The sequence below is a fragment of the Ixodes scapularis genome, unplaced genomic scaffold, assembly GCF_016920785.2.
Source record: "Ixodes scapularis isolate PalLabHiFi unplaced genomic scaffold, ASM1692078v2 PGA_scaffold11__112_contigs__length_91849675, whole genome shotgun sequence".
NCBI classification, from domain to species: Eukaryota; Metazoa; Arthropoda; class Arachnida; order Ixodida; family Ixodidae; genus Ixodes; species Ixodes scapularis.
This window is the reverse complement of record NW_024609837.1, coordinates 18,893,472-18,965,560: the sequence shown is the minus strand read 5'-3', so window position 1 is coordinate 18,965,560 and position 72,089 is coordinate 18,893,472.

Below are 72,089 nucleotides of genomic sequence, written 5' to 3'. Positions count from 1 at the left end.
TCGGGGGCGCGCTGGAGGTTGCCGGCCTCGAGGTAGTTCTGCACCGTCTCAATGACTTCTTCGAGGAAGTCTTGCCTCCCGCTGTCCGATCCCGACGTAGCCCAAATCGTCAGGTCGTCCACATAGAGTGGCATAGAGTGTATGCTTCATCCGGGGAATCCGTTCCAGTAGAGGAGGCGGCTTGCACATCGCCAGGTAACAAGGTGGGTGACAGGACCGAGCCTTGCCGGTTGCCCTTGCTCGGTATCGGGATGGTGCTTGTGCGGATGGACTCGATTCTGATGGTGGCCATCCAGTTGCTCAGGAAGTCCCGCACATAATCATACATCCGGGGCCCGCACCCAGTTGAGGCCAAGTTCTCGAACACCAGCGTGTGACTGACGTTGTCAAAGGCGCCCTTTATATCCAGGGCCAGGACCGCCCGCGTTGTCGTACAGGAGATTCTGTCAAGGATATTCTCCTTGATCTGAAGCAGGACATCCTGCGTGGAGGTGTGACCAGAACCCGAAAATGGTGTTCATGGTGGCTTTGAGTTCAATACAGGATGGTCCCCTCAAATATCGCTGTAAACAGCTCATCAGGGCATGGGCATTTAAAAAACTGAAATGGAGTGTCCAGGTCTGTGACGCTTGGCGGTACACCTGATAACCTCTATTTCTTTAGGATCCTTTTCAAGGGAGTATATTTTCCACTTCGGGGCACTTTTCTTGTTTCTGGCACTTACTACTGCAGGAACTGTTTCACCCTCACTTTCTTCTTTGCTTTCACAGCACTCATTTGATGTTAATGTGGAAGGGAATTGGCCGGATTCCACTCTTCGTTCCTACGTAAAATGTGCTGGCGTCCAATACCTGCCACAAAAAGGGTACTTAAGATTCCAAAAATGGAAAAAAAATGGACTAAGAGTGTGTAAACATATGATGCCAGCATTTCTTTTTTTTATTTCTAATGAGCAACATTATATTATGCCAAAACTCTCCCTAAATGCACACTGCATTTCACAGCGCGCTAAACTCTGCCGGAAAAATCGGCGCCTGCACGCAAAGGGGCGTCGTTTCCTCAGCAGTGTATTTTACCTTGTGAAATTTTAAGGCGCTCCTTTCTTTTGCAGCTAGAACATCCTTAAAAATACTAAAAATGCGTTCGCCACAGACGACCGAGTCTTCCGCTGGCAAACGCTGTCGTTTGCGTACGATACGCCTTAAAATTTTCACCCCATGGTCGATCAGGCGCCGATTTTTCCGGTTGCTTTCCCATACCTTGAGCCACCCAGAAACACCGCGCGCCCCCGTAAATAAAAAAAAAAAAAAGAATGGAACGGCATTGAGTGTTTTGTTTACTTACCGACTTTGTGCGTGGACCGCGCCACGTTGCGCTGCCTGATGCACCCGCGTTTTGGAACTAATTCAGTTGACAGTTCCCTCCGAAGATGAAACCACTGAAGCCACGGCGGTAATCGTACTGGTAGGCTGTTTCCTTTCGAACGGGCGGAAGAAGACTACGAAGAATTCGGCAGCGAACGGGCGGAAACTCGATTACGTACAGTTTCAGTAGTCGACGCTTTGTTTTCTCGATTGCGTTCGCGGCGTTCACCGTGGACTCGCGCACTCGGCCGTAGAAGAACCAGCCGAACGGCCGAACCAGCTGGACGGCTGCCGGCGAGCGTACCGACAGCGTCGCCATAGCAACCACGCCGCGAGTGTGGTTGCCAGACAGAATTCACACGATTTTTTTTTCTCGTCACTCACGTTGAGTTACTAGAAGTTAGGCGCGTATCATTATAATACATTATGCTGTAAGAAGTTATTAAGGGATATGTGTACCTACCTAAGACGAATGCAGAAAAAATATTATTGAGAAATAAAATTGGCGTAATCTTTTCATATCTTGATTAAGACTAGCGTGGTCACTGGGCTAACCGATGCGCGAAATAGGAGGGCATATATACCGCTCGGGGCACTTGTTGGTTTGTATAAGTAGGTTGTATGGACTATTTGTTGTGTGTTGTGCAATTGATCTGTGCTTGTATGCCCGTGTGTATGTACAGTGTTGTGCGTATGTCGATGTCGTGAGCGAATGTTACCGCGCGATGGGCAGCAAAAAAGCTACTGTTCGTTTTTTTCAAATGTTTATCACTTTTTTTTTTTCGTCGCTAGATGGGGGTTGTCGCCGCCCAATTTGAAAAGTGTGGCGGTTGGTGATCTATAACTATTAGAGGGCTGGATGCCATTAGTCCATCCGTCGTGTTGATCGCTCCGAGTTGTTCGGTTTCGCTGGTAGCTGTGTCGCCGTGTTATGCTGCCTGATTGCAACAAAAGGAGATTAGGCGGCTTCCCCAGCGCGTGTTCTAGGTGCTGAATGTCGCTGTTCACGCACAAACGTTCATGAGTGGATAACGCACGTAACAGAGGTGAGCACAGGCAATAGTTAATCGAGAGCCGCACGGAGCGCGAGTGCGATACCTCCTAGCCGCTGTCGACAGAGGGTGTCGGAGCGATTCGTTGTCAACTTGTCCACGGCAAGTGGGCGTTTTGTTCAATAAATCCGGCCCGTCAGTGTTTTGTAAAGCTATCCCTTCTTTATAAGTGCTTCTGATACGATGAAAATGCGACCGGCATTGAGCAGGCCGAGCGAGACTTCGGCGACAGTCTCGGCTGTTCAGTCTCACTGGTATTATTTGGTTTCGGCCTTACTCGTATTATTTGCGGTGTTGGCGCTTGGACATAGAGATGCTTGGAAAGTTTTTTGCGCCTACAGATGACACCAAACGAGCGTGCGAGCCGTATGCTCTTGCTCCGGCGAGAAGCCGCGTACGGCTCGCCAGGCTCGTATCGCCTGTCGCATACTGGCCGCCATATTGTTTTTAGGGTGTTAGCAGTTAACACGATTTTCACCACCTCCGGCGGCTAACACCCTTAAACGAATAAAGGCGTTAGCCAGAGGACGAGCCATTTACACGAATAAGGGTGTAAAAATTTTAAGTGTGTAGTCAACCAGACGTTCCGATTTCTCTTTTCATAAAAAGAGCAAAAAAAACGCGTGGTTTATTTTTACATGACCCGGTAGCCACCGCGACCGGTCTCGAGTTTCGTTCTTTTTCTTCTTTGTGTCCACACACAGCCTACCTTGGTAGCGTCAAGCGCCATAATACTCCATCACGCGGACAGGTTACGACATGCGTTTGCGGTTCTCGCGCACACGTTAGCAACGCATATTCGATAGTAACACAGTCCTTTAACTAATTCAGGGAGAAGAAGCCGAAAAGATTAATATGGAAACTCTATATACATAGTTTCCTTAACCTGTGTATAATTATCATGCTTGCAAAACAATTCAGCATTAAAAACAATTACACCGAATACGCTGAGCTTATCGAACACTTAGTTGAAGCAATTATACGACACGTTTGCAGAATGTAAAGTTCATATATGAAATCGTACTTTCCAACTTTTAGTATCTCTTAAGATTAGTAATTCGCCATAAACATGTAGTCACCACTTCTCTCTTGATTAAAAATTCTATGTGGAAAGAGTTGTGTAGCATATTTCTATTTTAATGTAAAAGTCAAAAGTACAGTGTTAAAATTTGATATGCTAAACAATCTGCTCGTGCACAGTCGCCTCCCTGCACGAGTTTATTTAGTTACAATCATCTCGGAAAAAGCACCCCAAATATTAACAATTTCACTCGTTCAAGTCAACGTTAATTAGCGACTTTCAAGCAAAACAAAAGCACACAAAACACAGATACCTATGTCTAGTATTTGCGTTTCAACGCTTTTAATGCAAAGAGATATGTTCCTCTAAAGATTAGAATATTTCAAACTCTGGCGTCCTTACTCCATATCGTCCAGGTCGGGTGTTGCAATGTCGTAATATGAGTTTTTATTAACGACGATCATTTATAATAACCCTACCTTATTGTCAAAAATAAAAGTAAAAATTTTCATCTAATTGACATTAAGTATATATATTTATAATCGTAACACGAGACCGTGCCACAATAAAGGAATGAACCTTACATTTGGGTCGCGTTTCCAGGATAAAAACGGGGCCGTATTATTTTAATTAACAGTTTAATAAATATTGCAAACTGCCGTACGTTTATATTCCTACATGTGCAATTGGGAGACACCCAAAATAAATGAAGCCTGATCAATTTTTAAGCTAACAGCTAATACTGAACGTATTGCGAAACCATAACGAAACTCTCCTGCCTCCGTGTCCGACGCCACTTATTCCTGAATAGTATGCACTCTTCCAAATTTAAAAAGATCCGGCGCAGGCCTAATTTGCCACCTTATAATACACAATATGTTGGAAACTAAATATGATTTGGGATATTTTTATTTTATTATTCATCATTCATATATATATATATATATATATATATATATATATATATATATATATTACCTTGAACCAGCTAATATTTTTCTTAAGGGGCGCTTCATGGAAGAAGTACATTTCGGATAAGTAGTTCCAGAAAAGCAATGATGTGTGAGGTGGGACGTTTCACGGTGTTTAGAAGTTGTCTAGAATTTCTAGATGCTGGCATACATACGATATTCAGGATAGTGAACTCCATTAATATATTTAGGTATCCAGTTTCCATAAATGAGCCAGACGAAAAAAATTTATCGTCCTGATAATATAAAAATGGCATAGGCAATATAATAATACCTCACATTTCCCCGAATTAAAAACCTGACTCTGTTTAGATAAGCTCCGTTTAAAGATCCTGAAAATATGAATGATTTGTTAATATCGGAGGAGCGTCTGGATTCATTTAATGTTGTAAACCTGACTAAAACCGATGTTAAGATATAGCACAGTTACCTATTAGCAAGTCACTTGCTAAAACAATTCCTGAAAACTTCACGCAAATCCACGCAACGCAATTAGTTTTGCGACAACAATGCTTAAGACCAACAAGAAATTACAACTCCTATAATACTATAAAAGTAATCTGCGTGAGCAGATTTGAAAGAATTTAAATAACGAACTTCGTCAGTGTCAACTCTAAACCCGATTTTATTTGCAAATTTGTGGCGTTATACACAAGAGAGACATATGTCCCTGCCAGATTTATTTTATGGATGTTCTCAAATATATGCGTGAAAGGGGATTGTACTGTCTGAACTCAAATAGTTATCTTAAATGTGTTTCTTATTCTTCTGAAGGCTACGATGAAATAAACGCTTTCCCTATAGCGGTGATTTTATATGTTTATAATGTCACCGACTTCTCTTCAAAATTACGTTTTTTTTTTAAATAAATCGCAACTTATGCTACAAATATTTTTAGCCAATCCATCGCTTTACGCGCACTACGTGAGATCAAGTTCCACATCGTGTTACGCACTACTCCTTTAGAGGTAAGTGTTTCCAATCTTTATATTTTCATCAAAAACAGAAACAAATAGGTCTCAGAGCAAGAAGAAAAACTATTTCTTTCCAGCCATATCAAAACTGACTGCGCTGTATTATTACCATTTAGCTTGACAAGAGGATGAACTTCTGAACATTGCCAGGCATTGGCAGCGACTACCAGAACGCATTACCGATGCCCGTCTTGGTATGTCTTTAAGGATGTAAAGGACGTTCGACCTCCGGAAAACCACACCACGACTCAATTACCTTCAGGGTTAACTTTTTCTTTGGCGCCTTATTTACCGGAGCTAACCCTGCTAAAGTGCGACAAAACTTCCTACCAGCTGGCTCCACAGAACCGGTAATCGATTGGCACGACCGCCACGGCCACTAATTTGTCAAGCTGCACCGCCGTTCGCCGAACTAAAAACCGCATCTCTAATGTAGCCTTTGACTTTTATCGCCATCCTCTATATTAATCATTGGAATCGTAATCTAAACAAACACAGCGCATATTTCACAGGCTAATACGCGAGTATCAATATCATTTCAAGAATTGTAAGCAATTTCTATTATGCATCGTGCAAGTTAATAGCGTCCTTCCTAGTCTCAATGCGTACTGCAACAAAGTTGACACGGTGGGAATACCTAGAAAGAGTTTTCTTTTTGAATTTCTGCGTAGGGCTTTAAAGCGGAATAAGTTATCCCAGCACTCAGTGAAGTAATATTTAAAAATATCACGTTCGGTAGATCTTAGACATGCTACTTAACGCACACATGGTCTCTTGCGATAAACACAACAAAACTGTTGGCGATTGTGCTGGTTTTATAACCCGAATCATTTCGAGTTAATTACGTGGACGCACAATGATTCTTTGCCTTTACTGTTGGGATTATTTGTGGCAAAATGCAACGTTTTCCATTACAAAATTAATTTTTACAGCAAGAAATATATTTGGGCATTTCCTTCTCAAAATAAGTAATTGCATGTGCTTTATTCTAATGCAAGAAGCCCTATTTATCTGATTGGGTTTGGCAATTTTGAGGCCCGAAAACACAAGCATTTTGTCACGAATGGCGAGGTGAAACCAAAAAAAAAAAGTGAACGAACTGAAATGTTTCGTAAGGCGAACTTGTGCCCCCCCCCCCCCCCCCCCCCAAAAAAAAAAAAAGGAAACAGAAGATAGCAGCAGAGCGTCGTCGGCGTTGATGTTGGAGCACCTTTTTTACACGCGTGGTTTTCTGGAACAGTCGGTCTAGAACGTTCGCCGCGTAGAGCTTTTGTAACTCGGTGAGACGAGAAAGTTCTCGAAGTTGCGAGAATGACAAGTAGAAAGAGCAAAATAAACACACGTCGTTCCCCAGGAATCAAATCCTGGCTCTTCGTGTGGGAGGCAAGGACGATAACCTTAAAACCACGGCCGAGCTTTTTTTAACATAACTTCGGCTGACGCGGTCGGTTGAAAGTTTTTCAAGGTTATCAGATTTTCTAACAGTGGTAACCACTCACATCTGGGACAGTGTATTATATAAACGTCTCTCAAAGTGCACACATTTTGAACAAAATAACTGCGAACTGGCTGTGCATTAATATTAGCATGCCTTACAGCCATTCGACTCCGTCATAATGCGTGCAGGCCCAGAAGCATCACTGTATCATATGGAAGTCCCCCCTCACAGTCTACAAAGGAAAACCGGATTCTATGGGTTGTCAACGGTATGTTGTCCTTTAACGTCTACCGGAGAGCATTAAAAAAAAGGCATCCCAACATTCAAGGAAGACGTGCTCTATGGACTCCGGCTCTTTGCACAAAATACGTTTCGTCGACCAAGCAACGACCAAGCCCTTCTCCTCCATCCACGTTTTAACCGGGAGCGTCCCTGTGTGTAGTTTGAAGATGAAAGTGGTTGCTGGGGACGACCATCCTCATAACTCGAGAAAGAACATCCTGTCCCGGGCCTTCCCGATACAGGGATCGGTATATTGGCATCGCAAAAAACATTTCTCCTAAATGATTTGACAAACACTTCCTTGAAACTGTCGAGAAATATTCAAATGAAAATCGCGTACCCAAAAACCTTACCGAACTTACAACTTCTTTAAGATAGTCGGTGACAGTGTAACACCCGTCATCAACTGAGGAAACCACAAATTCAGGCAGCTCATAAGGCAGCACCACTTGAAAAAAAGGTCAGTAAGAAAACATTTGTCTCTCTTAGAAATAAAAAAAAAACGGTTTACGATTGGCCGCAGAAATATATGGCACAAACTAACACCTCCAGAACGAACACTGCGGAACAGAAAGCTACTGCTGGTTCGCTCCCCATCCTGAGTTCCACACAAAACACTGAAAAAATGCGGTGCATGTTTATACATGCAACCTGGAACAATGAAGAACATGCTTGAAGTACCAAACTTTCCCAAAAGAAATGAATTGCAGACCGCTGCCCTGGAAAACACTGATATATCAAGTCCACCCCACTTGGTTGTTTTTTCTCTAAGTTTTGAAGTTTATTCGCATTAGTATTTGTTACTATTACGATGAGATTCCAAAGGCACGCCTAGGCGCCGAACTGGCGAGGTTGACCAATTTATGGTCTCTAACAAAGCGGCGCCGATTCCCACTCTCCATGCCAAAACCCAGAGTACTTCCCCCAGTCCACTGAGCTGTTGGTGGCGGCACAAAATTTCTTGATTACGGCTATTACTCTGCTCACACTTTCTGCGCTTTCACAGAACACAGCCACATCATCAGCGTACGTCATAAGTCGTACTTCGCCGGAGCGCAACCTGAAACATCGCACACTTTCACACTAAATAATCTTCAAACAAAAGGGCTTCAGTAAAATACAAAACAAAAGCGGCGACAAGGGACATCCCTGTCGAACAGGCGACAACACTGGTATTCTTTCAGTAACAGTTTTGTTCACTATAAGCTGCGTCGAGCAGTTCTGATACGCCGTACGTATTCCAGCTAAGAGGATGTCACCGGCGTTTACATGTTGCAAGATACAAAAAAGAACCTCAACGCTTTTTCAAAGTCATTTTGAAGCATTGCCACTTTACGAAACATCAAATGGCAACATTTTAAAACACTACGGGCAACATAAATATTCGTAACGATACTCCTGCCATGAATACCGCACGTCCGATTGAAGCTATGACTTCTTGCATACACCTGGCTAAGACTTTTATGAGTATCTTGTAGTCAACATTCGCTAGCATGATTGGTCGGTATCTTGACACTGACTGAAGCTTAACACGATCGTGTCACTTTTCGAGATTGAAACCGTATACGCGCTCCAAAAAGGTGATGGCAAAAGTTGTTTCGTATCGGCCTCTTTAAACAAGTTAAAAAAAACAACGAACAGCTTGGTCGCTAAACTTTTTATAGAAATCCGCAATTATGCCGTCCTGCGATTTTCTGCTTTTTAATCCGTCAATCGCCTTGTGAATCTCATTCATCGCGATTGGCTCTTCTAGTTTTTGCTTGACCTCCCCCTCTAACCGGGGCATTGTTAGAAGAATTTGTTTTTTTATAAAGCTGTCTAATTTCGTTTTTTTTTTGTGCTAAAAGGGTTCCTGTGATAGTCTACGAACGCTTCTTCCACGCATATCCTATAGCGTGTAAGTACGTCGTGACAGACATTTTTTTGGATTTCATTCCCCTTCGCATACTTCATTTCATCATTCAATGCTCTTTTCGTAGGCATCTCCCCAACCAATAGACTTTCAGCCCGTGCTCTCACTGTAGCCCCTCGGTATCTCTCCTTATCTACTGCCTGCTGCCAACTTTTTATATCTGCTATATCATTTTGAAACAATCCGGGCGTCTGGCATTCAATGTTAAGTAGCTTTCCAAAATTAGAACGACGATATTGTTCGTTCTCTTTTTTGACGTGCTTTAAATTTCCTGCTCTCTCAGTTGCGCTCACTTTAATGTCTTGTTTAAAAAGTTCCCAGTTCTTTCCCCAGCTAATTTCTTTTTTTTTTCTTTATACTTGCTGAAAAGAGTTCTTTACCGTCTCACTAAAAATCTCCTTTGTAACAGCTTCGCCCTTAACTTCATAATTTCCAGCTAAATTTCTTCGAATTATACCTTTTTCCTCCTATCTGTACTGAAACTACTCAGTGATCACCGAACGCGACGTGATCGACGTTATAAGTTTCGTAGGAAGTAACGAGCTCCAGGGTCACGACACGAACTCCAGGGCTCGACGCACACTGCACCACGTCTGCAAGTTCACACACATCTAGTACCTCCCTAAGCAGGTCAGCACTCTGATTATTACACCGCACTGTGCTTACTCTATCTTCACTGGCAGAGACACAATTAAAATACCCAGAAAGAATTACGTGCCTATGGTTATACAGATTGTTGCAGATGGATTAAAAAAGATAACATCTTTCCGAAATGAATTTGGGGCGTACACACACAAGACACGCCAGTTAATTCCGAAAAATAAAATCGCACATTACTAATCTGCCTGATTCACACGTAACAACACTTTTTTCCGTTATCCCAATTGATTTTTTTAGACAAATATAGCAACCATTTGAAATCCCAACCGCCTGGCTAACACATACTTCGTAGCGGCTCGCGAAAGGTCGCATCATGCCCTCGGCCCGGTCGTCGCCTCCTACCTTGTTTTCCTGCACTGCCACGATGCCCAGCTCTTTCTCAGGGGGCAATATAGCTGGAACTGCTTACGCCTGGCTGCAAGGCCCTGCACATTTAGGGTGGCAACGTGGAGTGGCCTCTCTATGGTGTCCAAAGCTTAGGTTGAGTTCGGCACCGAGAACACGATGACACAGCAGGCCCTTTCATTCAGCGAAAGGATAATCATGAAGCAAGGAAGACGACATTGGCTGTGACTTCAATCCGCTTTTCATACTCCTTAATGCGCTTCGCTTTTTTTTTTTTCCACGCGTCTTCACGCCAGCTTTTCATCGGATGCCTCAGTAGAATCTTCGTGCATTTGCTTGCTTGTCGCCGTGTCCAGGATCATATCATTGTCTTCATCTCCGACGTTGAAGACTGGTGGCACTGCGGGTACTTCTGCTGCTCTTTTCGGGTCCTGCAGAGACGGCCTATTTTCCTGCCTCTTGGGTTTCTCCAACTTCTTTTTGAAGGGGGTTGGTCATGCTGCATCCCCACCACTGGCTCCGGAAAGGCACGAATCTCACTTCCCCAGCGTTTGTTTCTTTCCTGATCTAAAATACAGAACAAAAACTACTTTCATAAATAATTGAAACGGTTCGCGCTATTTGTATTTTGTATTTTGGCTAAAAGGAAGCCTTTAAAGGCTCTGACCAGTAGTAAGCCCAGCACCAAAGACGTCACATTTTGCGCGCTTTCGGTACCAAGGGTCACCCTCGTCCGTGGAGGAGGTTTCCGCGTCGTCCAAATAAAATAGGACGCACCGATATTTAGTTACTCTCTCCGTACCCGTTGGCTTGCCCGAACCCCAAGAAACGTGGAAACCGCAAAAGAGGTAGCCGCCTAAATATAATTGCAAAGCCCCTTTAATATTCGAGGCCGTACCCGCCAAGTAGCGTAGTGGTCCCAATTTCGAAAAGTTGAACCTGAAATAAGTCATATCTGTTCAGTATTGTACAAATATTTTTTGCGACAAGAGAAAAAATGAAACCTTATCTGCGTCTTCTACCTGGAGAGATAAGCGCATAAAATGAAAGGTGCAGATTGACGATAAGTATATAAAGCAGTAGCCGTTTTGGTAAAATGATCAAAAGCCTGAATAAACACGTCTCCTGGCTAGAAGGTACAAACCTATGGTTTTCTATTCAGACACGGTTTTATAAACAAAAATATTTAGTTGGTGCTATGTGTAGCCTGTCAAAACCAAGCTTTCTAATTTGAAGAGGGTGCGAAAAATCAATCCATGTATTTTTTGTGCATATTTGTTTAATCCGTGAAAAGGGAAGTGTTTCAGTGCCATCATGTCCTCACATCGTCTATAAATATTTTTTCCATTTAAATCAATATATTATATGCCCAGTTGCAAGCAAACTTTTTTTTGCACTCAATAAATCGCTAAAAATAGGGGCTCATGTCAGTTTTCACGTCATAAAATTACCACCCGTCGTCTCGTGACATCGTTCAGACTGCGAATGAACTATACAAGGATCATGTGACGGGCTAGTTGGTCTTCGTCTTTAGCGCTACTTTTAATTTCGCAATGCGAAACAACCAACCGGCCACAAAATAGGCCGCACCGACAAGGCCTCATTGTTATTTTAGAGAGACCATGTGTAAGATGTTTCACGCCTCTTAGCTTCGTATACATTCGTTTTGCTGCAGAGTTCAGAAAAAACGAAATAGCCTTTAGCAAACTCACCCGAGCTGTATAAGTCGGTAAACAGTGACACACATGCCCAGAGTGTCGTTGGATTCAAAATGCGATTGCCAGCCGCTTTTGTAGCCGGAGAGACAAATCGTAAAAAATAATCTCTTTAGAACCAAATCCCGGCATGAGTTCCAAGAGAGGTATCTGCCAACTGAAGCATCGTAGACGAAAAAGGATAAAACATGCTCGAACGAAGCTCACAGTAGCGAGGAGCTCTCTTGCGAAACTTCCCAATTCTGGTTCTAACAGGTGAGCTGCTGCAACGTTTGTGACCTACGTGACCCTCCATAATCGTTCTTGTTATCGATTTCAGTTTCTAGACAAGTACACGCACGACGAAGGTCAAGTTGCGAAAGCAGCATGCAATTCCACTTAATCCACAGCTATTGCGTAAGGGCACACATTTTGAGAACCTCCACGTGCCTTCCTATTTGTTGAGGGTTATGCTTTTATATATATATATATATATATATATATATATATATATATATATATATATATATATATATATATATATATATATATATATATATATATATATATATATATATACCTGGATGGGTGTAAGATTTGTAAGTGGCCGAACGAGTGCAGATGCTGTCGGTAAAATCTTTCCAACTTCAGTTTCTGCCGCATGATTTCACAAGTTTGGTACTTTCGGATCGTTTCGCGTTGCGTAAGATTATAAAAGGGTGTTCGCTCAATATTTTGTAAACTCGACGGGGCTCGTCAATTAGGGAATATCTTCAGATCTATAATATTGCCGCGCGCAGCTGGCAAGTAGACAGCGCGGCCGTGGCCTAACGGTTATCGTGCTTGTCTTCAACGCGAAAAGCCAGGGTTCGTTTCCTGGGAGCGACGTGTCTTTTATTTATTCTTTCTACATGTCATTATCGCAACTTCGAGCACTTTCTCGCGTCACCGAGTTTCGAATGTTTTACGCGCCAAAACTTCTAGGCCGAATGTTCCAGAAACCCACGCCGGTACAACAGGTGCTCCGCGTGGTGAGCTGGAGTCAGTCTCGCCCCAGGCTACGATCCTGCTGTTACGCCGCCATCGACGCCCGCGACGCTCTGCTGTTATCTTCTGTTTCCTTTTTATTTTTGGGTACAAGTTCGGCCCATTAAGCGTTTCAGTTTTCCCCAGTTATTCTTTGTTTCCCCGCCTGTTCCTTTGTTACAATATAAAAATGATTATGCAGTTAAGAGCAAGAATAACATGATTTGGTTATTTTTATTTAATATAATATACATTTGAGCTGCTGCTACAACGAATGATAAACAGCGAATATTGGTTTATTATATAATTAGGTCGCGCGCTCTCTACCACAGTTAAACCTGTGGTTAAATAACTTTAGAAATAAACTCAGAGAAAATATTTTTTTTTAATTAGACCACTCTAAGCTGAAAAATATATGTCAAATATATCTAAAAATATATAACGTGCACATTTTTTATGCATATCAGTGTATGTCGAGTTTCAGTTCCTTCGCTATTTTTTTTATCTAGGCTATAATTCATTCCTTAAATTGCGACAAAGCTTATAGCGAGTGAATATGAATCAAGTGACAGAACAGCTTCGTTAATAGCTAAACGAGCCTGCCTTTGTTCGCTCTCCCCGGCCAACTTCATTCTCTGTCCTTCAGCGATTGATTAACATGTCGATCACGGACATATTCGGCCCCTAGTCGCTTCTGTGCAGATGTCTTTCTTGAGTACAATACATTCTCTTGGGATGCCTTGTGAAGACTGCGTGATATCCAGTGGGCGTCTCGTCTCGAAATCTGCGCATATGCTCAACCAGAAGAAGGAAGTGACACGTGTGCCTCATAGAGAGTCTTAGCAATTGTACTTTCGCACTGAAAACGACACCCGATAATGGTATAATGCATGCCCAAGGCCGCCGGAGGGGAGGGGAGGTATCGTTATCGGGGCGAAAAAACGATCTGCTTAAACTCTCTAATCTCTCGCTTATGGCAATGCGTGTTGATGAGAAGAGATAAATTTTCTCATTGGCAGTGGTTCCTCAAATAATGTACCTCAAAATAATGCAGTTTAAGTTATGAATGACGAACCGTAATCCCATTCCGTATTGCCTTTCTCTACGATGCACTATGCGCACACATGCACTTACAAACGATGGCAGAATAGTTTTTTCAGTAAATATTCCGCAACCATCTGGCATTCACGAACCTGCGTTCATTAAACAGGCGAGCTCAAATCAAGCGGTTTCACAATGTGGAAAGATTCCGTCGCGTGCAGAGCCTGAATAATCAAATGTGACGCAACTCAAACGACGTAGCCTACATGGGTAGATCAATTAAAGTGTCGAAAGCCTTATATGAGGGTCTACGGTATGGTTCTTCTTCTAATATTACAAGCGCAACGCGAAGCGTATTAAGTAATCCAGACTCGAGCAGCACTAATATGCGTCACCAGCTGTATTTGTTATTACGCTTTTACATCTCGCTTATGTGTGTCGTGCAGCCTCGGACCGAATCAAGGTCAAGTGGATCATTTATTGCTCTGTTAACTTAAAACGCCTTGTCCCTTCATGAGCAAACTGCCTATCTGTAATCACATCAGCACTAGTAGAGTAAGTCACTGATTCGGATCACGCCACTGCCAATACACAATTCAATTAAAAGTCACTTTCAACGTAGACATATTATATTCGAGATTGAGTATTTATGCATAAAACTGTAGACGAAATCAAGAGGCTCAAGATCAGAAAAGTGCATAATGGTAGTTGCAGAAGGAGGATCTTGTTTTGCCCGAGTTTGGAGTTTGATCACCTATTCCAGCGGCATTAAGTTTGAGGTCTTAATAATTTGTATTTCGGAAACCATGCCGGCACCAGAGCTTACAGCGTTATGCTGGCGGCATGGTTTGCTGATGTTAAGAAACTAAACATTATTTTTTTAGAATAAAAAGCGCGAAGATATTTTAATATGGTTTTGTAGTCCAAGAGGCACCCTCAGGTTGCAAGAATGACCCTGTCAAACAGGTTCTTTTAGATATTTGAAAAAAGGTAATAATCATAAAAAAAGAAAGCATAAAAATGCTTAAATTTTAGGCGTGCTGCATTATATTGGGGGCCATTTTAAATTTCAAGACTGCGGGTGAAAAATTACAACAAAATTAAAAAGACTTGATTCATTGACCTATTGACACATTCACCTGCGTGAATGATGTTACGTGAATTTGTCCCTTTTAATTTACTGGGAAAATCGAATTTCTGCTGAGGTCATGTGACGTCAATTTTCCCGCTAATTCTAGCGAGGAAACTGAAACCTCTTTTCCTCATGGTGGCCCCCTCGGCCGCAGCTGTTGGAGCAGTTCTACAACTACAAGACGTGGACAACTAGCGACCACTTTCGTTCTTTTTGAGGAAGGTGACTTCGGCACAAAGGAGATTCGGCACCTTTGGTCTAAAAACTGCTCGCCTGATACTTTCGTGTAAGGCACTTTCGTCAATGCCTGGAAAGGCGAAGCTTCTTAATTATGAAAGACCACCCGCCAGACACGGACAGAGCTTGCTTTGTTCGTCGTGTTGGGCGTTTGAACATCCTCCAAATCAGACATCAACTGTAGTGCAGCTGAGCGAGTGTACGGCACTTCACGTTTGGGTCACGAATATGTACATTTGTTAACTTCTCACCTATATCCTTGATTCTGCATATTTACGATGTTTACAATATGAAATTACTAAGTCATCGAGGAACATGTAGTCAAATTATTCATTCGCCGCAGGGGCTTTTTCTCTCGCAACTATTCTTCTTTTTATGTGGCGCCTGTTCCCGCGAGCTTGAAAGGCGCCACTACAGATATGTCCAGCGACTGCGGCAGATAATAAGAAATTTTCACCCGACGGACACAAAGACGCCTTCCATAAGAAAGACTTTTGTTAGACGTGACCTTGGGGAATGCACTCACGCGTTCCTTTGACGCGATGGCATGAAGAAACCTTTACAGCCTTTATATGACGGCTGCGACTTAATGCTACGTCGAGATACCGAGAAATCGACGCTGTTAATCAAAGGCCGTGAAGAAGCTGTTTATTTGAACAGAGTCAAGCCGGCTCACATAGAACCTGGTACCTTTACGTCCGGCACCAAACCTTCAAAAAATATCTGGTGTCAGGTTGAAGACGTAGACCAGCCTGTGTACAGACTCCCTCAAATGTTTGCTTTAACAGGTCAACAGCGATCGCTAGCCATCTTTCTCGCTAGGCGGGGACTATCAGTTGCGCGCCTATTTCTCGCGGGGGCAAGCAGCTTGAGAACTGTGGAGGAGCTGCTAGACACTTACAAAAAAAAAACGAGCTGCGCGGACTCAATCATTCGACGACATGCCCTTCAGTGATCTAGTCATTTCAAGCTGTAAATATTGTCAATATGTAGAATAAAAGATCAAGGTGAGACCCAAACCAACCTACATGTCCCGTGACACGAAGCCATGTCACGTTATTTACCGTTCTAAATTTAGCGAGGAACTTTGTTATTACGCTTTTTGGGGCCTCTGTTCACTTGAAAACGTAGCCTATAAACGTTTCACGTTGAAAAAGCAGCCGCAGCCACAAGAATCGAAATACTCAAAGGACATCAGTGGTATTCAAATAACAAAGTAACAGCGCTTGTTTTCCAAATGCTGCCTAAAAGAGCGATGCTTGGCGCAGCATAGAAGGTAGGTACGCTGGCCAAAATAGCAGCCTTTCTGAACGTGGGTTGCATTTTGAATAGGAATTTGAATCCTCCCCCTTGGAAGATATATACGAACATTAAGCCATTTTATTCGCAAGCAAAACTTTCATGAACACAAAGATGGCCTACATAAAAGTGGATCGCTTTGTATTTTGCTTAGAACCACCAAATATGTGTTGAAAAAATAGGAAAATAAGATATGAATTAGAAAATAAATACCAAATTGCTTAGGCTGAGCTAATTGTTTAGTTATTTGTGGGTGCTTGTGCAGGAGAGCCGGAGAAATTGAAATTAAAAAGTGATAGTCAGGAGGAAGAGAAACAAGGCATATAGCACGTAAAAAACACGCACACAAAGACCACTGAATGCACTAAATGAGCTATTCCACTGCAGGAAAGATTTCGGTCGTGTTTTTCTTGGGAAGCGCATAACGACATCTTGTGTCTGGGTAACCTCATGAGAAAAGCACGTCTGTAAAAGAAAGTAATAGTTGCTGTCATGTGGCGTTTTGAGCACTCTTAGAGTTTTCCTTTCTAATATTTGAGAATATATAGTCTCAAAATATGTGAGTAGTTGTATTCTCACTTGGACAGTCCAATGTTGTGACGTCACGTAGAATAGGAAACAAGAGGTTTGCGTCTAGGCTAAATAGGGAAGCTTAGTTTTATTAACATGTCTAAAGGGTAGGAAAGGGTAGGTGAATTTTCCCTTGCGTGCGCCTTCTCGCTGCCAGGTAAACGACCGTGTTTTGGTATTCATCGAAATTTCACAATGTGACCAAGATACACTTTCCAAAAATGCTCTAAACTCCCGTATCATGTTAATCATTTACGATGGTTATACCATTCTCTTTACTGCTTGCAGGTTTCGATAGAGCCGGAAATTATTGTTGAAGAAATCGCAGGTCTTTTCAATATGGTCTCAGAAATATCATTGAACTGGCACATATTTTGATGGTGTTGATGAGATTTTGTGACTTACTATGAAGCTAACGTTTGTGAAATGACTTACGCTGAAAACAGCCGGCGACGCTACTGGAAATAGTGTAACCGTCGGTGTAGACATTACTGATTCAGGAAGGAGAGACCAAATGTTGAACTTGACAGTTTGAAAGACAACCATGGATGTATTAAAGTTTACATTTTAAATGTGACATCAGGTAAATGAATATTTTAGGGGTAATTTTGGAACTTCGGCTTGTATAAAATCTTCAAGCACGCACCAGTGGAGGTGGTATAGGCATTAAATAACTTTTGTTTTCTCGTGTAAAGGATGTGCTAAAAGGAAGTGATTGCTGTGTGTTATGACATGCCTTGAAAAGAGCGTTATAACTTTTTTATATTCAAACAATTTGGAGCTTTACTAAACTCGTAAAATAAGAGCCCTGTATGCGCATATGAATTAGTTGCCATTTATGTGCCTAACCCACGCTAACGCATGAGTTTTTTTTACAAATTTTTACTTCAAACACAATGCTATAAATTTGAGCTTTCGGTTGTTTGGCTGTATTAAGCATTTCGACTTTCGTGCTAACTTAAAATTTCGACAAGAAAAGAGAAAAGATGGTGAGGGCGGGCCTGCTAAAAATGTATCGTCTAATTACTTCAATTAGTATATCGCCCTCTCATGAGAGCACCCAAAACGTTTGATTTGATTAATGGTTCAACTATGCTTCCTCAGTGACTTACGCAGCTACTTTTTATGCTCACATACAAATATTTACAAAAATAAATTCAAATGCAATAAAACTACTGCAGTCTCCACCAAAGAGGGGGCCTAGCCGAGGTGGTTAGGCAGATGGGTATGTGGCCACTCATATTTTCACTGAGCATGCGATCATAATCACATACAAAAGAAATCTCACGCTAAGTGCACCTCAAGGCCTTTCTTTTTAGATCTCGGCTTCCATTGCGGAAGCCGCTTTTCAGCAACATTTCCAACTCCTAATACTAAATCTCGTTGTCCTCGGATAATCGATTCTCTTATGCTCTGTGACTTCGGGCAATATTTGTATTTGCCTTTTGAGTTTTTATTTATTTGTAGTTAATATGATAAACGCAGTTTAAATTTTGGGGTACTTTTTATTGCCAGAAATTTTGCCAAATATTTTTTTTCGGTATTGGTTCATTAAGATCATAGAATATTGCGGGCTATTAACCCTGAGCAAAAGACGGTTCAGTGAGGAAAGTCGCCACGTGGTCAAGTATTCGAAGCCAAGCGCAAGAGCTTTCCAATCAACCTCACAGGTCGTGCTGCAGGCGAGTCCACCGTCACGTCGCATGCCTACAGGACACCCAATGTAATATAGGATTGCAGCGTACAGTTCGGTTTATTTCTTCCAAACCATTGGAACGACGCAAGGTGGGCTTTCTGCGTCTATGACGCAACTGAAGCAGTTATTATTGATAAAACTCCCGGGAGTGTCCACGTGCCGGTTCTGTTTTGAGCAAGGGACGGGATATTCAAGAAACGAGGAGAGTGGTTTGGAAAGGGGGAGTAAGCTGATTACTCAATTCAGACGTCTAGACGGCATTTAATTTAAGAAACAGGCTCTCCTCTCAGAAGGTTGCGGTAGTAGTGCAGAGGTATACAAGCACCTGGCCTGTTTCGTAAGAAATAGTTTCGAACTTGTGTTAGAACTATCGCCAGCTGTCATGGACTAGGCGGCCCCATCAGAGTGAGAGCTAACGGTTCTGATGCAGGAGAAATCCGGCACATCCGGAAGGACGAGGTTTTATGCAGTCGGAAATTACCCCAACAAATTTCCCGGGTATTTCTTCCGACCTGTAGAACCGAACAGAAAACCAACTTCCTGAGCCGTAGGGCACTAACATGATTAGCTCTGGAACATTCCCTGGGGCCCCATGTCCCTTCCCGAAAGACGTTTTGTGATACATTAGTTATTAGTTTTGTTTTGCTGGATGTCAACGAGGCCTTGCTGTCAACGCGTGGAGGGGAACAGCCAGGCATGTAGAAAGGGCAGAGCTAAAACCGCAAATACCTAAACGCTATCATATGCGCAGATAGTCATAAATTAGCATGAAGTCGCACATCAAACAATGTAAATAAATAAAATTTTGAGAGTCCCGGTATCTAACCTTTATTCTGCATTTTAATAGCCATTTCCTGTGATGAACTAAATTGACGTATATACACTAGAAAAACTAAATTAAAGGGAGGCGAACATTAATATTTCTAAGTTCCAGAGGTACTTAGCTATAATATGTATTTACTTGACATAGAAATTGCATACGTTTTATTGGATAAAGATTTTCGTGCGTGTGTCAACAGGAATAGAGCCAATAAGACTTCAAAACTACTCGGACCTCAACGCAGAAAACACTCTCATGCAAACAATACAGGACGTCAAAAACACTAAAAACATTCGCGAGAGCCACTTTTGTATATTTTTCAGGTAATTTGAAGTCCTCTAGTTTGGCGCCTGAACTCCCCGAAGGGATATGGACCATCACAGTTTGTTGCTGCGTTAATTCCAAGAAAGAAAGGAGCGCAAGCGAGAAAGGCAACTGGAAAGGGAATGCTGACAGATGGCAAACGACTATGCTTGCTTCTTCGGCACAGGACATCTCGCAATGAAATACACCGAAGAACAGAATAAATTGAAAAAAAAAATCAAAGTAAAGCCCACGATCAGCCTCATGTGACAGTTTAATGAGATGGTTATGTTGATATATTTTTCTAAATATATCAATCATCTCATTTGTTTTCTGTTTCGCACAAATATACCCAGACTATTGTTTTAAGGGTGAGCCTATTGTACATACAAACTACCATAACTGAGGTATAGCTGAGGTAGAAACTGAACACTCAGCACGTTTGGCAGCAACATATGAGAAAAAAAGCGATTCAGGTGTTCATCTTTATATATAAATAAACAGATATCTTTGTCTGAGGACAAAGATAAAAACACCCAGTAAGCGTAACGGGAGTTTAGATTTTAATGTTCAGATGAGTCTATTTTACCAAAACAACCAAAATATATGAAAGCAAGATATCTACATATTTGGAATGTACGAACTATTTTCCCCTAAACTGCTCTATTGCTCTAAATTGTCAATGCAAGCGCCCCAAATGTTAAGAAAAAAAGCGTAAGTGGATACGTGTTGTTTATAAACGTTTAGCGTGCTTCAAGCGGAAGCGGATGTCTTATCGCATATTTTCTAAAAGCAGAAAAGACGAAAGACATAAATATAAAAAAGGAAGCAAAAAGCTGGTTGTCACAAAAATAGCAGCCCAGCCGCAAGCTCCACTAACCGGAACAATGAGTTCCGGTCGACACTTCCTATCTTTCTGAAGTCAGAGGATCTCAACAAATATCCAACATATGTCACTGTAAGAAAGCTACGGAACAAGGACAAGGCAAGGCCCGCTAGCTGTTTTTGTTCCTTAACGAGAACCCAAAATGATCCTCTAATTAAAGCCACGATTCCTTTTAGAAGAAAAAAAAACTATCAAGTACAGAAGGCACGTCCAAGCGCCGATACGGTTCATTCAGGTTTAGAAGGTTGTTTTTTTCCGGAAAATCACAGTACCACACACTTGAAAATGTATAAACCCAATTTTTAAGTGCACATAACAAAAAAAAAAAAAAAGATCGGGTTTTCCGAGACCCGCCTATCAGACATCAGTGCGCAATTTCAAGACAAATACATTGCACAAGTTCGTTGGGGAGCACCTTCCGCAATTACCGCATATAAACTAACGCTGCATGGTCGCCGATAAGGAAATCCCCCTGAAATATGAAAGACCCATTAGATAATGCATTTTAAGTTAGATCAGCCGATGAAACTGAAGACTGGGCGAGTTCATGTTGATTAGTTCTGCTGAATTCGCTTTGACAAGAACAACATTTCTTAGTACAAGGAATTTAATTAACCTTCGTTGTTTCCTCTCCCTCAAAAGTATATGGGTCTGGCATGTGTGAGCTTAACATCAACACATAAAGTGAATAGGCGAATGAGTCTTTCATTATGCGGGGGACTTTACATCATTCTAACAAAATAAGAGCTGTTCCTTGACTCCCGTTAAGTTTTTTCCAATCATTAGGTGATTGCAGAAGCGACAAACTTTATATTAGACATGAAAATATAAGAAAAAAACAATTAGTCTTTAATTGTGACCGCATCTTTAATGCTATCAAAACATTTAGGGACTGTACACGTCTACCAGTAAAGGAAAACTGCAAAATACTTAAATTGACTATCATTCTACAGCTCTCTGACTAACGTAGGAGAAGGTGGATTGACCATAATGTAGGATTCTAATTAAACTCTCGTGATGTTAACAGGGATATGCTTACTTCATTCGCGCGCTTCAGCAAACGCTAGGCAAGCTGCATGCGACAAGAGTCGATTTCACTAAAGGCGCGTAGGACGCCGTACTATGATCTAACGCAAATATCCTTAGAAGGCAGTATGAGGGTGCTGTATTGCCGGGTGTGTGGCCAAATAATCAACGCACGATATGATGCGTTGTGTTTTAGTTGAAAATATTACCGAACTTTTATTCATAAAAGCAACTGTAGTGCGCTTTTTCGGATCAGTGTAACGCCGGCGCTCGATCCTGCTCTTTCGCCAACGCAAGTGTACCCCATTATACCTTCAGTTTATTATTTATTACTGCCCCGCCACCTGTCATTCCTCAACTCTACTAGAATTTTCACGAATGACAGGTTGCTTTAGCAGATCTCGTCGGGAATGCCGAATGGCCCATAACTAATGCTCTATCTCAAATTCAAAGGCGGCAAGTTGGCATAGTTTTTCAGAGATGCAGTAAGTTTGAACATATAAAATCTACAATTCGAGAAATTAAATGTATAACTGGTCGACCATATATTTGTCAAATTAACATACTCCGTACACTGTGCGATTGGAAACAGCTCCAAATAACAAACACGACGAAGGTGTAGACGAGACAAGCACTGAACTTCAACTGATGTTTAATAAAAGAGATATGAAAGTTGGGAAAGAAAAGCGCAAAATGCGTTATTAAAACTTAAGCTCGTTTACATGAAGATGAGGTAGCTTTTTTTGAGGCACGTGCTTACGCTGTAGTGATGTGGATGGAGAGTTTTATACTTGTTTTATTAAATAATCAGTTGAAGTTTAGCGCTTTTCGTGTCTACACCTTCCTTTTTTTCATTACTTGTGCGCTCTTTCCAGTTGTATCGTGAACAAATTGTCTAAAAATACAAGAAAAAACATATTATCTTACAAAGACACAAGGGCTCTAGATGTACAGAAATACGCATGTTTATGCGTCTAAGACGAAATAGCTTTTTTTTTTCTGATTCGGTAAACTTGTGAAACAATATTTTTTCCATCACTGCTTTGTTTTGGGTAATATTTTTTTCTCTGTTATCACGTAAATGTATTACTTCATTTTTATTTCGCGTATATTGAAGTCCTTAGGAGTTCATGTAAGTGTGCATTAAGTGTAATATATCCGCAGACAACTTGACGGGCGAAATTTCCCAATCCTGAGACGACCTACCTGTATGACATACCGGCCTGCAGGTACAACATCCCAGAAATAAAAATCCCCAGGACGCGTGAGCGGCAACCGAAATGCATCGCAGTGGTATCTGTTGGTGGCTCACTTGGCTTTGAGGCCCCGTAAGAGCGAATGCGCCTTCTGATGTGCTTCTCGTGCATCTGGGTTTTCCAGTTATTCTGCGACGCGGAGTTTCCCTGAGAATCTAGAGCGAGGGTCTACTTCCGCGGCCTCCGTGACCATGGCCGTGATGAGCGTCTGCTTCGCATTATCGAGACTGGAGATTGCACTCGGGGCTTCCTGACGCATTTGCCGAGCGGGCGCACTTGGTTCTACAGTATGTAAACTAACGCTTTTTGAGCAGTTTAGATGGCCATCAAAATTTTGTTTCTCGGCGTATTGCGCTGCAATTTACTAAAGAGGTTCAAACAGGTGGTAGAAGTTTACAGTAAAAACAATCATAAAATAAACTTTGCCTGTCCAAAAGAAAAAAAGGTGTAAAACCTTTCTAGGCAATATACGCCAGCACTTCACAGATGCACGCGTAGTGAGAAGCGCTGCCGACAGATGGCGTACGCCGCGTCGAGAGAAAGCCAGCAGGTTCGGGTTCTTTAGCGAGATCGTCTTCCATCATAACCCGAATCGGCCGGCACTCGATGATGATGATGATGATACTGCGGCTGCTCCCTTTATAATGGGCGGGCTCAAATAATCGTGCCCAAGCCTGCGGGTGAATTCAGCGCCCCCTGTGTTGTGTATGATGCCACCAATCCTCCAGTAGTCTTTTCGTCTGCTCGATGGTCTTCCAAAAGGCTTCAGTATTATTGGCTGCCTCGCTTGTTGACGAGAAGCCCAACGCTGCCGCTAGAGGCGGGACAACTTCGTGTAGTCGGTTCGCCTCTTCGGTGGCAGAAGTGGCAGAAGGTCGGATTCCGCCACAACGGAGTATGATGTGCTCTGCGGTTTCGCTCTCACCCTCGCATACTCGGCATACAGTCGACTGCACACTATTGTCGAAGCGCTGTTTGTACACCTGTGTGCGCAGGGCTCCAGCACGAGCCTCGAAGAATAGGCGGCTGCCCAAGCTGTTGTCGTACAGCCGCATCTCCCTAGACGCGGCGCACGCCATCTGTCGGCAGCACTTTTCACTAGGCGAGCATCGCCTGCGGAGTGGCGACTTCGACTGCCCCGAACAAGTTTCTGTTTGTTTGATTTCTCTTTTGAACGAGGCAAGTTCATCCCTTGATCTTCTTTACTGTCCACTTCCACCACATGCATGCACTTCTGTAGTAAACCATAACGCGATATGCTGATAAAACGATTTTTGCGAACCGTTTGAATTTCCTTAAAAGAGTAAGATCACATGCCTTTACAAACTGCACTTCAACTTTACTATTACTTTCTTTTTTCTCTTTCTGTAGATGTCACAATCTTCGCTATCAGTTTAAAACTGAGATATCGCAAATTCTGTAACTGCAATATCTCTCCCAGAGAACGATCTTCCCATCGTGGCGGTTGATAAAAACCCACCACCCATTCAGCGGAGGTGGGCGCGGGTGTGTCTGCTCACCAATAAAGGCGCGAGAAAAAGCAAGCCTTAGTCATTTATTCGTTCTAAAAAAATAACGACGCAACTGGACGTGAAGAATTAAGCACAAAGCACGGCCAATTTTCGTTGAAATTTTCGTCAACAGCAATCAGCTAATGTAGTCTTCGCTTTCTAATATCGCATTTATAACGCGACAAGTCATGAAAGGTTTCTTGAGCAATTAGCTTTGTTGGTTCTAAAACCAAACGCGCCCGCTCGGCGATATGTGGCACGAAGCAGCAAGTGATATCTCCGGTCGTGTTATAGCAGACACTTTTCGCAGCGGCTGCCGAAGCAGACTCACGCGCCACATAACTAAAAAAAGAACGCGAATTCTTGAGAAGTACAGTACTACGCACATGCACTTATGTGGGCTAGGAACCACGCGAGCCAACAACAAACAGCGCAGCGATGACTTCGGTCGCCGCTCGCGCCTAAGGCAATATTTGCCGGCGATTGCACTGAGTTGTAACCCACCGGTACGAGATCTTGGCAACCAGCACAAAGATATCGATAGTCGGTACAAAGTTACTAGGACTTTGGCGATGTGATTAGCCACCGAAAACACCGTCCGGCGTTGCCTAAATTTGGTTTTCTTGTGTGGTAATTGCCACTTATATTTATTTTCTCGTTTTACTTCGGCTTACGTTCAATGCACTAGGGCCTAGAATGGAGTAAAGTGTTGCAGTATGGAACTCCGCTGTGCCAACAGCAATCCGCTGAGAATTGCACAACATATATCTCGTGACGCGCCAAGCGAGAAAAAATGATATTCAAAGAGAAGGCGGAAAATGTCGAAGATTATACATAAAGTAAAAACAAAAGTGTTTGCGTAAGGTTCGTGCGATTTGGCCACCGATATCTGAGATACCACGCGCTCCCGAAGTTTCCCGTCGGCTGCGCAAGTATTCCCCGGCGGTTTGATGATGCATTACGAAAATAAAAAAAAAAGAATTGTTGCACAGTTGTTTGGTTGTTTGGCGGCGCTGCCGCCCATTACTCGCCATAAACAACCTCGTAACTACCTCTCGGATAAGCTGCCGTCTTTACATGGCGTGACGAAATTGCGCACGTTATACACCAAGTAGCTCCAGAAATGTTTCCTCGACAAACTTTGTCCAATGATAATACTAGTCGGCGGGTACAGCAACCTATACGTTGTTTTGGGTGGATTTGTATTCATTCATAAATGTATGTGGTTTCTATTGGCTTACAATTCGAAATTTGCATATTTAGTAAAATCAGTTGTCTTCATTGTGTCAATATTTTATTTGCGGATTAAAATCGTAGGGATCTCTTCGAATGGTAAGAACTTTCAGCTATTAAGTTTCAATGTAGAAGGCGACAATTGTTACCATAAAATGGGAAGTCTTTTTATGTTTAGGAAACATTGCGAGCTCAGGTAATATAGATTTTGTTTAGAACGCTGCATGAGAGCATCAAAGGTTACGCGTTATTAAGTGTAATATTATTACAAATTTTTTGTTTGTTTCTTGTCTCAATCAATTATTTGCGTCTGTTTTATAGTATATAGTATCCTGATATATATATTTTTTTTTCGCATACATAAACAAAAATAAATTGATAATAAAATAAAATAAGCTCAACAAAAAGACCCATTACATATAATAGTTTTAGCATTACGCTTATGGTATGGGCAGCCCTTTTATATCAAACGATATCTGAGAGAAAGCAAAATAATAGAGAACATTGACGAACCCGTGCGGCATTGAATTTTAAATGGCGACTGTTTAGTCTGCTGTCCAGTCAATTTGAAGCTTTCACCGTTTGCATGATTTATTACAATAGCAATATCATTACACTGAAACCAAACATAACCATAACTAACATTCTAGCTGATCATAATAATCATTTATATGCCTTGCAATTTTTTTAAATGTATAAGAATGCCTCTTCAATACAAGATAATACAATAGTTCAGCTTGGGCGAGTTGGTGGTTCATGCTTACACATCACAGCGCACAAGAATAGCGTGTCTGTTCTTGTGCGTTGTGACCTGTAAGATCATGCAATGTGCACATTCTGTGGCCAAACATTGACGAAGCCAAAAAGTTGCCTGAATTCTCTACACAACCACTCGCAACCCGTATTAGAAAGATACGGTCCAGACTCGTGTCTCTTAAATAATTAAACTCTTGAGAAAAAATAATTGATACCCCAAGTGCTTATTCAGTTATATCTACTATTTCAGTCCCATTACCAAACTACCCAACATTACTCTGAAGGCCCCATTAAGATGAGAAAAAGGTCCTCTAACATCTGTTCCCAGCAGCGCTGCTCACATTAACGCTTTGTAACGCACAAAAAAAGAAGACACCTCTTAGGATATAACAGCATGAATCACTACGTAACAAAACACCTTTACCACAACACCGCAACGCGTTCCATACTGGTAAATTAGTTCGGCGGAAGGTTTTTCTTTAGCGGAGGTGATTCGTCAACCTCGACGACTTTGTCAACCTCCATTGTTTCAGGAACCAACAAGGATTGCATCTACTACACAATCGGTCTCTAAGTTAATCCTCGAATTGCGTTTGTGTGTGTGTGTGTGTGTGTGTGTGTGTTTTATTATTGGGAAAAGCCTCGCAATGGCAAAATGCAAACGAAAGGCACGCTTGATGTTTTTTTTTTTTTTGTCTTACACACCCAGGTTCTTCCTTTCATACTGTTTTGAGAAACAAACTGAAAAAAAAAACGAAATTTCGGAAGACACGTTTGATAGTGTGAAGGATCGGTCCCCAGGGGGCGATTACAAAATACGGCGACGGCAGCTGATATACAAACATATAATAATCTGTGTTCATCATAATGTAATACTTCTGACTGTGTTTCGAGACAATTAAGAAACGTTCAAATCGAAGGAAAAGGCAACAGTAGGAGAACGCGTTTGTGACTTTTTCGACCGTTGTCTGTTCCTACGACTTAAAAGTTTCTTAATTTTACCGTACCACAATCTCAGGTGTTACATTAGAATTTCTTGTCGGGAGCTTGCCTGCACACTTGTTTTTTTGTTTTTTGCGAATGTTCTTGTTATATTTATTACACCTGTAAGTTCCATCTAGGTAGTGTAATCTCAATCTGCGAGTAATATAACCTTTTATTGAGTTATCATGCCCTGTATGTTCAAGTAAATTAAAACTATGTAATGGGATCACTAATGTGATGCCAAGGTTGTATCACCATTTTTCTTCCTCTTCAAAAACGGGCGGAGTTTTTAGATCTCGTATTTAGGTGTTTCACAACCCAACGGGGACGTTTTATTATACAGAAGAAAGGCCAAACTTGGGTGGCGGAAATTGCTTGTTTTAAATTACAGTTTTTATTGTTGTTTAAATTTTTATATTCCAGGCTTTTTATTTGTGTCTGGCATTCCATAATTAGTCCGACATTCGCGAGACGAAACTGCTCTTCAACGCATGTTCATTTTTCTCTTAAAAGTAAAGTTTAACTTGATAAGCACCATCGAAGAGAAACGGCCTTCTTAATTATTAGATTAATAAACACAATAGGGTGTAACTCTTAAATATTTTGGCATTCAGCACTCCTTATTACAACGAGTATTATGACAAAGGATGTAGTTGAGCATGATTGTTTTCTTAAAACGCATCTTTGCTGGGAGAACGCTCGTGACTATTGAAAGCTATGCGCTTGGCTGTTAAAACTGTGTTGAATTATTCTTATCTAATGCTCGTTGTTTTTTTTACACTACTAAATAACGCCAAAAGCAGTAACGAGCTGCTTAGGTTGGCAAATTATTCGGAGCAATTGAAACAATTTAGAGAGTTAGATACCTGTTGAAGTGTGGGCCTCTCGCAAAGTGACTCCATTTACACAAAGCTAGCACCAGTTGGTCCACTTATCCGCTGCTGTCAACGTCAGTGCCCTACGCAGTGCATTTGACGGCGGTAGGCCTAAACCGAAATCGATCTTCTAACTCTAGGTGCCGCCAGCTCTAGAGGATGAAGGGCCTACTTGTCGACAGCAGGTCGCTCATTCACCTCTAGATGCTCTCATACCAGACTTTTTACAGGTTTGTTGACCTGGAATCAAACGCTTAGAACTAGAGGCCTGTGTCGCATATTGAAGTGTTTCTTTTATTATTTTCCTCTTGAAACCTCTCTTTTTTTTTGCATGAGGCGTATTTTCGTTTTGATGTTGTGAATCGCCCTATCAACGAAGGCAGCTGCTTCAGTCTGTTTTTTTTTTTTTTTACATTTTACGCGTGTCATTTTTCTTCTGTCAGGAATAAGTGATTCATGTTTGGGGGACTTCCCTGAAAAAGTTACCAAATTCTTTTATTGTTAGCCTTTGGAAATAAACTTTGGCTTATTGTGTCCTTGCTTATATTCTGAGCAATTTATTGCGTTATATTTATGCTGAAGCTTAAAGAGTTCATTGACATTAATCTTTATACCCTTCTTGTTATCGACATACTTTTTTATTTGCATCTATATTTTTTATAAGATACCTGGTCATATGGAATTACGCAAACTCTGAAAATGCTCGGTGACTGGAGGTTGCGCAAGTTGCAGCGCGGCAATAAACTTGATAGCTTTAAGTTCTCAGTAATCTCCACCACCAGTTTAAAAAACCGTCCCGCCTTCCGTTTTTAATAAAGCGGCTATAGGAAGCATAGCTTATCCCAAGAAAACTAAAAAACGTGAATCTTAAATAAAAAAAAAAAATCAGCAGGAGTGGCAAATTTAAGCATTCCAAAGTGACCCCCGAAAAACTTTAATTCTTTCATTGCGCAAAATACATTCAATAGCTGCGTATAATTCTGTATTAGAATGCTAAGCGATGCCACTTCACGTACAGGAACTAAAGCACAATAGCCCTGGTCAAAGAACACCATTTAGGTCATGAATCTTGTGCAGCATATATTGTGCTCGATATTGTTTTGATTTGGGTTTAAATCTCTTTATATTTTTGTATTGTATTTTTAACGTCTAATAAAGGCGACGTATTTGTTTTTATTTTCTTTTTCGTAATTGCTGCGTGTTTTTGGACTTTGGCAGTGCCACCGTCACCTACTGAATCAGCTTATTGTTCTTGCCTTGCTGCAAATAAAAAATATGTATTTTTATAATTATTATCATCATCATCATCATAAAAGTTGTCGTCGTCGTCATCATGATTATTATTATTATTATTATTATTATTATTATTATTCAGCACTCTATAAGAAATAGTGAACGCTTTATAATTTCTCGGATATACATCAACTACGGAAAGAGTATACGTTTATTTTACGTGCCTGACATCTTCAAGAAATTAGCAGACGTTTTTAATCAACTCGATTCTCTACGATCTTTGAAAAAACACCTGAAAAAATTGTGCTAGAAACCATATACGAATTCATTTTTGCGAATAACATTTCGAACTCTTTTGACCTTTCATCAGTTGGTGCTGAATATTATTATTATTATTAATATTATTATTCAGCACTCTATAAGAAATAGTGAACGCTTTATAATTTCTCGGATATACATCAACTACGGAAAGAGTATACGTTCATTTTACGTGCCTGACATCTTCAAGAGATTACCAGACGTTTTTAATCAACTCGATTCTCTACGATCTTTGAAAAAACACCTGAAAAAAATTGTGCTAGAAACCATATATAAATTTTTTTTGCGAATAACATTTCGAACTCTTTGGACCTTTCTTCAGTTGGTGCTGAATCCACAAAGGCATTTGTTTGTGTCTTTATCTGTGTCTATGCTGTAAGTACTGTATATTTGTGTATCCGTGCACGTATCTGTAGATCTAAATTTGGGTAAATATATATATGCCTCTGTGCATCTTTGTGTGATATATGCTGTATGCCCCTATTCGTTTTTTGCAAACATTTACTTTTTTATTACTTTTTGAAAGTGTACATTGACTTATCTATGTGATTAAATGTTATTTGTCATGAAGGATGGTATAGTGTAGTTATAGCGATCATCTCTCTGCTTCTTATTTTGCCATTTGTGAATTATTTCAAATATCTATACTGACTGCCATTTGTGAACTATTTTTGAACTTCTAAACTGACTGCTCTCAGCAATGCCAAGAACGCCCGTCTAGCACACACATTGGCTAACATCATTGCTGGGTCGTGTCACACAAGCCAACCCTGGCTTTGAAAGACCCGAGTCTAACATAATGAAAAAAATTGAATGCTAGAATAAATTTATTATTAATATTATTATTATTATATTCACTCGGATTGATTCTAATTGGTCTGTCTTTTTAATGTGTGACTTTATATGATGGTCACCCGAATAGTGGTACATGGAACCTGCATTTTTTTTTCTTTTTGTGTCTTTTTTATGTAATTTTGGATATAGCGATCACTTTCTCGTGATATTGATTTTTATTTCTTTTTGGTATTTTGTGCTCAAAATGAGTACTTATGTGATCCCGCACGTTAGCACGAACAATTACATGACTCTATGGGCAGAAGTCCGTTTCCCTCATGTTTGGATTGTTCCTACCTACCTTGTACATCTCACGTTTATCCAATTTCGAGTGCCTTAGGCTCCAATCTGAGCCACGCCTAAGACTTTGTTAACAGTGCACAGCATACTCGAAGATTTTTTTTCTGCTATGGCCGTGCCATTCCACTAGTGGACTTATGCGTGTGTCTGTGTTCTCTTCTTTTTTGATTCAACGATTTTGTTTATTTTTTTATTATCAGTCCATCGCTTCGACTAAAACAGCCTTAAAGCTTATCTTAGCTTAAATATGTTTTATGTGTGATTTTTGTATTATTATTATGTGGCAACAAAGGAAGTCATCTGCATCCTACATGTCGCAAGAACTGGAAAAGATTTTCTGCTACTTTCAATGGTGAAAAGTGACGCTAGTGCCTGTGTGTGTGTCTTTCTATGATTTTTCTGACTTTAAAGATTTTATTATTTTTTTAGCGTTAGTCTGCAGTTGGAACTTCTGTAAAAACTTGGTGATAAATCTGCTCCTTTTTATTCTAAAACTCATTTTGAAAGTTTACGCCATTATATAGCTGGTTTTGCCGCACAAGCCCATGATGGCTTTGGCAAACCTGCACTTTGCCTTGAATATGCTTTTTCTTAACAAATAAAGTTATTATTAATATTATTATCTGGCTGAGTTCATTCATTATAGACGCCTCTGTAAGCAACATCAGAGGATTGATCATAAGATATATGTGGAGTCAGTGGAGTCCGAATTGAGGAGAAATCCAAGAAAACTCTACCGACATGTTCGTTCTCGAGGTGGAAAGTTGATACATCCTGATATTATACTTAGCGAGGAGAATGTGACCACGTCCAGTGTATGCGATATATTCGCGCGTCATTCCAGTTCTGTGTATAAACACAATAGGAGTGGGTACCAACAGCCTCATCCCTTGGTGTGAACGGATCCATTTACTCCCTGCCTGTGGATGAGGGAATGGTTCAGGAATGCATAAAAAAAACTGAGGCCTACTATGTCCTCAGGTCACGACGGTATTCCAGCAACACTTGTAAAAGCATTTCACGAGATTTTCACGCCTATCCTCTATGATATTTTCAACAACTCCTTAAGAGCAGGAGTGTTTTCTGACATGTGGAGGAAGTCAGTCGTAGTCCCAGTCTACAAGTCTGGAAGTCGTACCACTGCGTCAAACTACAGGCCGGTATCTCTGCTGTGTACATTTTCGAAGCTTTTCGAAATGGTAGTCCACAAAACATTGTCCTTTCGTTTAAAAAATGTATTAAGTTCCAACCAACACGGATTTGTATCGGGACGCTCGACAACAACAAATTTGATTTCATTTATGTCCATTGCATCCAAAGCTGTGTGCCACCGAGGCCAGCTTGACGTGGTCTGCTTTGATCTGAATAAGGCCTTTGATGTGGTTGACCATGGCATTCTTTTATCAAAACTTTGTGGTATTAGTGTCTGTGAAGGGCTACACTACTGGTTGCAGAATTATTTGTCTAATAGAACATGCGTTGCTCGTGCGAACGGCGCGTATTCTTTTACGTGCACGGCCACGTCTGGGGTACCTCAGGGATCAGTTCTGGGCCCGCTTCTTTTTTCTATTTTTGTGAACGATCTGTGTAAGCAGATTGTAAACTCGTCTTTTTTGCAATATGCTGATGATATTAAGACATTTAGAGAGATTAGAACTATCTCAGATTGTAAGTTTTTTACAAGAGGACATAAACTCATTTAGCAAATGGTGTTCACTAAACGGCCTCCTACTAAACAGGTCGAAAACCAAGGTCATGTCCTATAGTCGCGAAACGCAAACAACGTGTTTCCCTTACAGTGTTCGCTCAGACGTATTGTGCCGTTCTAGTGAAGTGCGGGACTTGGGAGTGCTTTTTGGCTCCTCCTTGAGATTTGATAGCCACGTGGCTAGTATAAGTACCTGCGCCTTGCGCGCGCTCGGTGTTGTTTGTCGAACGACTAAAGTATTTAAAAACCCCGCAACGTTTGTAACCCTGTACCGCTCTTTGACAAGGTCTCAACTCGAACACGCATCTCCTGTATGGAATGGTAGTTGTAAACCTACCCTCCGAAGGCTGGAGCGAGTGCAGAACAAATTTTTATATATTTATCGATATCGATATCTGCGCGATGAAACCTCTCTATCAAAGAGTAACAATGTATTAGACGTCCTACAAATGAACAGCTTATATCACCGTCGAGAAAAGGCAGATCTGGTTTTCCTTTTCAAAGCCCTTCATGGCATGGCCGACTGGTCAGAACTGCTCTCACAGGTATCTTTACGAGTTCCTCGGACAGCGACCCGTTTGACAACGTCTTTTTACTCTCCTCGAACGTTAAATATCCTGGACCCCATGTTTCGCATGTGTCGGGCATATAATGGCATTGAAAGTGATCTTGATATTTTTTGTGTGACTGAATTTGTCAGATCTCTCAGACTCTTGTATGAGTCTCGCTGAAGCTGTCGTGATTGTGATGTTATTATATATTATTTTAATATGGTATATTCGTTGTTGTGGTAGTCCTCCTACTATGCGTTGTTGTGTATATCGTATCTTTGCGTCAGCATGCATTATATGTATCATATCTTTCACTCAATGTTTTGAGTTTTTTATGTTTTTTTTACCTACCTTTTTTAGTGTGTAAGTTTCGGTGTGCCAGTACCAAGACCGCATGGTCGTTCCTGGACACCTAATAAAAATTATTCTTGATTCTTGAATATTATTACTATTTTCCTCTTTTTGGCCACACAAAGTGACATTTGGATTTATTTTGTGAAATCTGTCATTTGATCCTTTGCATTTTGTATTTTTGTGTGGGAACATCCCCAGAGTAAATTTGCCTGACTCAGCATGAAACATTGGTGTCTTCAGTGCGATATATCAGGTTTTTTTCAATAAATAAAACAAAATTCTTTTTCGCTTTCTTTTTGCATGTTGGCGTGATTTCGTGTGTAAAAGTGTGTGCTAGTGGGTGTTTTTTTAATGACTTATTTTTAAGATACATACAAACTCGACTAAAACACCAACACTGACTTTCCGCCAGTTTTCTGATGAAACGTTGAAATGTGCATGTGTTCGTGTCTGTATTTTTATCTCTGTGAACGTGATGTGACTCCGCGCGAATATCCGGTCTGCCACACCAAGTGCTGAATCTGGTCCCACAGGTCTCTGCTGCTTTGACCAGACAAGACACTCAAGTGGTTATATTTCAATGTTGATTCAAAATTAATATTATTATTACCTAAGCAGCTGGAACCCAACCACAGATCACGGCAATGATTGTTTGTTTGCGTTGATTGGGTCCCCCTCTCTGCTTCACATAAGCGAGACCGTTACGTCAGCACAAGTGCGAAAGCAAGCCACCAGTCCAACGCTCCTCAAAAAAGTACACCTGCTCGCCCGGAGTTGTTAACTCCTTACCTGACTCTACTTGACTTATGCAACAAATCAAAGCAGCGATAATTTCCTTGTCAGTAGCGCTTCCACGCCTCATATCACGGTTTTAAGAAAAAAGAAGTGGCCTTTTATTATGACACAAGTTTTTTTTTTGTATTTGTTTTAAATACAAAATAAACTCAAAGATAACTTCGGGCGATTTCTTATTTGTCCTTTGAGGCCACTTATGAAGAAGACGATTGCAGCATTTCACACACCTACCATCATTCACCAGTATCGTACTAGAGAGCAACTTAGTGAACATGCCAAGAACATATCAGTTTCGATATGCAATAACATGTTTTATTATGTTTAGTTACGTGTGGATTTATAAATTTGTGTACTCCTAGACAACTTGATGGTCAGTCAATATATCTAGGCTTAGTGCTTACTCTTTAGCGTTCTGTGGGAAGGTACAGAGCGCGACACTGTTAGCGCGAACAAGCGATCGCCGGTTTTTTCAATTTTTCTCTTTGAAACCAAGGGATGTCATCCGAGTTATTATTGCTACGGAAAGAGCTTATTTAGTTCTATAATGTAAGCGAAAACATTTCGTGCTCGCTAATATTATTTAGAAGTAAAATGCGAAAATGCGCCGATGTCGTGTTCGCGCTAACAGTGTCGCGATGTGTACGTCGAAAACAGAACAGCGTCCCAAAGAACTCACTACAACTTTAACCACTTACTGCACGAATAGTTGACCGAATGAAGTACTCAATCTTATTTTCTTTACAATTATCGCAGGTTCCAGTTGATCATAAGCAGAAACAAAAATAAATGAATTTGTAGTGACTGCATTTTCCGTTTCTTTTTTTTTTGTGGTTAGAAATAGAAGGCCCAAGAAAAGCACTGTCCACATACCCATGCCTTTTCGACAAGATAAAAGCAGGCTCACCAGAGAACACCAACAGTCCGGTGGTTGAACGCTCCGCTCATCGACTCTAATGGACTTCCCGCATCTCATGTAAGCATATGTCAATACTGTAGATATCATGAAAAGTGTAAGCCAACATATCTTCGTAGAAATAAAAACAAAATGTTCATAAAAGCAAACTTGACTGTTAAAAAAAAATATATATAAAATGTTATAAATTTATATTTATTGATATCTTCGATTTCCCTGTCAGTAGCGCTTCTGCGCCACATATCACGTTTTCAAGGAAAAAAACGTGGCCTTTTTCATGCAGGCGCAAGGTTGCTTGTTTGTTTGTATTTTTTAATACAAAATAAACTAAACGATATCTTCGGGCGATTCCTTATTTGTCCTTTGGGACCACTTATAAAGAAGATGATGGCAGCATTTCACAAACCTGCCATCGTTTGGTTTCCACTTGACTGACGAATTGCAAGACATGAAATATGCGGCGTAAATAGTCTTATTCTTTTTCTTTTTTCGTTTTTGAAAAATCCTCAACATTTTGGTATTGATGCGGAATAGCGCCATGGCCACCTGTAGCAGTTTTTTGTCAAATGGGCCATTTCATTCGAAAGGAGAATAAACGGAGAGCTGCCATTGGAACGCAAAGTAAGCATGACGCAACGGATGCTGCATGACTTTACATTATTTGAATAACATCGACGGCAACATTAAAAAACAAATTACATCAGGTATTGAATTTTAGAATACTTCACAAATACGGTTTTCTATTATAGCACTCACACATTTGCCGTACCATAAACATTGATAGCCCTAAGTGGAGTGAAGAATCTTCCACAGATCCTGATATAACAAAAACGTGCGCGTGAGTAAACAGAAACACACACCGCTGATTCAGCACTGTGTTTTTCTCCTCCTCTGCGACGTCCAGAGGCTTACGTCATGATTGTGGGATGACTGATTTTCGAATCAGGGTAGCGCAAAGAGAGCCAATGTAAATCGATTAAAGGTATTTGGGACAAAAAATACTGCAATTGAGGACACCGAAATTATTACTATTTTAAAATTTTCAGATATTACGCAAAAGCTTCCAGAGGCTTAAAAGTCCCGAAATTTTCCAAAACAAAAACATAGGTACTGCGGGCGCCCACATGGTAGTAAAAACTCAACTAATAAGAAAATGCTATAAATCACATGGCATCGATATAAACCTGCTCAGAAGTTGCATCCACTCAGAGCGTTGGGCGCCTAGAGACCGCGCGATTTGTCGCTTTGTTTGGTGCTGTAAAACATACTTCACTGACAGGGGACATTGGTTTGAAGCCTGCAGATGCTGCGAGAGTTACAACGTTTAAAATTATTTCATTCTATTGGTTAAGATAGTCTCTTCTAGTCCCATCTGTGGCGACAGAATTTATTTTCCGCTGATCACAACAAAACCATTTAGTACTCTGACGTAGAAAAATTAGGCGCTCACCACAAAACTAACTTTAAAAATTACAAATTTAGAAACCGTTGTTAAAGAGTTTAGAATAGTCATTATTTCCAATTCCAACGCTTTGGGTCTCCCAAACAACTTGGGGCGTGAGAGACTGCACCTGTGCACTGCGACGCCACAAGTTGTATGAATACACCATATTGGCTGTGCTCCTAGTCTAAAATTCAATATTTACCACAGAATATTTCATAGCGTGAGAAAACGAAGACAAGGTTTTTTTGTTTGTTTGTTTTTTAGTAAAATTGAACAAGAAAGTGGCTCCACAGTTTTATTAGGAATGAGGGGACTCGTGTGAGCTGTTCCGAACGGGTACCGTACTTAGAAACTCCTATAGCTTCAAGTTTAAAGTGACAGTATATAACACGGGTAACGGCGTCACTTAATTACCCAACTTGAAAACCTGCGGCAGCGGTTTGTTTACCGAGATGTGCTTTGTCATGCAAAGCACTCTACGACCGCAAGCGTTTTCCGCGAAAATCTCTCACCCGCTTCAAAAGGCAGTTAGTGCGCAGTTAGCGCAGCTGGCTGAAACATGTTTTCTATAAAGCAAGCACTCGGGGAGGGTGTACTCGAAATTTTTAGTTCACTTCACTGGCTTCCAGTATAGGAGAGTAAATTTTGCCGGACTTATTCATTAAATAAATTCGTCGAAACTCGTCCAAAGCGTGCTCCTTCCGACATCGTTTTAAAATTTTCGAATGTTTACAAAACACGTAAACACGTTTTGCGGGTAGTGCCACTCCAATCATGGATGTCTGAAATTATTTTTTGATATGCTGTTTTCCGTTTTTTATGTTGTTTTATCGACCGTTTTGTCAACATTCTTTTATACTAGGGACAGATCACGTAGGTTACGCTCAAGCTCTGTGATATTGTAATTTTCTTCGTAATAACTACCGGCAATTAAAGATAACGGCCCTTCTGCGTGTCTTTGTGCCATCTTCTTCTCTGGGGAGAAATCGGGGGAGGGGGGGGGGGGGGGGGGGACTGTGGGGTCCCGTTTTGCTAGCTATAACCGAGGAGTAATTTTATTTTGATTAGTTATGGGGTGTCCTCAAGTTCAAATAAGAAACTAATATCATAAATCATTAGCACACACGCTCCTATTGAGGTAATAAGAGATATACTATTGCTGTATCTTCTTAAAATTAGTAAATGCATCAGAAATACCTTAAGTAAAAAACTAACTTAGCTGTAGTTTACCTACAATTAAACGTTTTTCGGTACTCGACAACACACGATCGTAAACTTCAGAGCAATTTATCAAGACAGTATAAGAATCAAAACTTCCCATAACTATACGTATGTGATAACATTGAAGCTCCAATATCACAATTTTCGGCACAAATTTATACATATATATATATATACATATATATATATATATATATATATATATATATATATATATATATATATATATATATATATATATATATGTATATAATAGTGTCGATAATCACCTGTAAGCATTTGCACGAATTTTGGCTCGGCTCATTATGTAAGAGTAGAAAACAATCAACGGTCGTACTGCAACCTCGGTAATTATACATGATTTTACAGTGAAAACAAATGTTATAAATTAAGGTCAAAATAGTAGCCCAGTAAAAATACCAATGCCAAAAGACACGAAAAAAAACACTTTCAGCCTCTTCCACTCTGGTGAAGAAGGAAGACCGGCGGAGCTGTACAATAGAAAGTAATGTCGAGCCGCAAGTCGGCAAGCCAGAGTGGAAAGGCTGCCGCCATCTATGAGCGACGGGGGCAACCAGATACGTGGCTTGCCACCGTCGCTCATAGGTGGCCGTAGGTGTCCAGAGTTTGGTGTCTTCACTTTTTTGTGGGGGACACGATCCTGGGGAAACTAGTCCTTAACAACTCCGCTGTAAAATTTAAAAAAAAAACAGTGTTCAGGTAAATTTGGAAGTCGTGCGATAAATTCATTAAATGCAGCCTTCTTCGTGCTTCTATTTTTGCCTGCTGAGCCGTGAAAGACGTTTTGAGCATGCGCTGCTGATTTATTCTCCTGCAATTAAGACTACACAAAGGCGTTTGCCGTCCAGTTAGTCGGCATCTTTTTGCCTCTGCAATAGGCCCTGCAAAGGCCTATGGTTCGGAAGAAACAAAAGAATTTAGTCTCGATTCAGAGATTAATAGAAAAGTTGACTGTTTTTTTATTAATAAACAGAATAAAAAACAGGCAGTCTGCATAAAAAGTCAGTCAAAATACGCGCTTAAGAAAAGCTCTTCAAGACAAGAAAAATATACATGTTCTTTTAATGTTTTATTTTTTTAATGCAATTTATGTTTTTAGAGTATGGCAATGGCGCACGCAAACAGGGTTCTTTAACTTTTGGGCGGATAAAAAGGCTATTAACTGCTTGCCAAAGGCTCCCTTGTTTCCCAGTCTAAAATAATATTTCAAGAATTTGAGATATTCGAAAATAACTTCGGCCGAAGCGTCGACTGGAAGGAGAATGGCAAAGAAAAGAACCTGGAAAGATTAATACGCTCACAAGACTTAGTGCTAAGAAAAAAGTTTCAGAAATTGACAATCGGGGATGGGGCCCTAGGGGCTATTGTGAAATTACGGCAGGTGTTTACATTTAAACGTTATGCGCAGGGGTACACACGTCAGCGCCTGCATTTCTGTTTCTAGCGTAGCATTTTTTCCCTGAAATATTATTGAGGATTACATTTATTTTTTCGAAAGGCCCCCCGTTTCCAGATCCGCATGCGGGACACAAGAGTTTTCGATGACTCTTGGGAGGTATGCATTTTGATAACGTAAAGTGGGCTTAAAGGGGGCTTATTCAACACGACCGAAAAGTCCTGTGAAATTTTCAGAGAAAAAATAGTACAGTGATAAGAAGAGCAGTAACGTCATTACTGTTCCTCGTCGCTCGTGCTCTTCACTACCGTTGCCATTAGTGTTGTATCGTTTAGATTATCGTTCCATTTCCTGTTTGTGTAGTAGCACCTGACCCAGTCAAGCCTCCCATTGGAGGCTTTATTTTCCATAATGTGTTCACGAATTTGTCGATGAAATAAAGTCCAGTCCAGTACAATGTTACTCTACATTTGACAAAATTGCACGAACTGTCCCATTTAATAAATTTGAAGCAACGAATGAAGTGACCATTATCATACACGCTGTGTCGCTTTTCAGTTTTATATAAGGTTATTGAATAGCAATAATTCTTAAGTTTTATAACTTTATTCTAGATGACTAGAGTCCATTTCGCCTCATTTTGGAACCTAACGCACGCTACGGGCTGTCCGAGACAATCCAGCTGCTTGTAACTACACACCTCAACCGTCGCCGCGCCCTTCGTAGTGGTCAGGTGACACTGACATGGCACACGATTGGCTTTGAGGTATCGTAACATCCTCTGGGATTCATCCTAAGGTGACACGGAGTACACCTCTTTGTCATAAACAGTGTTATGTAGTCATTGAAAACTTAAACGTCTGGCAAGGCTACGTCTCAAGCATCTAATTACCTCTCCTCAGCCATTGAGATTAAATCATTAGACGAGAAAAACTTCCAAGAGCCAATCACGACGCAAGAAGCGTGAACATAATTAGCTGCGCCCTCGCGTTTCTTATTCTGTAAGGGACTATAGTTGCAACACTCGTTTGCGACGTACTTAAAATCTGGGGCGCGGGCGGGAGGGGGGGGGGGGGGATAACTTATTTAAATAGTACGAATTTCTGAAAGAAAACACTAGGGTGCAATAGCGTTATTTGTTTAGGCGGAGGTGGCGCAGTTTTCACACCAGGAGTGGTTCGCGGTACCCCGACCAGCAATCCAGTGAGGCTGCCGCCTCATCCACCCTTCACGTTGAAGTCGGCCCGGGGGTCATAATTAACCCATGCCGAGCTTCTGCTTCAAAGCGGTCGCACTGTGGAGGCCACTAATATGTAAAGGAAGCAAGTGGACAGGCTCAGCTACCCCTAGGCGCGGAAGTTAGTTTATGCGGCGTAACAGCACCACGGTCTTCCGATCCGTCACTCACGTCACTTGCTATAAGCCAACACCAGCTAGACAGAAGGCCTCCGCACCGTCGTCATAGTCAGATCGATCAAGACCTGAGATTGGACACGAGTACTGTGTCAGTGTTCGGCTCTGGCTCGTGTCCAATCACCGCGTCGAAGGTCGGGCTCGGGCCCAATAGTCGAGTTAGCGTGATCCGACTCGGATGACGTTAAGCGAAGTGAGAGGAGGCCATGTGCAGACTTTCAATATTATAGGTGTTGTTGATTAAGCCCGTCGGCCGTTTTTTTAACGTGAAACATTCTTTGTCTATGCGGAAAGCAAGTCGCCTGTTTCTTGCGCAGGAGTTGCTGTGACGTCAAGACGACGTCGAGATTTGATCGGCTTTGAATGAAAGGACAGTGGGTCGATCGGAATGCTAGGCGTCTGGACCGATAACCACTATTTTTTTTTCCAATTAGGCAATAAGAGCTCGGCCTTCTGAGATCCTAGCAACCCCTGTGCAGAAAACACTCGAACTTGCGCTCCGCATAGGTGTTCGCTATTTTGTGAAGCCCGGATAAAATCGTGGCCGTGAGACTCGACACTGATTGGTTGACGGGCGGGTGAGGAGGAGTGAGGTGTTCGACGCTGATGGACTAACGGGAGGTTAAGTGACCAGTGGTGGAACCAGGAGGAGCGATTGTCGAGGAGTCAAGTTGGGAGAGGAGGGATAGGTTAAAAGTTTCGGGAAGATCATCTGATTTATCATTCCACGTACTATTAAACACCAATATAAACCTGTTTTTTTATGCTAGAGCGTTTTTGCGAATCGTCAAGCTCGAGCATGACCTCCAGCTAAACAGAGGTCTGCCGCATCCGCTACTGCTGCTGCGACACTGCCAAGGTCCCGGTCGGCGACAGAATGACACTTCAATGACGTCATCATGAGAAAATGGAGGGCCCACTTTTTGGGGACGCAGTAAAAACACCAGTCGGCGATGCGTTCCAGACACCATAGTGGATCATTTTCTCTTGCAAATAGCACGACATCCTCGTTTGCGTTTCGGTCAGCAAATCAAGTCACAGGCTCGTGCCTCGATGCATCTCGTCATAAGGTAAAAATCGTATAGCGCGAATTAGAGACGGACAAGGCAGTAGACAGGACAAACGTTTATATATCTTGACCACTGTCTTTTATTTTCGCATTTCGGCAACCTGGGAAATTAATTGGCCACTTCGGCAGGATGGCGGGTTGGCTTTATAAATTGACTTCGTCAACTATCAGTTGCACCAAGGGCGCGATGATACACTTAACTCGGGTGGACGGCGCTTCTTTTTTGTCTTTTTGTGCAACAAATATATTAAAAATATAAGATTCCGTAAGTAAACATTTTCGAAACATCTCATCGAAACACAGCTAGGGACTTTTTTTTTTCTGGGGAAAAATTTTTAAAACAAAAAGAAAAACCCAAATTTAGTGGAACATGCGAGAAAGCAAGATCAACCGTTTTAAGAATCACACGCATTACGTTTCGACAACAAATTTTTATTGCAAACATTGATATTGTATTATCGCGTACCCTCATATTAATGACTGAGGCATAAAAACACATTCGGGTAATGAACCTTCTAACTTATGTCTCTTAGATTGAAAGCACTTAGGACATGTTCTAAATATTGTGAAGCTTGTAGAAATAATAATTTGCTATCTCGAAGGGGTATACACGTTCAAGAACTTTTGTCACATAATCCACTTTGTGTAGGCATATAACGAAAGAAAAGAACAAATATATATTTCTAACAAGTTTAATCGCACTCCTTAGCTTTTTATTTCCCTCTTCCCCATCTCAAAGGCTCATTCCCATGTGTGTTGGCAAAAACACGCTGACTTGAAGTTAGTGTAGCATTTTGTGCCCCTTGTTGGCACCTACCTATCATACATAGCCTTTGCCTCTTCTGATTAGAAACTACCAGTAAACAAATGCGAACTCAAGCGAAGACAAAAGAAGCTAAGCGAATGAGCTGAGACAAGCGTTCGAAAATATATCCCACGAGAAAATGCGTTGGGTACGTCTAAAATGATTGCCTGAGTTGTCGTTCCTTTAATTAGTGTTTTAGTTTATAAACTAAGCAACATGGGCAAACAAAAAATGGCACCAAAGACGCTCCCATGTCCATACACCTTCATTTCTCGCTAAATGTTTTCCCCTTTTTGCTAAAACGCAATCGTTCACGTACGTATAGACGCACGTACATATATGGCAAATGTCTTTGAAAGTTAAGAAGCGCTTCTTTATTCTGCTCAAAACTAGATCCGAGCTTAATGCCGTTGACCTTCAGACTGCTACCCATTTTAAATATCTAGGTGTGCAGTTAACCCCTAAGCTATCCTGTAATGTTTGAATATACAAAAACAATTTTCTCTGCGAATAAATCACTTGCATTTATCCGTCGAAATTTTAAATATCTACCGTCTCCTCTAAAACGACATTTTTTATATCACTTTTGTTCGTCCTAAACTATAATATGCTTCGTCTATATGGCACCCTGACCAATACGACCTAACTAACGCAATCAAAGCGGTACAATAACGTGCAGCACGCTTTATTTGTTGCGATTACTCCCGTGCTTCAAATATGTCTGCAATGAAATGACTACTAACCCTTACCGATCTATCCTCGCGTCTTAAAATGTCCCGGCTCTGCCTTCTTAAAAAAGTTAATTATTCTGCAGCCTTAAAAGATTCTCTTCTTATCCCTCCCAGTTACATTTCGGCAAGACTGGACCACTCACGCAAAATTTCCCGGTCCAAGGCTACCTCCACAGAATTACAACAGACTCTCCTACCCGCTTCCATTGTGGACTGAAATTGCCTTCCTTATAGCATCGTTCCCATCAACGACAACACAAGTTTCGCCTCGCATTAACCAACCACTCCCCTCTATAATGGCCCTCTTGGCCATGAGGGTATTTTTAAATATAAAAAAAAATACAATGGTAACCGCAAACGCAGTTGATAACGTAGTACAAACAGACATAGGAAAAAAAAACAACACATATTAGCACTTCACCTGGGGCAATCTGATGGACTGAACAGAACGTTCGGGGAAAGTTGTGAGCTCATTAGGCAGCCTAAACTTCGCGAAACGTTTACTATTTTCTTGACCCCCACCTCGTTTCCCATTACTTTCTTACCGCGCGCACTTTTTATACACACACGAATAAAAATATAAATAAACAAACAGCCCGGATACAGTGTAATTAGTGAGGTTATTAGATGAGCTATGAGCCGCCGGACGGGGAGCTTAGAGAGCAGAGGCGGCTATGGAGAGCGCTCCTATAATCGAAAGAAATTGTAAAAAATTAAAACCGGAATCATCTGGGTTCTTCTTTTTTTTTTTTTTCTAGGAGTAGTACATTAGTGAAATTTGTGCTTTTGAACCTTGTATTGCCTTGACAAAACTGAAAAATGGGGACTTAGGAAAAATAATTACTGTAGGCGAACGTTAGCTCCCTTCAAGGGAAATTCTAGAAACAAAGAGTATTTCGAAGAAATGGCGGCTATATTTTTGATAATATTTAATTTGTGCGCGCCCTTTTGATAAGAAAAAACAACTAAAGATTCCGAAAAATGATTCACTTCCTTTAATTCCTCCATACGTTTTGCGTGAAATCTGTTCGCATGATTGTCCTTCCCTTTTTATTTATACGATCAAAATCATGGTAAAAAAAACTTGTGAAATCGTGAACGTATCAATAAATAATAAATGCACGTTTGATTTTCTCTATGTTGGCAAAAGTACACCAATTTCTTTCAATCGGGGAAAGAGTATTGGAAGCTTCAATAATTGTGGAACAATAATCTGTAAACTTTCCATTACGTGAGAGCAGCTAAGTTCACACGTGTGTGCAGCAATGCCACGAACATGCCCTCTACTGGCGTGTTCAGCGTCCTGTTTCGTCCTTGTATCGAAAGTAGCCCCAAACAGGCAACTGATGACACAAAAAAAAAGAGCCGTAGTGTTATGCTGTCGAATGTTGAAAATTCTGGTGGTTTTCCGGAGAAGTTTCGGCAGAAAGCACTAGCAAACGCAAGTGTCGTTGTCGTCACGGCGTCACAACTCCTGGCTGCCGAAGCTTCCGTGGGTTGTCAATTCTGGAGAGCGACCTGCACCAAATCAGGCGTCTGCCACATGCACCACCGGTGCTGGGACACCGCCAGGATCGCGACCGGCGACAGCGTGACATTTCTATGACGTCACCAGGCAACAACAGACCACTTTTTTCCACTTGGTATGCACACCAATCGCTGGCGCGTTCCAGGCACAATATTGTGCTCATCCGTTCTAAGAGACCACGCAGACTCAGTAACAGTGTTGCCGGTTTTCCGCACACTTCCATGTGATAATTAATTCTATAGCAAGCACGCTGCTTTATTAGGATCTTGGAATTCAAGTGAAGAGTGGTAGAGTTTTTCCAGCACTATACATCTGCCACAATTAATAGCGGAATGGCGACGTAGTGTTGAGCTATTTAACAAGACTTGCTGCAAAAATAGTGCCGTTTCGTATACTGCATTGTGAACGCGTAATATCAACAATCTCGTCTTGAATTATAAATTCAGGAACCAAGAGCTTTAATGGATAAGTTGACGTTGTTTATGTTTGTAAATATAAAAGTAAATACTGTTTTTTGTGAACAGGGCAAACACTTCTACCAATTTAGGCCCTGCGGAAACTCTCTCTCAGCTTTGAATTAACATCATATCCATTAAAAACGTTCTCTCTTTTTTTTAAATGAAATATATTCATTGTGTTAATTATATGGCTACACTTTAGATACTACTCAACATTTTCCGATCATCTCGACGGTCGTGGCGACCGCTTATCACCATTGGTAATACGATATCTTTGAATATAGATTTTAATGAAGCGCACGAGTTAAATTAAAATGCTTTTGCCCTATCTCTTTGGGACGTGTATTTAAATATAATCATGAATCATAAAACTAGGCCACGTTGCTAGAAAACGCTGGAAGAAAAGACACGTATACCTCCGGTTTAATTCTTCACTTACGCTTTGTTGATCTCGGAATTATTCATCCACCTTTATCGGCTCAAACAAGCAGTCCTTCACTGAATTGTCGACAAAAAGACTTCAGATAACGTCCGAAACTGACTCGCTCTCAAAAGGCCTCATGAATTCGAAGGTACCACGTGCTGGCAGAATGCCTCTCATACATTAAAGAGGCTATCGCTCTCGGCTCTTCTACTCTCTAATTAAATATCGGAAGTTGAAGTTCGGAATTAATGGCTTTTACTGCGGACAGAATCTACCATCACTCTTTCGGCGAAGGTAGCACATACGTGAAGCCCAGAGTTGCTATCTTTTTTTCGTTAGAAACTGTATCTTTAGATTCGTTGCCGAAATAAATTAATGTTATTTATGATCTTTACATATTCTTTTAAAGAGCGACTTCAATGCATTCAACGCAATTTCATTTGCATATCACAGCTCTTTGAAGTCAGGTAGAGTGACACTCTGTGTAGTGTGTTAATGGCTCTCAAATGGAATATTAATTTATGGTAATACTGGCCTCTTTTGAATTTGATTATTAACTCGAAAAAGAAAAACATGCGTAATGACGCGTCTGGTATGAAAACTGAGCAGGAACACCCAAATGCAACATTAGTCTTCAGACGCAGGTTTATCGTATATTCGATCCTACAGACTACGGAGGTGAAAGGTGTGTGTGTGTGTGTCTGTCGGGGGGGGGGGGGGGGGGGGGGGGAGGCGTCTAAAAATTATACATATGAAGGAGCTCAAGCTTAGAGAAATATTTTATTATCGCTTTATCATTGGGAAGCTGAAGCGGTTATAAATTGAAAGGAACCGTTAGATTTTTTTAATCTGAGTTCAAGCATCGCGATATCTGAAAAAGTGGGCTATTTTATACCCGTATTACCTAAAAAGACGTTTTTGAAGTTGCCTTGAAACCACGCCCTTACCGCGGCAGCGCGAAAGTGGAGTATAAAAAATAAAAGGGAAAACCTTGCCGTAAAAAAAGGACCCTCGCGCATTCTTTTTGGCTAGCAGAGCCAGCGTCGTCGTGCGTCGTCGGTAATTGCTGAGACTGCTTGTACGTAATTCATGCTAATGAAAGAAGCCAGTTAAGCAAAGGAAGATAACCCCAGAGAGAGATAGAGAGAGAGAGAGAGATCGAGAAAAAGGACAAACACACTTCTGGACTAGAAACTATTTACAGATGATAAACATTTACCTCTTCCAGACACATTAGCTTCATATTTTGAATCCAATGTGTGCCGAAGAAGAAGATGTTTATCTTCAGTAAATGGTTGCAAGTCGCGCAGTAAGTTTGTTTCAAGCATCTTTCTACAGAAGAGGCAGGCACCTCAGCAAACCCAGGTAGCTTACGCGAAGCGGACACGGAACGATGTAAAGAATTGCAGGTTGTTCGTTGTGAGGAAGATCCACCTTTTATGACGTCACGGCTTCACCAAATAGTAACGTTCGGCGGCGGCAAGCGGCTGCGTATTTCTTTTACACGTTCAGTGTCGTAATGAGGACAAATGATGGTGATATATTTAGATTCACCTGAAAAGCACCTACGCCGGAAGAAAGCTTTAACTTATTTTTTTTTAAACGTTTTCAGCTTCATTTTAGGCATTTTTTATCATGTATTTTAATATTTCGAATACAATTGACTACCCAAAACCAGGATTTCCGTTTTACTGCACAAAAAGTGGCATTTATCTTTAGCCCTCGCATTTGATCTCCAATGTGAGAAATACTTTTCATGCATAATATCTAGACGGCGAAGTGATCGTCACAAGATGCTCCCAGTCCTTGACTTTTTTTTTTGTCCGCCAGTGCCAATAATGCGAAGAATCAATGATTGTGCCTTCTGTGACTACGTACATAGCATGACAACATGACTTCGAAGTCGGTAACAACTTGGAGGCCAGACTTTGCTGGTGCAAACTGTGTCCCACTGATGGAAGCCAGCTACCTCAGGGAAGCACCGGGAATGACGTGCGACAATTTGTTTTTAAATATATGATACAATAGTGTCCCTCGCGTCTTATTAGTTTCCAGTTCGGGACAATTAAATGTAGACAGCACTCGCATATATTAATCTCGTAGGCCTGACGTCGTGCATTGTGGATGAGTAATCCTTCAGTCAATCATGGGTCATTTCTTGAGTGGCAAACTTTTTCAGCAGCAGCCATTTTTTAGTCGTGCTCTCTGCTTAATGAGAACATGGTTGTGAGTGCCACATGTTGTGGAAATCGTTCTTGAACTGTGGGACCAAGTCCTACGCAAAGCCTTGCTAATCTGCCAAAGTTGCCGTTACCATTTTTCTGGCTTCTTGTCGCCTAAGTTCGAATTTGTTGGTGCTTTTTTTATATAGTTTATTTTAAAAAATGAACAATTTGGGATTTTTTTACCTTGGTCGCATTGTCACTTTTTTGTATTAACTAAATTAAATCGACGTTGTGAACCCTATATAGATTAAAATAATAAAAACGGGGGTCTAGTTCGTATGCTGTAGTTTTACTGAAGCATGGTGCCATCGTGGAAACGATGGAAACGATGGCACCGAATCTAAGCGTGTCTGACTGTCTTGGGGGGGGGGGGGGGGGGGGGTTGGAGGCGAAGGCAGAAGAACATGCCTTGCTAGCAGCAGCTCAATAAAATTTGGAGCAGCTGCGGCTAGAAATAATTTCTTAAACTATCAAAATAAAAGCCCAGTCACGCAGCCACCAGGAAACAAAATACCCGATCGAACTTCCTTAATGCCAGGAGTCGGGCAAGCTACGGACTTTCAGCGTGGTAAAGCATTCTTAAATTCTTCATAAATAAAAACCGAAGCCCAGTTTTAAAGAGTAGCATTAACAGGGGGTAAAGCAAAAACAAGATATGTAATTAATTATTAATTAAGAAGCTTTCGATAAATTTGTTTTTATGGAACCCGAGTCTGTATTTCTTTCATTTTAGTCGAACGTGCCATTGTGTATCTTAAAGCTAATAGAATGAACGGAAATCTTTTTTTATTCTATTCAGGATTATTAAAGAAATTTGTTCATGACAAAAAAAGAAAGTAGCGAACATGGAATTAATAATTTTTAAAGGAATTTTGACGGCAAGTTTTAATTACTTTCTTCCTAAGAATAGTTGATGGGGTAAGCGAATAGGCATTGCTTAGCATGACACTTTTGCACGTGCATGAATTTTAGTTTGTCTAACAACCAGAAATTAAATATGAGTTACCTGGAAATACAATGATAACTAAAAAGTAAGGATAAAATTATAAACTTCCGTTTTTACAAAACGTAAAGATATATTTTTGTGTCCAAAAAAAGAAAACACTCACGTTGGCAGCTTTTAGATTGCTGAAACCTGAATTTCCTTAACCGGCACCCTGTAGGCAGTTTCCATCCCCACAATGAAATTCCTTAACTAACCATTGCGGAATAATACATATATAGATACCTCTACAATGCATGTTTACATTAGTAGCGCCAGAGTTCAAAATTACATTTATATGACATTGAAAAGCCTATAGCTGCTAGCGTATCTAAATAATTGTAAAAATATAAGAAACATTAGTTTTTTAATCCCGCATTTATTTTACACGAATTTTTTAGAATTCCGGTAAAGCTAAGTGGGACTGTTAAACATTTTCAGGACGTTTCTAAAATACAAAAAAGCCTGCCCCACTGCACTAATGCAATGTGGATCAAAATAGACAACATGCAACTGCCATGATATCAATTAATGCTATGAAAAACAATGTCGATGCTCGCATGTTTATATAGCAGAGCCAGATGAAGACACAAAAATCATACCTAATTAAAGCAAAAACAACACCATAAAAAATAGAGCTGAGTCCTTTTAATAGAACTCAAGACTCAGCTAGTGTAGCGCTACCACAGCCATTTCAGCTCTACAAATCCCCCAGAAAACATTGACTTATTTTTTTTTCTGCTCTTGGTTTACGTACAAGCAAGGTCACTAGAGAGATAGGCAGGTCTAAATAGCCTGAAGCGGTTACATGCTCCGAAAATAGAGAAGCGCGGTACTCGTAAAACTAAAACATTAGGCAGTAAAAAAATGAAGGTATACACGAACTCAACTCTCCTACGTCACACCGCTGTGGTATCGCGTCGGTCGCACTTCTGGTCTGGGGTGGTGAGCAGAAGTCGCGGTGCGAGACATGCATTCCCGCGTTCTTTTGGGAGAAATCAGACAAAAAAACCTGCCTTCTTGTCGAAATGCTGTGACGGGGGCTGTACCAAGAGAGTCTGGAAAGGTTTGAAGATCAGTTTTCATATGTTTCTGCCCCCTCCGTTCGTCCGAGAACGTGGATAGTAGCCGTGACAAGGGCAAACCAGGCACTGTCGAACTACGATTGCTTATGCGGGCAACACTTTGTTGTCGCCAGATCTATTTGTTTTGTTCCAACATGAACGAGACAAAACCGCCAAGTTGTCCGGACCACCCGCGGGTTCAGTGCGTCTTCAAATTCACACGGCCGCCTGATCGTCTGCTCTTTCGAACTTGTCTGCTTTTTGTCGTCTGCTCGTTAAAACAAAAGCGGCCCGTAGACCAAACTTTGACCCGGTGTTTGCAATAAGAAGTAATTGCAGGCCTCAAAAGACTTAAGTAGGCTCGGTGTAAACAGTAGATAGAAGATGTTCAACATAGGTACCAGTGGCCATCACAGACTTGTTACGCTTGGTCTCTTCCCGCTTCTGATTTTCAGTATCGACGTCGATCATCGCCGCTACATTCTACACTTTCGCAGCACGAGGGACGTTGCGACCGAAGATATCTAGAAGAATCTCATCATGGTTTTGGCGTCCAATCTGTGGCGTGCAGGCGAATGAATCGCCGCACGTCAAATTCTTTACGCAAAGTTTAGCGGTGTAACGAGCCTTGATAATTTCGCTCAGGCGATTAAAGTGGTAAGACATTGCTATGAGGACGTAAATTCGACAATTCCAACGCGATAAAAAGTATGCAGACTCACATAGACGCCGACAAGGTGACATTCCAGTGGTTTGTTGACGCGGGACGCGGTGCTTCTTGCCCGCACTCCATTGCGCATCCGTCTGAACTGTCGTCTGCTCTTTCAAACTTGTCTGCTTTTTCTCGTCAGCACGTTCAAACGACAGCTGCCCGTAAACCAAACGTTGAACCGGTATTTGTGATAATAACTAAGTGCATGCCTCAAAACACTTTTGAAGGTTCGTTGGGGTAAGTAGGCTAACTGTAAACAGAATATACAAGAAGATGATCATTGTTACCAGTGGCCGTCACCGACTTGTAATGCCCGATTCTACTTGCGGTTTTTAGTATCGACGTCCACCATCTCAGCTACGGTCCACGCTTTTGCAGCCCGAGCGACTTCGCGAATGAAAATAGCGAGATGAATCTCATCGTGGGAGTCAGGCTTTAGCGCACATTCTGCGGCGCCCACGTGCAATGAATCGCCGCACGTCACATTATTCACGCAAAGTTTTGCGGTGTAACGAGCCTCGTTAGTTTAGCTGAAGCCGCTCAAGTAGTCAGACATTGCCAGGAAGACGCAGAATCAACAATTCCAACGCGAAAAAGAGCACGCGGACTCACACCGGCGCCGACAAAAACGCAATTCAATGGTTTGTTTATGGGCGACGGCGAGCTTCTTGCCCACCCTCCACCGCGCATGCGCGGCGCCGGTGGCGTCCGCTAGGGGCGCTACGGTTTGTTTGTAAACATGAGTTGGTGTATAATGGGGTAATACTAATAAAGGGAGCGTAAAGGTGGAAGTGAGCTCGTGTATATCAAACATTTTTTTGTGAAAAACTCGAAACTGACGCATTGACAGACGGCGACAAGAAAGAGAAGGAGAACATAAAAAAACAGCTAAAACTTTATTGAGGACCGAACCCTATATAGAGGGTTCTGTCCTCAAAAAAATTTAGCTGTGTTTAAGACGTTCTTCTTCTTTTTCTTGTCGTCGTCTGTCATTATTTCAGTCTCGGTTTTTTTTTTCACAAAAACAGTTGGGTATACTATTAGCCGAAAGTTACTTCTGCCGTCCCGTCTTTTTAAAACGCAGATCTTTGGCGCCTGTTTCTTCATTTCGCGGCCTCGCCGTGGGCTGCAGCGTCACGTCATCGTCGGCGTAACCGCTCCACTAAATTTAGCGGGCAATTGAGTTCGTGTTGAGGTCACGTGACGTCAGTTTTCCCCCTTAATTTAGCAGCTAAACTGAATTTGTTTATTGCTGACGTGGCAGGAAGTCATGTGACGTATATTCCCCGCTAAATTTAGAGGGGAAACTGAATTGGTATCGACGTCACGTGACGTAGATTTTGCCGCTAAATTTAGCGGGTTAAGTTTTCCGCTAATTTTAGAGGGGAAACTGAATTGGTGTCGAGGTCACGTCACGTAGATTTCGTGGCTAAATTTAGCGGGTTAATTTTTCCGCTAATTTTAGCGGGAAAATTGAAGTCACGTGTCCTCAATAACAATTCAGTTTCCACGCTAAATTCAACGGGGGAAATGACGTCCCATTATTTCATGTCACGTCACCCATGAACAAAGTCATGGGAGGAGGACAGCAGGAGGAAAGGAGGAGGAATGAAGAAGGATGAGGAAAAGAGTAGGAGTAGGAGCGGGAGTGGTGGAGGAGGGGAGGAGAAAAGGAGGGGAGGAGCGGGAGGTGAGGAGGGTACGGATGAGGAGGAGGGGTGTACCTTCCCCTCCGTACACTCCCCTTCTCTTCCTCAAGAGCTGCGCTATACTTTCGCATTACAGAGATTTGCAAATGTCTCTCATATTTTTATCTGGATTGATACAGTCACTTTGGCAAGCGTGCTTTGAAAGTTTTGCGGCCGCTTGGCTGCGAGTAAAACTAGTTGAAGGCTGCGCTTGTCCTTGTCCACTCCTTGGTGTTCGTCCTTTGTGTCTGCGCATGCAAGTTTATGCAGTGCCATGAACCAACTAGCCCAACAACAAGTCTTGCTAAGTGCAAACTAATTAAGTAGAAAAAAATATTATTATCAAAAATCACACACAAAAAATGTGTTTATTCGCTTCGCTTTTTTATAAAAGAAGGCTACTTGTAGCGAAATCGTGCTTTTGAAGATGAGAACGTTGATTTTTTTTTTTTTTTATCGTCGTACGAGTCTGCTAGTTCTGTCCCCTAACATTAATCTCAAGTTAATTCGAGGTTGGAAGTTGATACTTGAGTCCGATTATATTTGCCTACATAATTCGAAAATAACAGATTTAGTACTTGCTAAGAAGTACTCCATCTGAGTGGATATTCAGTGGCGACATAATCGTTGCACCCTATGAAAAATTTAATATTTACCTACTGAATTTAGTGCAGAACATGTCTGAGGCTAAACTTATGAAGAGGGTTTATATTGTCTATCATGTGCTAATTGAGGACATATAGAGCAGTACTGCAATATGTAAGCTCACAGAAAACGTGGCTTCTTAAAATGGGTAGCGGGTGGCCTGTTTCACGAGCTTTTGAGTACGTCTTCGACTCGCCTGCGTACAGGAAACAATCTCACCCAGATCTGAAGACTGTAAGATCGGTGCTCTGTAAGAAATAGTAAAAGTCAAAAACCCAAAAGCAAATTTGCCGCTCGTGCTTGAAAAGCGTGTGATGTGAAGCAATTACTATTCAATATAACATAAATGCACAACAAAGGCTCTTTCTCTCATTCGGTGATGCTCAGCGCAAACGAATACATGAGCTGCACTGACGTCACATTGCAAACCTTTGACCATCATGTAGGAGGAGGAAAGGAAAGCCGTTTTTGTAAGAAATTTTAGTGACGGGTTAATCTTCTATAATCTTCTGGGAGGAGAATAGCGACGCCTGTGCAAATTTGGGAGGTAGAATAGAGCATTCTGATAAGAGGGGAGCTCTCTCTTTCTTTCTTCTCTGGTGGTCATCGGGGCGGTCTCTGAATGACGTCAAGTGCAACCCATGTACAGAATGCGTCGAACAAGACGTAAGTTACGAGATAATTTTTATCATTTTTGGTTGTAAGTTGCAGCCTAACCTATAATCCCGATCGCCTACAATTATTATAAACAACTTATGTTGACTAACATTTTCTTCGTCTGGATCTTTGAATGATTTTTTCGAGCACACACGGCAGCAAAACAAACAGAATTCACATAGATTATTACACCGCACAGTTCAAACGGTTACTTCCTGTACCAGCCTTTAGAAATTTATTAAAGTTTGCAGGTTATAAAATCATTTGTGTAAACAATGTTTTAAAGCGTTGTGGAAACTAAAGCCTATAAGGCATATTTGTATCCCGAATTTTATTTTATATTCATCCGTGATAAGAAACTGGCTCAGGTATGATCTTAAAAACGGGGTTCCTCATTGAAGCGCAGAATCACGGTTCGGCTAGCAATGTGAAGCAATGCCACCGACCCTCAACATCGTCAGCTGCCCTCATTTCCTTAGATTAGGAAAGTTATCATTCAACCGAGCGTACGTGTCGGCCATCAGAACACGGACCGGGATGAACGCTTGACTTGCGGTCGTAATTGGCCGACCTCCGAATCTGGAAAACCCATTAGCGCAGTCATTGCCGCGCTACCCGACGAAATGCAGCACACGTACGTGGGATGCATTGCTCGCTCCTAACGTGGAAATATTGATGCAGCTATTGGCCGTTAATAAATTACCCCTAAATTGAAGTAATAACATTCCGATGCATTCACTGCTCGAAAAGAGAAGTGTAGCGAGCAAAGGCCGACCCCCTAGAAGGTCTTAGGTTTTCTGGAGGATACAAGGACGCTGGTTCGAAGCTGTCTGTTTTTTTTAGACTGTAACCACTAGTGCTCTTCGGCTCTGTATATTGAAACATCCGTATATTTAACTCTTAACTTGAGGCACCACACGAGTGTAAGAGAATTTAGAAACGTAAAAATAAAGGAAACGAACCTAGTGAATCGACCTCATCAACCATCAGCTAAGTACTGGAAATCTACGATCGCCTCCACGCACACATATTGTTTTATAAAAGATAATCGTGGCCACTGAGTGTATGAGCCCGGAATAAATGTTATGGTAAGAGAAATAATTTTCAAGCGTTTGTTCCTTGATTCTTCCTCTAAACGGATATGGATATGATTCACCATTGACGTACATGAGTAAAACATGACCAAAATTAATAAGGGCCTATCGGCCCGCAATATATCCCTTATGCACTTGGGACCTTCCCATCATAACTTTTCTTTCTCAAATTGCGGGTTGTCCGAGTTAAGGTCAAAACCTTGCCGTTCACCGTTATCTAGCTCAAGAGAACCCACCTTTTCGCACCCGTTTAAGCCAGAGATTTTCTATTTTTGGCGTGACAAGACGACGCAGTAACTTAAAGCCAACAAAGTAACCTCAAAAAAAAAAAAAAGACGGCAGAGAATTGTTTTTTGGCGATAGATCAAACCCGGTGACTTCGTCTGGCCCGAGTTCCAGAGATACGCGGACGCCGGAGGATACAAACGTACCCTCCGTCCGTTGTTCCTCGAATCCGGTGTCGTGCCCACCCCATATTTTCCTGTATATACCGCCAGCACATTTAGTTGCTTCTATACTTGCTATATCTGACTTTAAAATGTCGCTACAAAAAAAAGGCATAGAAAGAAGAAAAAAAAAAGGGGGGGGGGGGCGAGGATGTTTGTAAAATTAGTTTCTGCTCGATCTCGCACACGATCTATCCAGCAGAGTTACTCTCGGCCCTCCCAAGTTGCCGGGGGCTTTTTTTTTTTCTTTTTTTTTTTTGCTACAACACGCTACGTGGACCTGTGTCCTTTTATTTTCATTGTTTTGGCATCGGTTTCCTCAGCCTTTTGCCTTGTTTTAGACTTGACAATGTGCGATGCTAGAAAACAAAAATTCAAAGCGGTAAAAGCGCAGCAGACGCTTTGACAAGAAAGTCGCACCTCCTGTCTTTGTGGTTATCTCGTGCTCTTTCGATTGTGTGCGCTTTGAGTCAAAGACTGGCCATGAAGTCCGGAAGAAAAGATAGGCCCCAAGGCTAATACGCGGTATTTCTTGAATGTCGGTCCTCATGGTGATAAATGTTGACTCTGATCGACAGCGAGGAGAGGCCTGCTAGGAAGAAAAGTAGATCGGTAAGAGCGGCCTTTTCTTCGTGTGCGGGGGTCCCGTCTTCTGTCAGTTCTGTCGACTTCAAATATCTCCTCTTCAAGGCGCACACTAGGACAGGAGCTCAACACTTTGAAATGCATGGAATGACAGTATATATATACATATATATATACATATATATATATATATATTATATATATATATATATATATATATATATATATATATATATATATATATATATATATATATATATATATATATATATATATATGTATATATATATATATATATATAGTATATTATATATATATATATATATATATATATATATATATATATATATATATATATATATATATATATATATATATATATATATACTATATATATATATATATATATATATATATATATAATATATATATATATATATATATATATATATATATATAATATATATATATATATATATATATATATATATATATATATATATATATATATATATAGATATATAGATATATATATATATATATATATATATATATATATATATATATAATATTATTATTATTATTATTAAGAAAACAATATACTGAAAAACTTCTTTTTTGTTTCAAATTTCAGGTGAAGAATGGTAGAATTGTACTGTTGGGGGTGAATTTTTAACGAAATAGTTAAAAACAAGACTAGCAGTTTAGGAGGTGCACTCCGTTTAGGTTCTGTGTATTTTCCTGTTTTTGATTATGTCAAAATTGTACTTTCAAAACTTCATAAAAGAAAAATATGCAAACGTCCAACGGGAATATTACGAAAACAAAAAAGTAACATAGAAGACAACACAGACGACACGTGCCCACACAATTGTCTCTCTTTTGTTTCCTTCGATGTCCTTTCTTTGCTGGATTGGTTCGAGAAAATAGTTTTATTTAGTGTACCTTAGATCTATGTATATTATAGAAGACTAATTATTTTAATAAAAATAACCGAAATGAACAATTAGACGTTAGGTATTTGTTAGAACGTATAGATATAATTGGGCTGAGCGTGATGTTTATTTCAAGACGTATATTCGTTCTTCATAAAATATATTTTTTTTAAAAGCTACAGAACTAGACAGGCAACATGCTCGCTAGGTTCCTAGTTTTTCACGTAAAAACGTGCCAGCCGATGGGGCGTATGTACGAAAACATATTACAACCATGCAACACACCACTATAACAGCCCCCTGCTCTCTGACTATATGAAGTCCAATGTTCTCATTTTGCTATGTAGCTACTGTCCTCTACTCAATGCCTCATTTGTTCCAAACACGCCCATCCACTCCTCTCCAGGAGAGGCGCGGGATGAAACGGCGATTTAAATGAGCCATCCATGTGAGAGCTGGATACTGCAGGACCAGCTGCTATTGGCAGACCTGTCTTTCTATTGATTTCTTTAACATACATGTTTAACATATTAATATATATAAACACTTCAAATTAGATGGTAGCATATAACTTGTCACAACACTGAATTACTCAATCCGTTGAAAGTCGAAGCTTAAGCCCAAAATTTACCGCTGCCTTTGTCAAAGCCTTTAGTGCCCATATAGAGCTAAAATATTGTACATTGGTAGATATTCTAAGGTCAATCTGATGGTGAAAAAGAATCATCCAGAGATATGAACACCACAAGATGATCATGGTACAACCGACGCTCATATGACGTCACCCACGCCGCCATCTTGTGACAAGCTTCGCCTTTCCAGTGCGACCACGAATATGAGGCGATCCAGAGCGAACGGGGCATCAATGCCCTGAAACTAAAGCGACGTATCGGAGGTTTGACTTTGCCTTGAGTATATATTAGTTTTGTAAGTTTACCACGCGTTTAAATATTTCTTTTTCCTCGAGTAATTTGATGGCGAGCAAATAAATATTTTAACATTGATACGTGAGTTACGTTCAATTATTTCCGTGGCTTACAAATAAATATGCTAGGTTAAACTCATGTGTTTCCTTTTGCTAGTATCGGGACGTAGACGTTGTCACGTCTAAATCTTACGACCGTTTCGTGTGCACATTCTACCTCCGTTTCTTTTTCGATTACTTTTCTCTCTTTTTTAGTTTTAACTAATTATAGTATAACTTCCATCTCCTGTCAGGCTATGACATCGTGGTTGCGTTTTTTTTTTTTTCACTCCATAAACATAGTAGAACATTTTCAAACAAATGAGAGTTTCCCATGAGATGCCACATGTTTTTGCTTATGGAGCTGCGTCGATATTATCAAATTGCGAATACATTAACCGGAGATTTAAAAAAAAATGTAATAAATGAAAAAAAATACATGCATGTGTTGCTTAGTCGTTTATCAATTGTTACAGTGAACTGAATACTTGTAAACCTAGAAGTGACGCATTTTGTATGAAGCAAGTAATTCACTTATGTCGACGATTGTTTACATTTCGTAGTTCACATTTTAAACACCAAGCCGTCCCAAAATCACAGTCAATAGAGTAAATTTTCGCGACAGACGTGCATAAATATGCATACGTCGACAGTGAACTGTTTCTTTTTAAGATCTGCTGACTTGAAGCGCAGATGTATTTCGCTTTTATATTATCCTTCGTGGTGTCAACTTTTGAAAGCGAACGTGTTGTGTGCTGCACTTCGTGACATTTCAGCGGCTAGGCCAAAATCTCTCTACTGCTGATTCCAATTCCAATGTTTTGAATCTGTGCGGATAAGAATGAATATATAAGTCTCAAAGAGGGCAAGTTGTGTCAAAATCTCAACACCAAATTCGCTGTAGCGTAGCCTCAGCACGTTTCGTAGAAATACGTGACTCGGTACAGAGTGCTGCGGTGACCGTTTGACCAATGCCGGGCTCGTGCTCTTCGCACATAGAAATACGTTTCAGCAGTCACTCTGAAACATCGCAGTGTCTGTTTCCTCCTCGTATGCGTTCCACTCCCACTCTACGAAAAGTGAGTAAACGCTGTTTGGCAAGCGAATTCGCTGAGTTTGCACCTCGTGCAATGCGTGAAAAGCATGTTTAGGAAATCTGATGTACCGCTGACGCGTCGATTTTAAAACGTCGGCAAATTTTGTGGTCTGGTCATAACGCGTAGCGTTCAAGGTTTGTTTGTTTAGGTGTGTTCGCGTGCTTGCTCTAGCATTTCGGATTATGTAGCCCGTGTTTTCGTTTTTTTTGAGTAGTATGAACTAGACGTGCTAAGAATTCAGGATCAGTCGGCAAAGTGTGGGGCCAGGATTGTGTATTGTGAGCAAAAATAAATAAATAAAAAATAAAAAAATAAGAAATAAAAAGAAAAAACTTCAATAGCATTGCAATAATTTTCCTTCTAAGTAGACGCGCCAAAAGAAACTCTAGCCTTACCTAATGTAAACCAAGAGAAAAAAATTACGGCAACTCGCGAAACATTTTTTTCCCTCAGTTTTAAATAACATCAGTCATTGCTGATTAAAGTATAGAAAACACTTTGGGTGTGTACGACAAAATGTTTATAGTGAGATTAACAAAATTTGCCTACATATCTATAGGTTAAAATATCAATAAAAATATTTGACAAAACCTTTTTTCATAACAAATAAGGTGTATGCGGAATACTAAACAAAATTGTAGGCATACCTGACTTTTTTTTTAATTTTCTGCACGTCTAGAGTTATACACCTCCTCGCCACTTAAAGTCTAGTGTTTGTTTCAAAAAAAGTTAAATACATGTTCTCTACCTCTTTTTAAAACAGTAATATTGAGTATATATTAAGTTCCTAAAGGAACATGTACTTACAACAAATAATGTGAGATTACTCTATTTAATTACACATAACCATATTACCGAGGAGGAAAAAAACATTAAAAAGACGTAGTCACACTTTGTTCGTGAAGCTTAAAACATATGTTTATAATCTGGAGTTTCGTTCAAATGTTGACCGCCTAACGATTTTTCAACAAACCAACTTAACAAAATACAATAAAAAAATTAAAATATGTATTTATAAAGTAACCGATAGGGTTATATGGGAGACGTTGCCAACCCTAGAATGAACACCGGCACTATAAGCAAATCATTGAAGAAACATCATCAAGTTTATTTTTACGGAGCAGAACATTCAGCCATCTCTGTCGTCACTATGTATTGGCTTAAAAATCAAAGCTTGACATTGCAACTTGTGTTTGCCTCTCCAATAAGCATGGCAGGTTAGAATTAATATTCTTTTTTTCATAATCTGAGCGATTTTAATCTTGTTTGAGTGAACACAATGTCTTTAAGAGATTTTACTTGTAGGTTTACGTTGGTTCGCGGCAAGCAGCCGTTAAAAAATGGGACTTTGTCGCGTCAAAGCGCAAGGTGGGGTACGTCAATAAAAAAGCGAAAAAACTGAACACGCAGAGAACGCTCGATCACGAGGCAACAAATATCGCGTGGTTAATGCTTTACATCGGAGGGAAATAAAAGCACGTAGGCACACTTGTCGGGTAAACAAATACACAAGGTGCGCAAGGAACTGACAAACATGCACGCCATATGGCGTTTCAACGAGCTAGTTCCATTAAAATTTGTTTAGCTTTATGAAAATATTAATCTTTATGAGCGAAAAAAAAAACTATCGGAAACTTTAGAGCATAGTTCTGTCGTGCTTCCAGAAGTTATTTAGGTCATCTTAGGCTTCCCCAATGTCTTACTTGGGCGGTCTTGAGATATATTGCGAAGTTCTGCGCAAGGCAAATCAAGAAATATATCGATGAAGCGTAGACTACTACGCCTAGTTCAAACGCGAGAGGACAGTATATATTTTTTCCAGCGTTGAATTTATCGTTAAATGCACACCTTGAACGCGTTTTCCCTAAACTGAGAAATATATCTAAAGAAGAGATATGCTCGTCTGGCAAGCTGCTTTTCTGCCAGCGAGGTCACGAATATTCTAGCGATGCGTCCCCTTTGCTAATCTGATTAAAGACACTGCACATGAAAACAGATAACTCGAGGTGTGCATCAGCATACCAAAAGCTTGGCGCGTAAAAAATACGTTTTTTTTTTGCGGTGGAAGTGTCACGCCCTCTTTGGTGAGCACACCTGTCGGCTTCGAACCTCTAATCATATGCCCTCTACATATGCAAATGTGTCAGTCAACCTATTTGAACACGCCGCTTTTATAGTCTTGAGCTTGATATGTGTTTAATAGACGTAAATATATATTATTGTGACCACGAGCAAATCTAGAAGACGTCGAGGTAGCACAGTTCGTCGGGCCAACATTTGTTTTTCTGTCTGGTAATTTAGGACTCGATGAAGCCCAAAAATAAATAAGGTAGTACCGAACCTTACATTCTATGGCAAGACTATAAGGTATCTTCGCTCCAATTCAACAAACGAGTGCCAAAAGAACCTTTACTGCTTGTAGTTAAGCTGGAATTTTACATATTTTGGGATTAAATGGATTAACAAGTGCCAAAGTTTGACTTCACTCGTGGTCGTTCGGTTTACAAGTGGCAAATTTTGATTCTAAATTGCCAAACAAGTGCTAGATTTGGGCTTCGCTGTTGTATCTTGGGCTCACTCCTGGCATCTTTGGCCTAAGTTTCACATTTTAGTAATTGTGTGCGGAGCCAGATGAAGACCATTGATACGCCGAAGAAAGGTTAATTTGGGGTTAACTAATGAATTAGAACAAATTTTTATGTTGCCGAAGTTAGAAATCAGAGATTGCCAAGTCTGCGCTCAGTAAGGCATTTCTCTGGTGGACAAGATAAGTGTTTGGATTTGAAACTTCTGAAGTAGTTCTCTGGTAGGATACTAGAAAATGAAACTGATAGAAGACTGTAGCATACTTTGTGATTGAGAAGCAATGAAACAAAAGCATAAGCAGCATTGCTTGCAGAATGTATACACTCAACTGTAAACGTAAACGTAGACGATAAAGGCAGCACACAAAAGGCTTTTTTTCCTGCAGTGTAACGAAACATAATAGTTAAGGTCTTGTCCCGATATAACCAGGGCTCACCATGTAGGCAACCCTATTACTCCTGTGAAAGATACATCCTTGCTTAATGCAAGCACACAGAAACTACATTTATTATCCTTCATTTATTTTGTAAACCTTAAACAACCTTAATATTTTGCCACTAGAGCTACGCTTTCAATTATAAGCGCGATAACAGTTAGTTTGGTGATCTTATAAATTTTCTTTTAAAAAAAAATAATAATGAGGTGCCTTAATTATGCTCTCAACCTCTGACGGCTTTGCCTAAGGTGATGAAAATAAATAACGTTGCGAGGTATGGAAGCGTGTCAACCTCTATTAAATTATTGAAGCGCCTGTGGCACGTCTAATACCTAAAACGGCGGAGGATAATGAGTCCCCATTTACCCTGCTGATAACGTTGTTTTTTTTTGCTTTTTTGTTTTTGCTTTTAAGTAAAAGTACGCTGAAAAATGTACATGTGATCCCCGTCAAAAATATTCTATGGAAGTCAAGGTACTGTGTGAGCCCTGGTTTTCAAAAAGTCACAATAGACCGAGTGTAAAAGTTTAGTATAAAATACAAATTTAAACAATTACGTAATTATATCATGGCAAAATAGCGTATACTGACACTATAAAGCAGAGTATCCTTGGCACCCTTAAATTGTTTCTGGAGCGTAAAATGAAACCCATTAGCCTTGTCTAGGTGGTTGCAAATATGTCCACAAATAAAAATTTTTTTTATAATATCTTCTCAGAGAGGTGAGAAATGTCACACATCCTTCTTGCAGCTAGGACAGCAATTGATATACAAGCCTTGTATGCAGCATACAAGGCTTGTATTGCAACCGTTCTTTTGAGATTAAAATTGAGAAAAATAAACAGTTACATAAATCCAGACCTTACATTCTAGACAGAAATTATAGGTGCACTATAAGGACATAAAATAATTAGGTTAGCAGAATATAATTAAAAAGTGCGAGCTTAATTTTAGATTTTTTTTTTTTGCTTTCAATTCTAGATTTTTTTTTTTTGAGAGAGAGAGGGGGGACGTGTTGCAGCACACTTTGTAGTTTAATGAAATAGCTCGAACAGCGGCGGAAACGATTCCGTTCACCTACGTGAAAGGGATTCGTCTCCGCCGCAGTTCGAGCTGTGTCAATAAAATTACCTATGGTGCTCAATCGGTATAAACAAAGCTTGTATAAAGTCTGACAAGGTTGTTTTTTTTCAGTTTCTTTTACATCGACCCCAAACAGATTGCGGTCGGGGCCCTTTTTGTGCGTAGCTCTGTTTAACATTGCCCCTTGAAACCGCACGGCTTTGTCCTTTGTGTGCAAGTGCGCAAATATGGGCACAGCATGAGTAGAGAAATTTACCCTCATTCTCCATGTCCCCGTGAGTGCTCCTGACATAAGGACCAATAAAAAAATAGAATAAAGGAAAACATAAAAAAGCTGCGACGGGAACTTTTGTTGTTGTTGTTTTCTCACAGCACGATAAGCGGCGGAAATATACGACCCACAATTTTCGCGTAGATTTATGGACTAGAAGCCTTAACGGTGGGAATTGAGCAAAATTAAAAGCAATTAGGGCGGGTGGATTGTAATTCAATATAATGTAGTTTGTAAAAATTTATTTTAGTGCACGAACAAAAAAAAGCCCATTTTAAGGATAAGGTATGTGTAAATTATTAATAGCTACCATGGTAGGCAACGTTACGTACGTATGTTAAACCATTTGCTCAATGACGTGGTAAAGGTCGTCTAAAGCGTTCGCGCCTGTCTTCTAAAAAAATTACACCAAAGTGCTTTACTCTCCTTCTTCAAAAATAACGAAAATATTGAGCGGCTGATGAGAAGCTATATAACTTATGGCAGTTTTGCGTAATCTCAGATCACATCAAGTCTGGCAAAATCTGCGAAACTTAAAATGTATTCTCCCCCACCCCCCCCCCCCACACACACAGGGAATGCATTTACTCATGAAAGGTGAGCATTAATAAATTTCAAGGAGCTTAGAATTATATCATAGCTGCTGAGCGTGAGCAACATGTATTTGTTCTGTTAGGAGACAATGGTATATTAGCAAAATGTATCGATTAGTCGGAAAGCTTACATTTGTTCTAAATATACGGTAAAATTCCCCTTTTTGTTTGAAATTTTATACCAATCAATTAAACGGTGAAAATTTTTTTTATTGACCATATAATTATGTTTATTTTGTCTGTACTTCTTTTTCACAGAGAGCGATACCGCATAGAAGCAAATGATGAATAGTCTTTCCACAAAAACTAATCTAAAGATACGGCCTGCTCCACAGCTGCTGCTCCATGCAGAACTTAAAATAAAAACCAAGATCGAAACTCGAGTCAAGTTTGTAAACCCCGCATATACATTAAGAAAAAAAAATGTCGTAAGGAACAAGAAGGTTGCATAGAACCTGGATCAAGGACTACGCGTTTTAGAGTAAAATGATGGCATTGGCTTTGAACATTATTCTCAATGGAGTGGAGGAAGGGTGGGACTGGAATGGCCTTCTAGAGTTGATTTCTCGCCATGTGCTGTCAATCTTGCGCTGAGGCCCATAAAAACAGCTAGACTTTTCCCTATACTGGGAGCATTCTTACTCAGGAAGACTCATAAGATAAAAGGTACTAAGCACTACCGGTAAAAAAACAGCATATGGCGTTTTATTGGGCTCACCAGTTGAAGTTCTTTTAAAGCGACTAGCTGAACACAGGAAAAATCGAAATATACAAAAGAACTGCAGGAACAAAGCTCATTTTGTCGGAGTAAATATAAAAAGTAACTATTTGATAATGAGATGCGAACGCACACTTGTGATTCACTAGAACCAGAAAACATATTTATATATGACTGCAAGCCACTGTGAACAATGTGCATAGAGAGCACACGCCATGAGTAAAAGAAAAAGAAAATTTTCTAATAACTAATAAAATAAAAAGTAAGACTACGTTTTTCTATAAAACAATTTTCTAGTACCTGTGTTGTGTTTGTACGTAATCGGAGCAAATCTGAGTTGTGAGTCTGGAATGTAGATATAGGCACGCAGTAAATTTTGTATTTCTCGAAGAAAAAGTACGATCATTAATGTTTTAATCGGTGACAAAATAACGTGACCAAAGGAGCATATAATAATAATTATATGTCAATATAATTATCCGTCATGATTTAATCTTTTTTTATTTCTTCCTAAGTTCTTGGGCGGTAAGGTAAACGGGTAATTTTCTTTACTGGAGCCTGTTTTACCTGAAGTCCAAGCAGTTGTCTCAGCCACTTGAAGATGGCGCAAGGTAGGCAAAATTATATGTGCAACTTCACGCTTCATAACAGATTCTTTTACGCGTGTGACTGGCAGCTAAATCAATCAAAAGTGAATATTTGGTCATTAATTTGCACTCCAAAACTCTGTATCATTACTTCTTTAGTTCCGAATTTCGGAAAGCGTTTTTTTTAGGTTACAACGCCGTATAAAACATCTAGTTGCACATAAAGTGGTTCAAAATAGCTAGAAATTGCATTCCGAGATTTCTGACAGCATAATTGTTTTGAGTGATACCAATCTAATTTAGTACAATTTAGTGCTCGTTTATTCCGCATAATTGAAGCGCTTCAGATATCTTACGGTACTTACGACCTACTGAAATAAGTTCAATTTAGAAAAAAAATTCACTATTTTAGTTTCATTACCTATGTTTTATTGATATCACACTACCAAGAATATGTATCATCAGTGTCTTATACATTTGATTGCTATTTGTCTCTTAATGTACCTCTCAAGGTTACTTTTCGAGTCAAAAATGATTTTTAGTTTTGTTCTTGACTTAAATCCCGTAGCCATGAATTCACAATTCACGAAGACACGTATCATGTTCACGTTGTTTAAGTAAGGTTCACACATCTTAAATTACGTTACGTTACTATTGTTCAAAGTTGGCCAGCAAAAGTTTCTAATTGAGTTCTTCTAAGGTTCAATCAAATCGAGAAGATAAACCAATTCTTAGTTGTTGTTTTTTTTTTATCCTCCAGTTTCTCGCCATTAACACAACTCGGAATTAAAAAAAACAAGATAACGGGAAAAAAGGCCGGTGCCTTCGATCCGAAGCAGCGATCAAAACCCAGTGCAAATAATCCTTCGGGATCCCGGCCACTCCGGCGAACATCGCATCCAGTGAAGGAACGTGGCAAACAGTTCGGTGGCTCTCCGGGGAACTAGGCGGACGCGTGAGAGAAAATCTAGCAACCAACAGATTCTTAGACGACGATTCCCGGCGTCTCCCCTACACTCGGTCTTGATTCCTTTCTTTCTTTCATCTGATTGCAAGCCAAACAAAAAACACCAAGTAACAAAAAAAAAAAACAGCAACAAAGACCAAGTTTTACTCACCAAAGCAATTCCGACCACAAAGCATTTGTTGTTGGTTCTGGAATGATAACCTAACCATGCGTGTTTCGAACAACCACGAATCGGAAATCGCGTCGCGAAGAGCGCGGCCGACATTACGGAACAGTTATTGTCGATGATATGTTCAAACAAAATGTAAGGTCACCCTCATCCAATCAGTATACACTTGTCTTGTTGTTGCTTTTCTTCTACATTAGAATGTTTGTCTTGTTGAGCATTTTATGCATATTTGATTCATGCGGCAGAAACAATGATATCGTCAACTCTGCCAGTCTGAAACTTACGATTTTTCCTTCTGGGTTTTTATATTCATTATGACTAGTTGGTCAGGATAAATTTGAAAAAAAAAAAAAAGTTCAGATGAACCAAATTAAATACAAAAAGACGTTAAAGAGCTTAAAAATCAATATTGGAAGCATGCGTAACAGTGTCTAAGCGTGAAAAAGTTTACATTTCATTGGCACACGGTCGTCGCACTGTGACGATTTGTTTTTTTTAATGGCAATACAGATAACTTTAATCTAGCGATTGCCTGATTGTTGAAGAAATAAATCTAAATATTAACGTAAAAAGAGGAGAAAAAAGTGTGTGTGGAATTACGCAAATGTGGCAGTGGGTAAGTTGGATGCAAGAATATTAGCCTTTTTTTCACCAAAGTCGAGTGGTACATGTTTCATTATTATGTGGGTAATAACACGCTGTTGAAGTAAAAAAAAAAAACAAAGAGTGGACTATGTGTCTCCTCTTGTAAAGTGAAAACAAGGGTTGTTTAGGTCCTTGTGAATAAACTGAGATTGACGTATTTTATCAGAACATTTTCTTTTTTAAAGATTGATAGGCGTGCCCTGTATCAAAGTTTATTTTACGTTGTTCTAGTATTTTAATGGCGGTGGCGGTATATATATAAAAAAAGATTAGTAAATTACCTTAAAAGACAAATGTAAAAAATAAAAAAATTGAAAGCAATGGAATTTGTATAGGTGATAGGAATAAAGATAAATTTAACTTCGCGAAAAAAAAAGCTAAACTGCATATTGCACACACTTTTTCTTCTGAACACGTGTATATCACTTCTTTAAAAAAAAAATCTTTATTTTTAGAAACGTTTTGTGTTGTTAGTTAGAAGTGAACGAGAAAAAATTGACGTTACAAAAAGTCATAAAAATACCTCGAGATAATGAGTCTGTTGCACCGCTTTTCTACGTTTTTATTTAACATTCAATAGCAGTGGGTCTCAACCATAGATATGTATCCCCGACCCCTTGCGGTTCGGCGGAGGTGATGGAGGACCTTATTTGTGCTAAAGAGAGGTCAGAAGGATAGATTAATTATGATAATATTTATTAAATGAATAAAACTATGGGCTAATCTGAAGCAGATCTCTCTTATTGGCATGCATGCGAGGCAACACACCCAATAACTGAAACGTTTCATCTCAACCTAAAAGAAATACCACGTCTATTGTCGGGCTTTATTGATGAGGCAGGGCTTCACGCACCCCTAGAATGCTTTTGCGGGCCCCAAAAAGTCCGCAGACCCCCATTTTAAAACTACTCGTCTTGTGCAAAAAAAAAAAAAAAGAAAACAAAATTCCTTGAAATGGCAGTAATAAATATAAAAGCTGAAGTAACCTGATAATAAAAACATATTCCCTTCCTTTCTTTTGTTTTACAGATTTTGAACTTTACAGAGCGGTCAAACAATAAACTTTTGTTTCTCTCAATATATGCTTAATGAAAAGTCGTATCTTCAGGGCATAGGGCTATGAGAAAGAAAGTAAAAAAGTGGAATCTTAATCCACATTGAATTTTAAGATTAAAGAACTGCTTGCTCATTGTTAAAAAATAATTTGCGCTAATAAAATGCACGTGTAGGATTCAGCCTTTTATTTCATGGCAACAAGAATTGCATAACTATTTCAAACGATATTCTGAGACTTCGGCAATAGGTTATTTTCAGAGTGAGTTCGATCACGAAATTGAAAGAACAACTGACTGCATAAGGTTTGTATGGTTTTTGGTTTCGAATACGTAATTATTTCTCCTTTGTATAGGCTTCGTAAAGATGTTTGTAGTAAAATTATATTAATTATATAATGTATATGATGATATTATTTAAAAAAAAACCTCTACTAAAATCACAGAATACTAATCACACGTAATAACCCGGAATATTAACGCATTACAAATAGAAATAATGGAGAGCTTCTCAATAAAAACTGTCATGATCAGCACCATTCAATGTTTGGACAACTGGTCGTAAAGGTGGCTTCTCCTCTGGCATAGCTGCCGATGGCAGAGCACGCTTTACAGAGCATCTTGTTCTGGTATTATTTTCCAGATTTTCGCGAGAGATTGGGTTCTCGAAGACAAAATACTCCTCCACAATGTTGCCCGCAACGACGTTCCAAGGAGCGGCGTTTTTAGAACATGTTCCCTTTAGGAGGAACGAACGAAAGGTGCCGTTTCATTTTTTATCGGTGGAACTGGCACGGTAAGTCATGGCATTTTTACTGTAACAAAAAAGGAACGACGTTCCTTTTCTGTTTGTCCAGTGGGGTAATTTGTAAATTATTTCTAAAAGGGAAATTCTAAAAGTATAAGAATAATATCGCTACGAAGAGCAGGATCTCGTTAACGTTTTGGTTACTTATCATAGGGTTTATTTTGTGTGGTCCTCTCTTTATAGTAATCGGGTGCAGGAGAGCTCGTGGACATTGATTTTAATGCCCGGGACCGCGATAAAAAAAAAAGCATATCTTTTAGTCGAGGGAAAAGAAACAGCAAGAAAGACGTTCTGAACTCAGCTACGTTCTTCGCTTCCGCGAAGCCTCATACACCCAGACATCTAAGGCTGACTACAGCTATCACTGAACTTCCACAAAGAGACCTACAGCTACAACAAAACAACAGGTTATTGCCTAGCGTCGAACGCACCCTCGTACCCCAAAAATTGGCCGCTTAAAATATACGCAAAAATTAATCTTTATTTCCTCTCCCTTTGTCCCCACCTTCAAACTGAAAGACGAAACCAACCTTCATGAAGGACGACTTGTAGTTTTCAAGACTGGCCTTCCAATAGCCCCACAGTCTTCTTCACTTGCTGAATCGCCCATCACAAAAAACGAGTTAAAAGCTGAGATGTTTAAAGGTGAATTTATCAACAAATGAAATCCTGCTTCCCCTTGTCCTCTCCTGGTCCCCTTTCATCACTGCATTGAAATTCGTATATTGCAATTTGGTGGGATAGATAAAAAAATAAAACTTTTCTCCATCTAACTGAATATGTAATCAGCAAAATACAAAAGTAACGTATATGTATATAAGGAAATTTTTAATCTTTTTTAACTGTAACGAAAAGGAGTTCCATTCTCACATATAAAACTTGTAACGGGAACGCGTTCCAAAGTCAGAAAAAACAACAAGCGAGCTTTTTTTTTTTTGAGCTACGTCTACAACGCTGCTTCTACATCGTATTCAGACAGGAACTTACATCCGGGCGCAATGTGAAGTGATGCTTATTTAAAGATCGAGCCGATAACAAGCCAGTACTTTTAGCGTCTTCCACGCTTCAACACGTATGAACCAGTAAGTGTCATTGAAATCATGGCAGGGTATTTTCTCATTCACGCTGCATCTCTTCGCTTACGTAAGGCGCAAGCCAGTTTGTGTTTCTTGCAGTGGAACTTTCGGAAAGATATTCTCTGTCACATGAGGAAATCAAAACTGCCATTATTGTAGCGTCATTTTGACTTTCCGCTTACACCTGTGGTAACTTCCGGCTTCTGTGAACCACGTATCTCGACAAGGAAGTATAAGTGCACGACAAACGATGTGCAGCGCAGTTCTAATCTTAGTCAGCTGGTATAAATCTCAAATTTTCCTATAGTTTGAGCCCAGAATTTCTAGTTTTCACAAACTTATTTTATTTATTTATTTAGAAACCAACTTGGGCTCCAAATGCACACCCATGTTGCACAGAGCACTGGACTACAATTTGGCAACTGTCTGGGAGTTTTCAGCCTCGAAAAGCCCGTAAAAGCTAAAGTAGAGCCAAATTGGACCTTCTTTGACAAAAGCCATTGCATTTTTGCCCTATTTTGCGAAAAACATCTGATAGCTAGCCTTCACACCCTTGTAGTTCGGCTGTTATCTGTCTCTTAGGGCCGAAATCGCCAAACGAGTGCCAGAGTTAGGCTTACTACCTGGTAGTTCGGCCGTCATTTCACATGTGTGGCTCAAATCGCCAAACAAGTGCCAGAGATAGGCTTCGCGTCCTGATAGTTAGGCTGTCATCTGGCAGCTAGGGGACAAAGTCCCAAAAACAAGCGCTGAGCTGTGCTTATTGCTTGGGAGTTGGAGTGATGAGGTACTGTTGGTACGTGGGTGGTCTGCTAGACAACCCGCGTACCGAATTCTGTTGAATGTTGGCAAGGCCACCCTTTTTCTTGACTTTGTCTTTGTGTTGCTGTGTGCTGCCCGAGTCTGGTTATGCATCTATCAAGGATTACATGATATCGCTCTTTTATAACTAAGTACACGTCAAGCATGCTTCTTATAGCAGTCCTGCTTCCCTATCAATCTCCACAGTCTTTTGTGTTATAATTTATGAGTTTTGCTTAGCATAAAAACACTCTTAAATATATTTAATTAGTTTCTGTTCGTTTCACAGAAAACTATAACTTTTGAAAATCTTCCGAGAATAAGCTGTGTTTAATGCTTGTGGCTTAATAAACTTATGAGAGCGATCAAGAACAATTTCGTCCATCCGTGTATGTTATTAATACGCAACAGCTTATACAACACATACCTGGACAACGGTTGGCCAATACGGAGCAGACTGATTGCAGAGTATTAGCACAATACTGTGCCAACGCTTGGCCGGGGCAAAACGAAGGTATGCTAATACCTGCCGGATAACAAGTGGGGGCGCAAAACTGGACCTTTGGGAGGTATAGGAACCGACTTTCGCCCTGCACTGGCACGACAATGCAAAGTATTGCCGTGCTGCTTGGAAACGGAGATAATGACATCTGACAAACAGATTTCGAACACTTAGTTAATTCGTTTTTGTTCTAGAGCGCGTGAAAGGCACTTTTATGGCACACCAGAGAAATGCCAAACTTCTGCAGGCCCCTGGGCTTTTTTTGTCACTTTTGGCACACATTTGGCAGTCCAGTGGCTAACCAGAGAAAAGCCAAACTTTGGCATACTCCCAATCCCCCAATTAGGATTTACGCTGGCAGTTACGACTCAAGACCCGCACTCACTTCAGCACTCCTTTGGCAGACCAGAGAAAGGGCAAACTTTGGCATGTCCGGAAACTCCAAATTCGTAATTACTTTGGCAATTATGGCTCAAGTATGAAAATTGATTTGGCATCATGTGGGGGACAAGAGAAAGCCAAACTTTGTCTATAGAAAATCCCTGAATTAGGCGTTACTTTCGTAGTTGTGCTTCAAGTAAGGCACGTACTTTGGTATTTCTGTGGTGGGCCAGAGAAAAGCCAGTTTGCCATGCTTTAGTATCGCCCAACTAGGGCCTACATTTAGGAACGTACTTTGGCGCTGACAAGCGACATGGAGAGAAACCTAACCATGCCCAAGTTAGAATTTTACGTTTGCCACACTTTCGCCCAAGTTGGACATTTCTCTGGCGTGATACCTGGGCATATTTTGTAGCTAGAAAACAGAGGTTTTACTCTAT